The 60,948-nt window shown below is 41.3% G+C and overlaps 1 protein-coding gene across 1 annotated transcript; it reads left to right on the top strand.

The window, feature by feature from the left end:
* The first annotated feature begins 19,113 nt into the window (after positions 1-19,113).
* LOC147634560 (1-aminocyclopropane-1-carboxylate synthase CMA101-like) lies at positions 19,114-41,662 on the top strand. Its single transcript, XM_086803667.1, has 4 exons — positions 19,114-19,754; positions 20,488-20,619; positions 40,512-40,672; positions 40,805-41,662. Exons 1-4 carry the CDS (start codon positions 19,329-19,331, stop codon positions 41,649-41,651), a joined length of 1,566 nt encoding a protein of 521 aa, XP_086659793.1. The 5' UTR covers positions 19,114-19,328; the 3' UTR covers positions 41,652-41,662.
* The last annotated feature ends 19,286 nt before the right edge of the window (positions 41,663-60,948 follow it).

Below are 60,948 nucleotides of genomic sequence, written 5' to 3'. Positions count from 1 at the left end.
AAACTTATTGGGGTTCTTGAGCAGGGACATCTGCCTCACCATCTGGCTTCACGACGACAGTTCCCACACCTGTAGGTACGACAGCAGTTCCCACACCTCATACCACACAGCCTTCCACTCCTCTTACAGCTCAATCTACCACCTCTTCACATAGACGTCGCTCACGTAGTAGGTCTTCAGGGGGAGGTTGTTGTGGTGGTAGTGCCACAGATGCTGTGACACCACCACCACATGAGCGTCGTCCTTCGCTCTCATCTGTTGATAACACACCCATATGTTCACCTTCCACTCCTTGGGGTGCACATGACCATGACAATAACAAGATATACACAATTAGGGATGGGGCACCTATAATGAATAGTGCAGGGAAGGCAATGAAGACACGAATTTGACAATTGTGCACTATACAGTTTCACAACTCTGTTATGACTTTATGGGATCAGCAAGATAAGGAGAAGAAAAATTACATAAATACAAAGATAAAGCAAGAGTTTCAGCCATCTGACCCTATGAATGTCGTCTCTAATGAGTGGATACAATATACAGCTCGCATTTTGATGGGGCATCGTAGGTTAGAGGCAAGGGATGCATTTAGAGAGGGGAAAGAGAAACCTATTTGGCTAGATGATAGGGAGTGGGAAGCCATAGCTCAGGAGCTCACAGAGACACCAGAGAGGTTTACAACAAAGAGAGGCGGCAAGGACAAGACTCCAAACAGTAGGGGCTTCTCATCTTGGGAGTGGTGGTTACGAAACCATGCGCCATGAATTCGTAAGTATTTGTAGCAATTTTGTTTATCTAAATGTATGTATGTGGGCTAAATGTTGATTTCTAAAAGTTGTAATTGTTAATCGTTTATGTACGAGTTGGCCATGAATCGCCCACCAAGTAGGCGAGAAGAGAAGTACGCTCACAAATATGGCCTTATGGCCTTATTTGAGATGCTTGAAGCAGAAGGAGAGACCATCAATTGGGAGGCATTACCATAATGTAAGACCTTTAAATTATTGGTATATGATCAAAATATTCATGAGTAATGTTTAATTTCTTGTTTATCTGAAAAATAAAAAAACGAGCACGCTTGTCTTTTGTGCTCTATTTTGGACAGAATGGTGCTGTCTGTTTACTGCTGTTGAGTCCTGTTGACTGCAAGCAGCCAGGTAACACCATTCTGTCCAAAAAAAAAATCTGCTGTGGCGTCGGTATATCCGGCGGTATAGGTGCCGGTATACCTGCCGGTATATTTACCGGTATATCTGCCGGTATACTTGCCGATATATCTGCCAGTATACAGGTCGGTATATTCGCCGGTATGGGTGCTGGTATGCGCGCCGGTATGGGTGCCCGACGCAAATACCGACATCGTGGTTCCGGCACAGATATCGAGGTTTATACCGATGATGAGGCTTTTTTAGACCCCATTTAATGACGTCGGTATAAGCGTCGGTATTATATCATGTAGTAGTGGTAAATTGCTTTCTCACACCGTCATGCGTGAACCGGACTTCACGTGGAAAGTAAATTTTGATTCTTTTAATAAAAAAATTATGCGTGAACTTCTGTTTCACGCTATCATGCATAAACAGGACTTCACATGGAAATTAAAATTCCATTCTTATTTTGTTTTCCCTCATGAACTGCTGTTTCATGCCGTCACGCGTGAATCGGACTTCACGTGAAAATTAAATTTTGATTTTTTCTTTTTCTTTTTTTCCTGCATGAAGTGCTGCTGCACACTGTCATGCGTGAACCGGACTTCACGTGGAAATTAAATTTTGATTTTTATTTTGTTTTCCCTCGTGAACTGCTGTTTCATGCTGTCACGCGTGAAGTGGACTTCACGTGGAAATTAACTCTCGGATTTTTCTTTTTCACTTTTTCTTTTTTTCCACGTGAACTACTGTTTCATGCCATCATGCATGAACTGGAGTTCACATGGAAATTAAATTTTGATTTGTTTTTCTTTCTTTTTTTCGTGCGTGAACTGTGGTTTCAAGCCATCACGCGTGAACCGGACTTCACGTTGAAATTAAATTTCATTCTTTTCTCCACGTGAACTGGTGTTTCACGCCGTCACGCGTGAAACACCATCACGCGTGAACCAGACTTCGCGTGAAAATTAAATTTTGATTTTTTTCTCTTTTTGTGCAAAGTGCTGTTTCAAGCAGTCATACCGCGTGAACCAGACTTCATGTTGAAATTAAACTTCGAAAATGTTTTTTTCCCCTCGTCACCCCCGTGAACAGCTGTTTCACGCCGTCACATGCGTGAATTGGATTTCACATGGAATTTAAATTTTGATTTTTATTTGGTTTTCCTCATGAACTGCTGTTTCATGCAGTCACGCGTGAACCGGACTTCACGTGAAAATTAAATTTTATTTTTTTCTTTTTCTTCTTTTTTCTATTTTTTTTCGCGTGAACTGTTGTTTCACGTGTTATATGTGAACCAGACTTCACGTGGAAATTAAATTTTGATTTCTTTTTTCCCACGTGAACTGATGTTTCACGCCGTCACTCACGCGTGAACTGGATTTCACGTGGAAATTAAATTTTGATTTATTCTCTTGCTTTTTTTTCGTGTGAACTGCTATTTCATGCCGACACATGTGAACCGGACTTCACGTTGAAATTAAATTTTGCTTTTTTTTTCTCCGCATCATAAACTACTATTTCACGCCGTCACACGTGAATTGGAGTTCACGTGGAAATTAAATTTTTGATTTTTTTTCCTGCGTGAACTTCTGTTTCACGCCGTCACACATGAACCGGACTTCAGGTGGAAATTAAATTTCGATTTTTTTTTCGCATGAAATGTTGTTTCACGCCGTTACCCGTGAGCTCTCGACTTCACGTGGAAATTAAATTTCAAGTTATTTTTTCTTTTTTTTCCCTGCGTAAACTGGTGTTTCACGCCATCACACGTGAACCGGACTTCACGTGAAAATTAAATTTTAATAATTTGATTTTTTCCCTCGTGAACTACTATTTCACGCCATCATGCGTGAACCAGACTTCCCGTGGAAATTTAATTTAGATTTTTTTTATTCTTTTTCTGCATGACCTGCTGTTTCACGCTGCCACGCGAGAACTGGACTTTACGTGGAAATAAAATTTTGCTTTTTTTTTCTATGCGTGAACTCATGTTTCACGTCGTCACGCATGAACCAGACTTCACGTGGAAATTAAATTTTTGATTTTTTTAATTCTTTTTTTCGCACGAACTGCTGTTTCACACCATCATGCGTGAACAGGACCTTACGTGGAAATTAAAATTCGATTTTTATTTTGTTTTTCCTCGTGAACTGCTGTTTCATGTCGTCACGTGTGAACTCGGTAGACTTCACGTGGAAATTAAATTTTAATTTTCTTTTTTTGCGTAAACTACTGTCTCATGCTGTCATACGTGAACTTGACTTCAGGTGGAAATTAAATTTCGATTTTTATTTTGTTTTTCCTCGTGAACTACTTTTTCATGTTGTCACGCGTGAACCAGACTTCACGAGGAAAATAACTTTCGATTTTTTTTATTATTTCTTGTTATTTTTTTTTCTTTTTTTTACATGAACTACTGTTTCACGCAGTCATGCGTGAACTACTATTTCACACAGTCATGCGTCAACTACTGTTTCACGCAGTCATGCGTCAATCGGACTTCACGTGGAAATTAGAATTTTGATTTTTTTTTTCTTTTTTTTCGCGCATAAACTGCGATTTCACGCCGTCACGCATGAACCGAACTTCACATTGAAATTAAATTTCGCTTTTATTTCCCTCCGCATGAACTGGTGTTTCACGCCGTCATGCATGAACTGGACTTCATTGGAAAATTAAGTTTTGAATTTTTTTTCTTTTTTTTTTTGCAAAGTGCTGTTTCACGCAATCACGCGTGAACCGGACTTCATGTTGAAATTGAATTTCAAAAATGTTTTTTTCCCCTCGTGAACTGCTGTTTCACACTGTCACGCATGAACTGGACTTCAAGTGGAATTTAAATTTTGATTTTTATTTGTTTTCCCTCGTACACTGCTGTTTCACGCTGTCACGTGTGAATCGGACTTCACGTGAAAATCAAATTTTAATTTTTCTTTTTTTCTTTTTTTCTATTTTTTTCGCGTGAACTGTTCTTTCACACGTCATGCATGAACCGGACTTCACGTGGAAATTAAATTTTGATTTTGTTTTTCTCGCGTGAATTTATGTTTCACGCTGTCACTCACGCATGAACCGGACTTCACGTAAAAATTAAATTTTGATTTTTATTTTATTTTTATCTACGTGTGAACTCATGTTTCACGCCGTCATGCGTAAATCGGACTTCACGTGGAAATTAAATTTCTTTTTTTAAAATTTTTTTTCGCGTGAACTATTTTTTCACGCTATGTATGAACACGACTTCACGTGAAAATAAAATTTTGATTTTCTTTTTCTCCACATGAAGTGTTGTTTCATGCCGTCACACGTAAACCGGACTTCAAGTGGAAATTAAATTTCAAAAAAATAATTTCTGTGTGAACTGCTTTTTCACGCCGTCACGCGTGAACCTGGCTTCATGTGGAAATTAAATTTCGATTTTTTTTCCTTTTTTTTTCGTATGAAGTGCTGTTTCACTCTGTCGTCATGCTTGAACCAAACTTCACATTGAAATTAAATTTCGAATTTTTGTTTTTTCCTCGTGAACGGTTGTTTTACGCCGTCACGCATGAACCAAAATTCAGATGGAAATTAAATTTCATTTTTTTTGTTTTTTTCGCGTAAACTGTTGTTTCACGCGGTCACGCATGAATTAGACTTCATGTGGAAATTAAATTTTAATTTTTTCTCTTTCTTTTTTTTCCTTTTTTTGCATGCACTGTTGTTTCACGCCGTCAAGCATGAACTGGACTTCACGTGGAAATTAAATTTCGGCTTTTTATTCTTCGCGTGAACTGCTGTTTCATGCCGTCACACGTGATCCGGACTTCTCGAAATTAAATTTTGATTTTTTTTTGTTTTTCCTTGTGAATTGTTTCACGCCATCACACGTGAATAGGACTTCACATGGAAATTAAATTTTGACTTTTTTTTTCTTTTTTTTCGCGTGAACTGCTATTTCACGCCGTCATTGAACCCGATTTCACGTGAAAATTAAATTTTGATAAAAAAAATTCACATAGACTATTGTTTCACGCTATCACGCGTGAACTGGACTTCACGTGGAAATTAAATTTTATTTTTTCTTTTCTTTTTTTCTTTTTCCATGTGAACTGCTGTTTCACGCGACGTCACACGTGAACTGGACTTCATGTGGAAATTAAATTTTAATTTTTTTCTCCACATGAACTGATGTTTCATGCCGTCGCGCGGCGTGAACCGGACTTTACGTGGAAATTAAATTTCAGTTTTCTTTTTTATTTTTTTTCGCGTGAACTGCTGTTTCACGCCATCATGCGTAAAGTGGACTTTATGTGGAAATTAAATCTCAAATTTTTTTTCCCACGTGAACTGCTATTTCACGCCGTCACCCTTGAACGGGACTTTACGTGGAAATTAAATTTCCTTTTTTTTTCCTTTGTTCGCGTGAGCTGTTGTTTCACGCCGTCTCACGCGTGAACCGGACTTCACGTGGAAATTAAATTTTGATTTTTAGTGAATGTTAGCTCTCTTTAGAGTTAAACATAGAGCTAGAATCATTAATTTTAGCTTAAATTGTGTGTTTTATTGCACATAAACAGCTGTTTCACGCCATCATACGTAAACCGGACTTCACGTGCAAATTAAATTTCAAAAAAAATCCACATAAACTGTTTTTTCACGCCGTCACGCGTGAGTCGGCGGACTTCACGTGGAAATTAAATTTCAAATTTTTTTCCTTTTTTTCCACATGAAGTGCTATTTCACACCGTCACGCGTGAAATGGACTTTACGTTGAATTTAAATTTCGAAAAAAAAAACTCCTTGTGAATTGCTAATTCACATTGTCACGCGCGTGAACCAAACTTCACGAGGAAATTGAATTTTTTTATTTTTTTGCCTCATGAACTATTGTTTCACGCCGTCACACGTGAACCAAACTTCACGTGGAAATCAAATTTTGATTTTTTCTCTTTCTTTTTATTTTTGTATGAACTGTTGTTTCACACTCTCACGCGTGAACCGGACTTCACGTGAAAATTAAATTTCGCTTTTTTTTCTCTCCGCATGAACTGCTGTTTCACACCATCACAAGTGAACCGAACTTCACGTGGAAATTAAATTTCGATTGTTTCGTGAACTGGTGTTTCACGCCGTCGCGTGAACTGGACTTCATGTGGAAATTATTTTTTTTCTCTTTTTTTCTTTTTCCATGACGTGAACTGTTGTTTTACACCGTCACGCGTGAACTGGACTTCACGTGGAAATTAAATTTTAATTTTTTTTTCTCCGCATGAACTGCTGTTTCACGCCATCACGCATAAACCAGACTTCACGTAGAAATTAAATTTCAAAACAAAAATTCGCATGAACTGCTTTTTCACGCCGTCACACGTGAACCGCACTTCACGTGGAAATTAAATTTCGAAATTTTTTTCCCTCGTGAACTGCTATTTCACATCGTCACGCATAAACCGGACTTCACGTGGAAATTAAATTTTAATTTATTTTTTTACCCTCGTGAACTACTGTTTCACGCCATCACACGTGAATCGGACTTCACGTGCAAATTAAATTTTGATTTTTTCTTTTTGTTTTTTTTAATCCACGTGAACTGCTTTTTCACGCTGTCACGCGTGAATCGGACTTCATGTGGAAATGAAATTTTACTTTTTTTTCCTTTTTTTCTTTTTTCTTTTTCCACGTGAATTGATGTTTCACGTTGTCAGCGTGAATTGGACTTCATGTGAAAATTAAATTTTGATTTATTTTTAATTTTTTCACGTAAACTGTTGTTTCACGCCGTCGCGCATGAACCGGACTTTACGTGGAAATTAAATTTTGATCTTTTCTTTTTTTTGCGTGAACTTCTATTTCACACCGTCACACTTGAACCAGACTTCACGTGGAAATTAAATTTTCTTTTTTTTTCTTTTTTCTTTTTTTTTTCTTTTTTCTTTTTTCCACATGAATTGCTGTTTCACACCGTACGCGTAAACCGGACTTCACGTGGAAATTAAATTTTGATTCTTTTTTCCACGTGAACTAATGTTTCACGCTGTCACGTGTGAACCGGACTTCACATGGAAATTAAATTTTGATATATTTTTTTTTTCACGTGAACCATTGTTTCACATCATTATTATGCGTGAACCGGACTTCACGTGGAAATTAAATTTTGATTTTTTATTTTATTTTATATTTTCCACGTGAACTGTTGTTTCACATCATCATGCGTGAACCGGACTTCATGTTGAAATTAAATTTCATTTTTTTCCGCGTGAATTGCTATTTCACGTCCTCACACGTGAACCGGACTTCACGTGGAAATTAAATTTTGATTTTTTTTTTCGTTCACACAGATTTCCGTTCACGTGGGATTTCATTCATGTCATTTTTTCGTTCACGGGGAATTTTCGTTCACGTCATTTTTTCGTTCACGGAAAATTTTCGTTCACATCATTTTTTCATTCACGTCGGATTTCCATTCACGTCATTTTTTCGTTCACGTGGGATTTCTGTTCATGTCGGATTTTTGTTCACATCATTTTTTCGTTCACATGGGATTTTTTTTTTTAGTCTAGTGGGAAATACGAATTTCCCTGTCTGGGGGGAATACTTTTTGAATTTAAAATGAAAGGTATATGGGCATTTTTCCAAAAAAGGTAAGTGAAATCAAAATTGTCAACCTTTTAATGACACACCTTACACCCTTCAAATGGCCCCCAAAATGGACAAATTGATAACTCATGAGCATCTTCTCATTGAATGCTTAATAGCCTTAATGAGTTATGTAAAAAAGTGATTAAGAGTTAATCCAAGATTAATCCTTTCAGTAATCTTTTCCTCTTTTACACTAATCAAGGACTCTAATCCCTAATTAATTCACACAATTGAGCACATCATTGGATAGAGCAAGGGAATCTAATCTTTGTGTATCAACAATTATGTAAATTAACCTAAATTAGGAAATTAATTAGACTCTTAATTATAGTCTTCTCTTTAAGGTAAAATTAAGCAAAGAGAGTCAAATTTCTCCAATTGATCAACAAATTGATGTGATTAGGTGTTTTGATGCATCTAGATGCTCTCAAAACACTCAAAAATCCCAATTTCAACGACTCATATGATCAATTTAGACCCCAATTAACACATTTTCTAATTTTTTAGCCTCTTGAATAAGATTAATCACCCTTAATGACAAAAACCAGTCCATTAAGAGAAATTAGTCAAATTCAAGGATTTTTTTATGGTTTTAAAAAAAATTGAACGATTAAGCTACTCCTAATGCTTGCTAACACTCTAATCCAAACAATTTCAACAAAAAACACACAATTAAACTATAATTAATGATCTTAGATCTATGTTTAAACTAAAGAGAGCTAACATTCACTAAGAAATGCATTCTCTTGCATTGTTTGATGCAATGGGTGCAAACTAAGCCTAGTACAAACTCTTTGCAAGCCCTAAGCACATGAAAAACCATAAAAACAATAACAAAAATAACAAATTAATCTAAAAATTAAGCAAAAAGCATTCTTTTCAAAAACAAAAAAGAGAGCTATTCTACACCAAATCTCACACAAATCACCATCAAATCCACATCTTTTTCATGGAAAATCATTAATCAAGATAATAGGCAATGAGTTATGCATAGATTAGAGGCAAAACGATGGAAAAAGCCAAGGGATGCCTCCCCGACAGTGGCGCCAAAAATGTTATGGCTCACACTAACCCTCCTTAAAACATATCCAAAAAGAGATTACCTGGTGAACCGCAACCGTCATGAGGATCTTTCCAATAGCCGAGCTCGTAACCCTTGAGGTCTCCAAGATCTACAACTCCTTGAGAAGCAATTCCACCGTGTCTCCGCGAGCGTTGTCACACCGCCGCGTTGCACACTAGGGGTCCTCGTCCCTCCTCTCACCTCACTTTACTCACACACACTCACTAACATGCATTAGGGAGAGAGATTAGCAAGAGGATTAGCAAGAGCAAGACTCAATTGCACAATGGGAGAGTATGTTGTATTATGAGAGAAATTCACTCATATACATGGCCATAAGTGTTCACACTCACTTAAACTGTGGCTGGCCGGGCACTTTAGGCTCATACGAGACCTGATGCTATTACAATGACTACTCTCATAGTATATCCATGAAGTACATCACTTAGGACTTCATCCTATCTTGCTACTACACGCTCTTGAAGCAGGAATCGCCATAAATACTCCGTCACATCATTATGGGTGCCCGTCCAAGCTGTAGCTTTGGACACTATTGCTTCATATCTTGAATGTATGACCCTTTGGTGTATTTATCGTGACTCCTTGATGTAAGATAATGGTGGTAGCTCTTGTTAATCCCAGAATTAGATTAACAGACTCTCACGAGGACGAGGAAGAGGCAGGGGAGGAGGAAGGACCTTCGCTTGCCACAACTGTGGGAATCCAGGACACATGGCTAGAGACTACTATAGTAAATCAAATGAAGAAGGATCGACATCGGCAAACTTCATGGAGACTCCTAAGGTAGAGGAGTCAGGACATCTTTTCTGAGAGAGAAAGAGAGAGAAACCCCACAACCCAATGTAACCTGTCCCAATAGAGTAAAACCACCTATGAGCCACCGATGATGTAGGCCATGTGGTAGATGTATGTGTCAGCACTTTAGTCAAGGTCACGAGCACTTGTAGTAGCCTTGGACATATAGAGAGAGAGTGTGTCAAGGACTATGAGTTAGAGACTTGAGGCACTGGTCGGGCTACCAAGTAAGAGGGAAACTTGGTATAGGGTCCAGGTGTGCTAGAGTTATTCACTTGAGGGGAGGTGTTGAAATATGCAAGTGACTGGGTGTGTGCGAGAACAAGCCCTTAGTAAGAGACTGTAAAAGGGAGTTTGTAATTAAGTAGGTAGCAGTGAAAAGGTGAGAGGAATCTACTGATGATGAGAGAATCAAGGGTAGCATGAGTGAATATTGGGGTGTGGAAAGATTCTAGGAAAAGGTTTCCCCCAGATGTAAGGGAGGTGGCACAAATCAAGGAGAAATCAGTGGGATTAGATGCTTGGCATCTTGTGGATGTAAATTAAGGCACTACCTAATGAGAAATTGCTGGTTTTTGAGTATCCATGCCTACATTATCCTATTAGATTAATTGTTTACTAATCTTACCTTAATCACTTTCTAATCACATGCTTAATCATGTCTTGCCCCATATTTGATCCACCATAGCCCACTCTTCCTTGCATTTTTAACTGACAATCCATATAAGCATCCTCTACCCCATCATTACTTTCAGCTATGCCATTCTCTTCCACAATAATCATGCTCACATTAGATTTCTTGCCCTTGTAAACATGCTCCTTGTGCCACTTTTCCCCACATGTGAAGCATAGTGAGTTCCTACACCATAAGTTGCATAAGTTGTGAGTTACAAAGTTACAAGTCCATCTAGCATGCCTCTACCTTGTTAGACACTCTATCTCCTAGAATTTTCTAGTAGCCATCTAAGCTTTTCTCACATGCACATGGTGTGGGATGCTACCATCTATGTACCCTTACTTCTTACAATAATAATATATCATTCTCTCTACCTTATCTACTAAACTTGTGTAGGTTGCTTAATTCAACACTAGAAGTCTTTTGTTCCACTACTATTAAAGTTTTTCCCATGCTATTATGCTCTCAACCAAGAGGCTAGTTCTTCCCAAGAAGGTGATTTCGACCAAGAAGGTAATTCTTACCCCAAGTACACAATAGTTAAGTACACTCCCCATGCTTTATTGAAAATTAAAAAAGTATAAATAGTAGGAAATTTATTATTATATTTGATGCTGGAAGCACACATGATTTTATTTCCAAGCAATCAAAGCTTTAAAACCTAAAACTGTACCATCTAAGGTAAAAGTATAAGTTACTTTCACTCATACAAACTATAACTACGCAAGGGAAGTAAATGAATTTGCACACTGAAATGTCAAATTTCAAAGAAACTAGGGACTTACTTGTAGCACCACTGCAAGGGGCTAATATTATCTTGGGAATACCATTAAGACATCAATATAATCCTAAAATTGAGTATAAAACTCACAAACTATCTCTTTTAAAGATGGTAATAAAACATCTCTTAAAGGTAAAACTAAAATTGAAGTGCAAGTCACACTCGAGCTAAAAGAGCATTAAGAAAACAAAAGAAAGACTTTTATGGTGTTAAATCAGCTCAATACTGAAGAAAATGAACTACCTAAGCCTGTGCATAATCCATTTGTCTCAAAATTTGCTAATTATTTTGTGGATGAACTACCTCTTGTCCTTAAAAAACATAAGCCTAAAAAGCATAACATAGACCGTGTGCCTAGGAATTTACCACCTTGTAAAGCACCTTACAGGAGCTATTGGAAAGGGGGATGATTATACTTAGTAGTTCACCATTTGGGGCACTAGTTTTAATTGTAAAAAAGAAAAATGGGACTTTTACAATGTGCATTGACTATTGAGCTTTGAAGAAAATCAATGTTGAGAATCATTACCCTATTCCTAAGGTAGATGATCTCTTGGATAAGCTCAAGGGACCTTAGTTAGGATACCATCAAGTAAGAATGGCTAGGGGAGATATCTTTAAAACTACTTCTAGAACTTAAAGTGGTCTTTATGAATTTTTGGTAATGCATTTTGGATTAACTAATGCACCTACTTTTAGTAGAATGTTGAATAGAATTTTCCTTAAGTACCAAAAATTTGATGTGGTATTATTTGATGACAAAATTGTCTTTAGTAAAGATTATGATGAACATAAGGAACATCTTAAATAAGTTTTACTATACGAAGGAAAAATGTATCACATGCTAGCCTTGAGAAAATTTATTTCTTTCAATATGAAATTGAATGCTTAGGACATACTGTGTTTGTTATGGTATAAGAGTTGATCTTAAGAAGATTGAATGTATTGTTAAATGGCCTAAACCTAAAGATATTCATGAGCATAGACCTTTTTTGGGCTTGTGTAGCTTTTATAGAAAGTTTATCAAAAAAATTGCATATATCTCTAATCCTTTGACTAAAATTGTCAAGAAAGCCAAAATATTTAACTAGGGCTATAGTCAAGATACAGCTTTTCAACATTTAACTAGGGCCATAATCAAGGTAAAGCTTTTTAATATTTAAAAGATGCTTCAACACATGCATCTATCTTTAAGCTACCTAATTCCACACACACATTCTTTGTTATGGTCACTCATGCTAGTGGACAAGGATGTGGGCCTATTCTAATGCAAGATGGACACCCAATTGCCTATGAGTGTAGAAAGTTCAAATAAGTTAAACTAAATAGTATCTATGAGAAAGAATAACTACTATTGTGCGTAATTAAAAGTTTAGAAGCATTTTTAATGGGTTTCAAATTTTAGATAAAATTTGATCACCAATCATCTTTTATCACAACCTTGTTTTTTGACCACCATATTAAAAGAGCCACATTTATTCAAAGTTTCTAGCCTATGATCTAATATCATCTAGGGAAAGATAATGTTCTAGCCAATCATTAAGTAAACAACTAAGTGTTAATCATATTTTAGCTATAAAAACCACTTCTTTTGAACCAATGATAAATTTTGAGGAAAAAGACTCTGACTTTTATGAATACTATAACAAAATCTCTAAGAATAATAATACTCCTTTTACTCAACATTCAATAGATGATGGTTATCTATTCTTTCAAAGAAGACTGTGTGCTGCATGGCCTTTCTACTAGCTGTTTTGGAATAAATGCATCAACCATAATTTATGAGTTATAGAGGGTAGAATTAGTTTCTAGCGAATTCTTTTGGCCATTTGTGAAGAAAGATATTGCTAAGTTTGTGTCCGAATGCATGTTTTGTTAGAAATTAACAATTATAAAGGTAAATATTTGGTTTTGTTCATGCCTTTGCCTATTCCTAAAGCACTATAGGAGCAAATCTCTATCCATTTTATCATTAGATTTCATCTACACATGCACATAATGATATGATATGGACCATTGTAGATAGATTCAGAAAGCAAGCATATTTTATACCATGTAAAAAAACTTGAAGTGCATCTAAAGCTACACAAATTTTCATTAAGCAAATATTTGTTAATCATAATTCATAATTATGTACCTCAAGTCATTGTTTTTTTATCATGATTCATAATTATGAAGTAATTTTTGGATAGCTTTATTTTATGATTTAGGCACCAAGTTGGATTTTTCCACTGCTTTTCACCTTGAGTCTAATGGACAGATAGAGGTCACTACAACACTATTTTAAATATTCTAAGAGCATACGTTCACTCACAATTATCGTAGTGGGATCAATATTTTTACTTTGTTGCACTTTGCATACAACAACACCTTGCATGTTGCCATAGGGAAAGCACCATTCCACATTGCACATGGTAAAACTTCACCATTTCGAACTACTATGCTTAGACAAAAAGGTAGAAGTTGACCAATTCGTGATTGAGTCTAATCAAATTTTTGAGCAAGTAAGGGAGTCTATTCAAAAAGCTCAAAAAGTACATTAAACATGCTAATCGTATATGGAAACCATTTTCTTTTAAAGAAAATGATTCAATAATTTTATGGAGAGAAGTGTAGACTTAATTTTTTTTAATCTATTCTTGTTGTCGCTTAAAGATTAGAGTTGCCACCTTACTAGAAAATCCATAACTCATTTCATATACATTTTCTAAAACCTTTTCAGTGACCATTACCACTTCATCATGTCTATGATGAATCACCTTTTATTAAAGGAATAAAAAGAATTTTTGGAACCTAAAACTATAATTAATCACCAAATAACCACCACTAGATCATGTAACACCTACGTTAAATACTTGATCACAATTAGAAATCACCTTAAGGAAGATGATTACCAAATAGTCACCACTAGAATAGGTAAGACCTATGTTAAATACTTACTCACAATTAGAAATCACCTTAAGGAAGATGATAAGTAGATGCCTAAACATTTATTTCAAACTTGTCCTCGTATTCTTGAACCTTATTGAGCCTGCAAAGGTAAGCTACCAATCTATATTTCTTTATGAAATATAGACATGTATAGTACGATGTGTGGTAATGTAATTAAGCTTTTAAAACCAAAAAAATATATCCATCAATTGCATATAAGACCTTACTGCTGCATTTCATTGTTGAAATGTAGTAAGAGAGTCTCCTACAACACACCTTGACAATGATACTGGCCAAACAAACCATGCTCTTAAACAATATTATCATGTACTCTCGTGACTTTATACAAATCTTTGTTCTTGGTACAAGCCCTCAACAAGGATATTCTCATTATTTTGCCATAACTTTACAAGATTTTACCTTTAAAGGGAAGAAAAAACAAGATAAAACATATCTTTTGGGGTATTTATAAACTCTTACATTCTTTAAATTTTAAATTTAGGACTTTAGATTATGAATTTTATAACTTTAAACCCTCTAAGTATGCTCCAATGATAATTCTTATTTAATTTAAGTGGTTGAATGATAGACGAATATCAGATGTAAAAGTTATGATATCTTAAAAAGTGATGGGGAATATTTCACTGGCAAAATACACTTAAAAGCCTACTTGTGTTAGAAGCGACTTTCTAGAGAGAGGCCAAGTGTGGTGCAAATGGTATCATTGCATTAACACATAATGGTAGCATGCCTTATGACATCATGTTGTCATCAATAAGAAGGGCCACCTCCTCCCGTGTCATTTTTGTCATGGCCTCATCTAAAACTTGTTGAACATAACCTCAGCACCCTTCTGTGGTAATTTTTTAATTCTCCCTATGAAATATATGATGCATGATAAATGCTTTTTATGTTTATACAGATAAATTGATTGGGTTTTTTTTTCATCACTCGCCTCATTCGTGGGATTACACTTGTAAAATGCTCATCCCCATACATTTTAATATCACATCTTAAAGATCTTATATTAAAAATGTTGATGTGAGTGTGTATATTTGAGAGATTAATAATCTAGCATTTCATTTTCTATCAATGTTAATGTGAGTGTGTGTAGAGAGAGAGAGAGAGAGAGAGAGAGGTGATAGAGGAGAAAGGGAAGAGAAGAGCAGAAGATGATGATGATGATGAAGAGACGAACGAGAGAGGACGAGAGGGAGGAAAAAGAGAGAAGAAGAGACGAATGAGAGAGGAAGAGAGGGAGAGAAAGGGGAATCTAAAGCGCATAAGGATACACACAAAGTGTAAGGAATGTTAGAGAAATAGAGAACTTTGTATAAGTGGAGAGAGAGAGAGAGAGAGAGAGAGAGAGAGAGAGAGAGAGAGAGAGAGAGAGAGAGAGAGAGAGAGAGAAAGATGACGACGAAGAAGAGAGAAGAGGGAGATAGAGACGGGGGTGGAAAGAAAGAGAAAGAGGAAGAGAAAGGGGCATACAAAAGCACATAAGGACACCACAAAGTGTAAAGAATGTTTGAGAAATAGATAACTTTGTGGAGAGAGAGAGAGAGAGAGAGAGAGGTAGCAAGAGGGACAATTCCTTGTGCTCTTTGGTCTTGGGTTCTCAAGCCCACCCAATGTAGCTCTCACATGTCTCACCACCTCCTCCATGGCTATGGACAGCTTGATCCATGGTCATTGATGAGAGAGAGAGAGAGAGAGAGAGAGAGAGAGAGAGAGAGAGAGAGAGAGAGAGAGAGAGAGAGAGAGAGAGAGAGAGAGAGAGAGAGAAGGAGGGTGTGGATGGGGTGATGGTGTTTATGGGTGGTGAATTGTTTAGGATGGGCTGGGAAAGGGGGAATTAATGGAAAATGAGGACATATTTTTCCAACCCAAAAGTTTTATAGTCCCCCTTTCTAAAACCCAAAAAGAAAAAGCTTCTATTTCCTAATCAAATGAGGCTAGAGACTATTTAAATCCATTGCAAGAGCTTACACCTCTAATTTTGCGCACAAACAATACTCTACCTATAAATAAATTTTGTTTTGGAAGATTCAAAATATATTTTCTACTTAAAATGCATTGATCTCTTATCACCACATTCTCTCGAACATAGATAAACAAGGTGAAACATCACTATGGCCTGTTCTTTGGGATGTGTGCATATGTAATGGTGTGTAGAGAAAGAGAGAGAGCGCTGTGTGTGTGCATGTAAGGTGTGTAGAGAGAGGGGATTAAATCTTGTTAGAGAGAGAGAGAGAGAGAGAGAGAGAGAGAGAGAGAGAGAGAGAGAGAGAGAGTTGTGTGTGTGCATGTAAGGTGTGTAGAGAGAGGGGATTAAATCTTGTTAGAGAGAGGGGATTAAATCTTGTTACAGAGAGAGCAAAGAGAGTTAGAGAGAGAGAAGATGCCACATCCGAGGGGGAGCGAGCGAAGGTGTAATAAATTTTATAGTAAAGTAGTATGCAAACGTTTGAAAAAGAATTTAGAAAAATATCATGTCACGTGAAGTTTGGAGAAATCTCCAAAAAGCTTAAACTTTTGAAAGAGAGAGAGAGAGAGGATTTGAAATTATGAGGCTTTAACATAAGAGACATGTGAGTAGAAAGTGAAAGAGACTTTCTTTACAATAAATTAATGCTTTCAATTTAAAAGGAGAGAGAGGTAAAGAGAGAAAGCGCTCTCCTCCTTGGGAAAAGTGTGAGGGAAATGCTTTTCTTTTCATTCATGTAAAAGGATATCATATCTTTTATCTTTCATAATAATATGTGTAATATATTAACATCATGAGAGTGCAAAAGCCAAGAGAAACGAGCATTCATGATTAGCACCCATCTAATAAGAAAATTTATAGCTGAATAAAGAAAAAGATGTTTTCTTCGGAATTTTTGAAGGCGAGTTTCTTTGCTAAAATTCAAAGCGACCTCTTAGGTCTAGTAAAGGGTAGGCCAAAAAGTACAAGCTAGTTATTTCTAATGCTTGAAGGAGTTTTCAAGTTTTGCTAACTAGACACAACCACTTGAGCTTTTAATTGGCGCAAACTAAGGTGATAGGGATGTTTCTTTGCACCAAATAACTTTGAGATTTCAAGTGTTGCATGCACCCTTATATAATAAAAACATAGTTGAGATTAAGGAGCATTGTATTAGAGCTACACATACAACCAAAAGCTCGATAATATTATTCACCTTAAAAGCATGACAAATTATAGTAACCAAATTCTTCTTTCAATTTTAATTGAAAACTAGAAGCAGTTTTTTTAAACGAATGCTTCAACGTATTATTGAAACCTTGGTGGACTAAACATAGCACCTTGAACTTTTATTTGGTACAAATCAAAGGTGACAACAAGGAAGCAACTATGTTGTTCCCAACATAAGCATGAATGCAACACTTGGAAATCCAAAGTGAGATATAGCAAAGTAGCTTCAGGAATATTGTTTTAAAGTAGTGCTCGCAAAGTTGTACAATAAAAAACTCATGCAATGGTGGGATACCCCCAGAGCCTAGAAATAGTTGGTGCAGATTAGTTATGCAACTCCCCATGACTTGTTAAAGCATGCAAATATTGGATCCTTCCCTTCGGATAGGAGAAAGGATAACTGATGAGGTGTTAGTTTGTGGCCACAATGTTAGAATGGTTGACAAAGGTTGCAAGGTCTATTTTCTAGAATAGAGTGTCCGTTAGAAAAGTTTGTAAGGTTCAAACATACACATGCTTATGTATGTACATACATACACACAAACGTACATACACACACACACACACACACACAATCACCCTCACACTTGAAGACTCTCAAGCAATTACCTTGCGAGGGAGAAGCAAAAGGATGTAGCCTACATAATTTCAATAATAGGCCTTTCTAATTGGCTTAATATTGACTTGTAGAGGCTCTCAATCTAGTGCTTAACCATTGCATTGACAATAAAATCTGGTTAATAAGTGTAAAGGCTACATAGAATGTCTACTACGGGCCCACCTTGGCACTTATTTGTGCAGATTTACAATCGGGGATTTCACGTTTAGAATGCCCACCCCTCACTTGTTGTTGCCGTGGTGGGGAGAGCTTGGTTGAAAGACTCTACTATAGCTTATGTGGTAATAGAAATGAGTTGTCATGTTAAAGGTTCTAAAGTAGCATCCCAAGATTTTATGACTTGTCTCTCTTCGCTCGACCTTTGTGAAAAGCAAGCAACAAACCAAATGCATCATCACCCAAGCACTTCACCTAGCTACCTAGTTAGTGAACTACAAGACATTCATCGAGTTCAACCTACCTACCTAGATACTTAAAATACATAACCTACCTAGATACTTAGACTACCTAGATGGTTTGAAATCAAGCCTATCTATTGGACTTAACAAATGGAAGTTTTCATTGATGAAGGCAAGGTTAACCCTTCCTTCTTGTAATGGCGTCATATTATTATGAACATGAGCCCTTTTATTTTCAAGAAGCTTGAGTTCTCCCAAGGGTGCATACATCAACATAACCCTTGTTGTGTAACACATGAGAATGTTCTCTAAGAGGTTGCCCCCATAGGCTCTCCCCAATGGTGTAAAGAGTTGGGGTGCTGGGCCCGTAGCTTGACTGGTTGGTGACTGGCTTGGAGAGCCTTGAGGAAGGTAGAGGGTACTTAGGTTTAGATGCCTCCTGCAAATTATATACCCCTTAGTTTAGTCCATTTAGTCCATTCTAGTTTATCTTGGGTATGGGGGCAACCTCTTTGTGGGAGGGTGGAGTATTTCCATCAGCTCACAAAGAACCCACATTGCACAACTCGATGGTATCGAACCCAGGTCCTCTCAATGGAACTCGACATTTCTACCAACTCGCCTACGCGCCCGTGGGCTCTACGGGACAACCTCTAAGGCATGTATTGATGTATACATTTATCTTTTCTCCTTGCTTATCCACGTGTATTTTGAATTTCCTCTCCTCTCTCTCTCTCAGCTCCAAAAATAGTCCCCTCTCTCTCTCTTATTCTTTGTCTCATCTCCAATCTCTCCTCTCTATCTCTCTCTTCTCCCATCCCATCTTACAAAAAAGAATCTTAATTAAATGAATTCTGATACATGTCGGGGCGAAACCTCGGTTTCTTCTCAGACTTCACCTTCTTCTTCACCCTCGGAGTCTGAAGAAGAAGAAGAAGAAGAAGAGAAAGAAGGGCACCATAAGCCAAGATTTCTTCAAAGCAGAAGAAGAGGAAGAGGGAAGGGCACCATCATTATCATCTTTTGTGCTCAAATTAGGGTTCTCTGCAGGCCACGGTTTCTTTAAAGCAGCCATGCGCATTATCGTGCCCCTGCAAGGCGTCGTGCAGGGCCGTGGAGGGGTCTTTTGGGGCTCTGTTATTCCTTGTGCCCTCTTCTATCTCCTTCAACTCTACATACGACAGCGCCGTCCAAGCTCATCTGAAGAAGGCGATGGTGAAAACAGTGAGATTCCGCCGCCCCCTTCAGACGGTACCCTCAACCGCACAAGCTCTCAAGGGGATGTTCGTGCCGCAAACAGCGAACATTCCCCCACCCCTCGGTCGTACCTCCAGCTCAGGAGCCCTCGCCGTGCACCCTTCGTCTCTCGCCGTGCTGTTGCTGTATCAGACACTGGCGATTCGCCTTACTATATCGGCTGGAGAGAGTATTATCAGAACCCTTATCATGCAACGGAGAATCCCGATGGAATTATTCAGCTTGGATTAGCAGAGAATTCTGTAAGCGTCTGGTCTTCTTAGAGCTTTCGTGTTTTCATATTTGTAGAGCAGACGAACGCAAAGACGGCATGTGCATGAACAATCGAAACAGTCCATGTTTCCATTGCATGATTGGGGCATGGCATGCACATGTTTGTATGCATGGGCATGCATGCATTCAAAAGAGTAATGAAGGTGGTCTTTGATGAAGCAACCTGAAACATTTTTTGATAGCGAAGGCTTCTAGTTACACCGTGTCATGTTGTTGTTTTCTTTTCATCCTTTTTCATGGCCAACGTATCAAGTTACATTGCCCAATTTGGTTTTCTTGAGTTTTCTCGTTAATTTCAATGTATTTTTTTCAGCTCTGTGTGTAACGTTATCACTGATAATTCAAAGTCATTGCTATTCAAAACTTAGCAGTCTCCATGAAAGTTTAAATGGGAAAAGTTGTGTCTTTTAATATTTGATGTCAGAAGAAGAGTTGATTCCTTTATCACTCAATTTTAGAACTATTTCATGATTTACAATATTGATATTTCTTGGCAAATAACCTTTGCTTTCTTTATTAAAGTCAATCTCTTTATATCTACTTCTGCAGTTGAATATCAGATCAATAGCACAGGGTTCACAAAACATTTTTTCTTGTAGGGGAAGCACTGTGGTTAGTCATTGATGTTTGTGTAGGTTGTACAGAGTCTCAAAGTGGTTGTGGTGGATAAGAAGCTTTTTGTTTGATGCCATGTAAGTGCAGCTCTCTCTTGATCTTCTCCAAAACTGGCTGAAATGCCATCCAGAAGCTTCTTTGTGGAATGAAGGCCAGCATCTTACACTTGAAGATGTTGCACCTTATCAATACAGTCATGGAATGCCTGCTTTAAAATCTGTAAGCTGCTTCTTTCTTACTTGTTTGCTTTTAAAATGTATAGTAACCTTTTTGTCATCTTTGTGAGGAGAGAGAGAGAGAGAGAGAGAGAGAGAGAGAGAGAGAGAGAGAGAGATTAAATGCCTTGCAAAAGGACCAATGGGCCTATGAGACAAAATATGGTCACAAAATCCATGAAGTATCCTCACCATGGTATCATGAAAGTTAGAAAAAAAAGGTGGGATCCTAGTGACTAAGATAGCCCTAAGCCGAGTCCTAGGAAAAATGCGCCTAGTAACTAAGATAGTTGAGCCAAAGGTACAAGGAACAGGTGCAATGTAGGAGGATGATCATGCTATACTATACAATGATGAACAAAACCACCCTATCAAGTGCTTGTTGAGGGGAGAGGTGCATGAAGAATGTCCGTCATTGGATAAGAGAAGGTAGCCGCAAGTTCCGAGATGTTGAAGTGGTGTCGTGAGGAGACCGCCACCCGCTCACGTCAATGGCGTGTGAAGATAACATTCGGTGTTGCTTGCCCTTGTGTTACGATTTGGCCCTCCTAGCTCTATTTCACATGATGGAACCCTTGCCCAGACTCAAGACAGTTGGAAAAAGACATGGGGATAGGGACCTTAAGGTTTGTTCAAGAAAAAGCATCAATCTTGGTCCAAAAGTAGGAAAAAGCAAAAAGTCAAACTAGGTTGATCGCGAGCCAAGAGCACCATTGGCAAGAGGAGACTGAGCCGGACCAAAAAGCTAAAAACCGCTTTCCCAAAAAGCAGCTCTAGGGCCAAAAAGCAAGGCCCTGAAGCTAGAAAAGCAAAACAAGAACTTTTGACTAAAGTTGAGTAATATTTGATTAATAAAAGATAAAAGAGGAAATGAAAAGTTAAGACAAAGTAAAAGCATGAAACCTTTTGGTAAAAAGCAGGATCTTCCTCGGGTATAAAATAGGGATGAACCTCTCTTGAATATCAAGTGGGAGAGCAACTTCATCATCATCATCAAGTGGGTGAGGAGATCAAGGTTGACATGTGTGAAGATCATCATCATCATGACCATCATCATCTTCAACAAGGCGCGGAGATTATCATGGAAGCATGAAGCTTACTATCACCGTCGTACCACTGCACCTCCATAACCAAGTGGTTGTGTACGTTACCAGAAGAACAGCTGCGTGCGCCTCCTACTAGCGTTGCTGCCACCACCAGTTGTTGCCAGCACCGTCGGCCAGCTCTACAGTCTACTACTGTTCGTTGCCGCCATCTACCATCCATGCTTGGCTGCCGCCAATAGAGCTGCCGTTTGTTGTACTGGGCGCTGTTGATTGTAGCCAGCTCCGCCATCCGTTTTGGACACCTTTGCCTTATGCTTTTTGTGCCTGGCCAATGCTACCGCCTAGCTATGCTGTTGCTGTCGTCACCTACCAGCATCAGTACTTTTGCCATCGGTTGCAGCCGCCTACGCCACTTGTTGGGTTGAGCCACCAAGCGCCGCCAGCCTGTAGTCATCACTTTTTGCTAGCATTACTGCTAACAGTCGCCGCTAGCCTTTGATACCACTACTGGCTACCGTGTGGTCACCATCTGTATCGCTGCCGTTGACTATAGTGTCGCCTGCCTGAATTGTCTGCCGTACATCTGCTGTACGATTACTTGTTGATATGTACCTACTGCTACAAATTATTGTCTGTGGTCTTGATCTGAAACATATCCCTTTGTGCGGTCTCTCTTGTGGATTGCTCCGACTGCTCCTATTCTAGAATCAGGCATTGAGCTTTTTTTACTATTTCATCAAATTCTTCGACACCCTAACACATCTCTTGTGCAACCGGTGTACAAGCTTGGGAATTCTTGGATTTGAGATTTGCATTTGGATCAATACTTGGACTCGGATTTGGATTTGGGCTTGGATTTGGATACTCGATACTAGATTTGGATATTGGATCTGGTACTAGCCCAGTGAGAGCTACTTGTGGGTCATCCCTGCGTTGTGCTCGGCATCAGAGATCTCGTGCCTAGACATCGATATCGGCATCGACTTGGATATACTACATCGGCATATTTGTTTGTTTTGCATTCATTGATTGTATTGATCCTGGCTAGTGTGCTCGTGGATTGTTCTTGAATAAATTCCTAAAAGGGGGTGGGGCCTGTTCCCTGCTCAGTGTGGTGTATTGTGCAAGATCCCTATATCCTTCTCTCCCCCCCTTCTCTCTCTCTCTATCATTATCTCTTGGACATGTGGTTGAATTTGTCACGGCACGCCTCGTTGGGCTTACACCTTGAGGCAAGCCGAACAAAGTGAAGATGGAGCCTTGATGGCTAGAAGTCGTTCCACCATCCGATTCTTTGAAGCTCGCTGAAGTGCCTGATAGCTCAAGTGGCCAAACTGAGCATGCCAAAGAGCTGTGGCTTACCAAAGCAAGGAGCTTGTATAAGCCACACCTTGTGCTAGAATTTTACTCGAAGAAGAATGGACATCAGCACGTTGCTGAGTCGAAGCACTCATGGACAAGAGGTTGAAACATAGTCACAAGGAACGGGGGACGGTAACGGGGACGGGACGGGGGACGGCCATAAGTAGGGAACGGGGACGGGGGAGGGAACGGCACTCAAAAATAACTTTTTTTTAAAGTTTTTCTACTCTACCCTTATTCTACTTTGGAAGTACATCAAAATGAGCACAAATTTACATAAAATGGTAAGCTTTTGAGTCATATTAACACCGGATGGTGGCCGATTGTGGCCAGATAGCATGAGATGATTCTGGAGAAGGTTGGCACACTGCCAACCAGGCTACATGCATATGTGGTGAGTTATTATACACCTACTGCATATGGGCTGTAAATTTTGGGTCCGTTGCGGCGCGCAGTTTCACACCAGCCTACTTGGGGGAAGGTGCGGAGGGGGGCGTGAGCCCCTCTCTGCAGGGGGTCCGGGGGGGAGATGACTCCCCCCCGGCCCGAAGGGCCGTTTACACTAAAGCCTAAACTCCATGCTTGTAGCCTTGTAGCCTTGTTCTTATATAGATATTAGATAGGCAAGAGAGAGGCAAGGGCAAGTGAGAGAGAGAGAGGGGCAAGGGCCAAGCCGCAAGGGCCAAGGCCCAAGGCCCCAAGGCTCAAGCCTAAAGGCCAAACCTCAAGGCAAGAGAGAGGCAAGGCCCAAGCCTCAATGCCCAAGCCTCAAAGGCTCAAGGCCACCCCAAACGACTAGAAACGGCTCCTCAAACAACTAGAAACGGACAAAATAAACCACAATGGCTTCCTGCCGTCCCCCCACAGGGCCGTCCCCCACAACCGTCCCCGTTCCTACTGCCGTCCCCTTCACCGTCCCTTGTGAGGGACGCCTCCAGGGGGACGTCCGTCCGTCCCCGTCCGTCCCCGTCCCTGCGCCGTCCCGTTTCGGCGTCCCAGCGTTCCTAGGCTCCGTCCCCGCCGTCCCCTGTGACTATGGGTTGAAAGCTAAATCAGGGCAGTATGCCCATGATGAGGATTTTGGCAGGTTGTATGATCAGATGTTTGAGGGTCAGCGGCATGATCATTATACTCTCAGAGATGGGTTTTTGTTGATGCATGGTAGACTGTGTGTTACCAGGCAATTGCGACTCAAGGTCATGATTGAAAGTCATGCTCCACCGTATGCAGGTCATAGAGGAATTGATGCCACGGTAAAAGCAGTTGAGACTTTCTTTTATTGGCCAACCTTGAGAAGAGATGTTGATGCTTTTGTTAGGCAATGCATCGTATGTCAGAAGGTAAAGTTTGACCGTCAAAAGACACCAAGGTTACTACAGCCTTTACCTATTCCATATAGACCATGGGATAGCATTGCCATGGATTTTATATTTGATCTTCCACGGACAAACGGGCAATGATGGCATTTGGACTATCATATGCAGGTTCAGTAAGCAGGCACATTTCATTCCCGTGCGTAAGATGATCAAAGTTGATCATATGGTGAAGTTGTTCATGGCGAACATCTTCAAGTATCATGGCTTGCCTTCGTCTATCATTAGTGACCGTGATCCACGGATGACGAGTTTATTCTGGAGAGGGTCGTTTGACAACATGGGTACAACTCTCAAGTTTTCATCTTCATTTCATCCACAAACAGATGGTCAATCAGAAGAGGCTAACTCTACAGTGTTAGATCTTCTTAAGTGTTATGTGTCAGAGCACAAGCAACAATGGGAAAAGTATCTTCCTTTGGTGGAGTTTGCATATAATAACACCGTCCATACCTCGACGGGCAAGGCGCCTTTTGAGATTGTGGAAGGAGGGAAGAAGGTACCACCCATTTTGCACACAAAGGATAAGATCTTTGAGGCTGACCATTATGTGGAGAACGTGGATGAAGCTTATCGGAGAGTTAAGTTGGCACTCCAGAAAACTCGGCAAAAGCAAAAGAAAGCCGCAGACCAGCACAGACGTGCATTAGAGTTTGCATTGGGTGATTGGGTTCTTTTGCGATTTGAAAAAGCTAGGCGCAAGAAGATGAAGGGTAAACAACGCTTATTCCCTAAGTTGAGCATGCGCTATTATGGACCTTTTCAGGTATTGGAAAAGATTGGTGAGGTGGCCTATCGCTTGAAGCTACCAGATCACTGGAGGATTCACAATGCATTTCATGTGAGTCTCCTTAGACCTTTCCGTGGGGATGTGCTTGAGGATGTATCAGATGAGGCTCAGCCGGAAGTTGAGGAACTTGATGAGGTTCTTATCCCAGAGCAGATACTGGCACATAAGGAAAGAAAGGTACGAGGTAAAGTTTCCCGTCGCTATCTTGAGAAGTTCAAGAACTATTCACCGATGGATGCGAAGTGGATGGAGGAAGGTGACTTAACAGATTCACCTCAGGTTTTGCAGCTTTATCTCGATGCCTTTGAGTTGGAGCCGACTCTTGTTGTGGCTCATTCAGGTTTAGCAGAGCATGGGTCTGGAGCATTGCCTGATGCTCAAGAGGGGGGTAGCACCTCCACTCCCTTGATACAGACAGGCTCAGATGACATCTAGAGGTCGCTTGGTGCAGTTTTTTTCTCACCCGAAGGTACTGATGGCTGACAGTACATGTGTTTATGGGACTTCTATGATATATGTGTACTAGTCACATTGGATGTTGTGGTTATGTATGGTTCACAGTGGTATACAACTTGGACTACTGATGGCTGACAGTACATCTGTTTATGGGACTTCTATGATATATGTGTACTAGTCACATTGGATGTTGTGGTTATGTATGGTTCACAGTGGTATACAACTTGGACTACTATTACACCATTGGTTTGCAATGAATGTTGTTACATATGCATGGCTTAGAGAGATTGGGACGCTGATCTTGCCATATTGTACATTTCACTTTGGCTATTTTGCTGTATCACCAGATTGCAATCGAGGACGCTTGCCATTTTTCAAGAGGGGGGTATGTCATGACCCTGTGAAAATGGAACAGCACAAGTGTGGGCATGGTGGTTGGTGAGCAAATAAATATTAAATGATTCATATTTGAGTTGAGACCAAATTCATGGAACAGCCAGATGTATACTCAAGGCTGCCCTGCTGAATTGTCTTGGTTGACTAGAGGGAAGCACAGTGTGTTGCTTTTGTGGGACACAGATCTGTGTGTGAATCCTCTGTGCTAAGAGATCTTGAGGGCTGCCAGATTGGACATGCAGGTTTTCTTTCTTGGACTGGCTTTGTTGTACTCAGTTATACATTTCATTGAATTTGAATAAAGAAATACCGAAAGGGGCGCCAAGCTTTGGGGCCAACAGGTGTCGATTTCCTTTCAGTTTTGGGGCATTTTAGCTCCTGTTAATTTCGTTATTTATTTGGGCTACAATTGGAAGGGTGACTGCTAGTCTACCGCACTTTGGTTTCTACCAGAGGCCGGTTTCAAGTAGCCCTCCTTCCATAAATATCTTAGGTCCCTTTTTAAAGTTCATTAAAGTTTCTAAGGGCCACTTATGCCTAGGGGCCACCCAAGGTTAAAACATTATAAATATTAAATCCCTTGGTCCCCCTTCACACTTGGGGATGTCCACACATATTACTATTTGTCCGGGCACCCAAGTATGAATCATGAAATATTTATCTTGCTCACCGACCACCATGCCCACACTTGTGCTGTTCCACTTTCACAGGATCATGACATACCCCCCTCTTGAAAAATGGCAAGCGTCCTCGATTGCAATCTGGTGATATAGCAAAATATCTAAAGTGAAATGTACAATATGGCAAGATCAGCGTCCTAATCTCTCTAAGCCATGCATATGTAACAACATTCACTGCAAACCAATGGTGTAGTAATAGTGCAAGTTGTATACCACTATTAACCATACGCACCCACAACATCCAATGTGACTGGTACACATATATCATAGAAGTCCCATAAACAGATGTACTGTCAGCCATTAGTACCTTCGGGTGAGACAAAGGTGCACCAAGCGACCTCTAGATGTCATCTGAGCCTGTCTGCATCAAGGGAGTGGAGGTGCTACCCCCCTCTTGAGCTTCAGGCAATGCTCCAGACCCACGCTCTGCTGAACCTGAATGAGCTGTAACAAGAGTCGGCTCCAACTCAAAGGCATCGAGATAAAGCTGCAAAACCTGAGGTGAATCTGTTAAGTCACCTTCCTCCATCCACTTCGCATCCATCGGTGAATAGTTCTTGAACTTCACAAGATAGCGGCGGGAAACTTTACCTCGTACCTTTCTTTCCTTATGTGCCAGTATCTGCTCTGGAATAAGAACCTCATCAAGTTCCTCAACTTCCGGCTGAGCCTCATCTGATACATCCTTAGGCACATCCCCATGGAAAGGTCTAAGTAGACTCGCATGAAATGCATTGTGAATCCTCCAGTGATCTGGTAGCTTCAAGCGATAGGCCACCTCACCAATCTTTTGCAATACCTGAAAAGGTCCATAATAGCGCATGCTCAACTTAGGGAATAAGCGCTCTTTACCCTTCATTTTCTTGAGCCTAGCTTTTTCAAATTGCAAAAGAACCCAATCACCCAATGCAAACTCTAATGCACGTCTGTGACGGTCTGCTGCTTTCTTTTGCTTTTGCTGAGTTTTTTGGAGTGCCAACTTAACTCTCCGATGAGCTTCATCCATGTTCTCCACATAATGGTCAGCCTCAAAGATCTTATCCTTTGTGTGCAAAAGAGGTGGTACCTTCTTCCCTCCTTCTACAATCTGAAAAGGCGCCTTGCCCGTCGAGGTATGGATAGTGTTGTTATAAGCAAACTCCACCAAAGGAAGATACTTTTCCCATTGTTGCTTTTGCTCTGACACATAACACTTAAGAAGATCTAACACTGTAGAATTAGCCTCTTCCGATTGACCATCTGTTTGTGGATGAAACGAAGATGAAAACTTGAGGGTTGTACCCATGTTGTCAAACAACCCTCTCCAGAATAAACTCGTCATCCGTGGATCATGGTCACTGATGATAGACGAAGGCAAACCATGATACTTGAAGATGTTCACCATGAACAACTTCACCATATGATCGACTTTGATCGTCTTACGCACGGGAATGAAATGAGCCTGCTTACTGAACCTGCATATGATAGTCCAAATGCCATCATTCCCTGTTTGTGTCCGTGGAAGATCAAATATAAAATCCATGGCAATGCTATCCCATGGTCTATCTGGAATAGGTAAAGGCTGAAGTAACCCTGGTGTCTTTTGACGGTCAAACTTCACCTTCTGACATACGATGCATTGCCTAACAAAAGCATCAACATCTCTTCTCAAGGTCGGCTAATAAAAGAAAGTCTCAACTGCTTTTATCGTGGCATCAATACCTCTATGACCTGCATACGGTGGAGCATGACTTTCAATCATAACCTTGAGTCGTAATTGCCTGGTAAGACACAGCCTACCATGCATCAACAAAAAACCATCCCTGAGAGTAAAATGATCATGTCTCGCAGACCCTCAAACATCTGCGTACTGCTCTTTCATCTCATCAAGCTCATGATGATAAGCAAGTGAAACTGTTGAGACCTGTGACTTGTGTGACAAAGCATCTGCCACAACATTCTTTTTGCCTTCCACATGCACAATCTGGAAGTGGAACATAGACAAAAAATTGACCCATCGCATATGCTTCTTAGAAAGTTTAGTTTGCGTGAGGAAATAACGCAAGGTCTGATGATCTGTCTGCACAGTGAAATCAGCCCCAAGCAAATAGTGTTTCCATGTAGAAAGAGCATGAATTACAGCCAACATCTCTTTCTCATAAACCTGCAAATGCTTCTCGGCATTCTGTAATATACGACTCTCATAGGCTATCACATGTCCTTCCTGCATGAGAACTGCCCCAATGCTGTTTCCACATGCATCACACTGGACAACACAAGCCTTTGGAGATCCGGTAATACCAATACGGGATCCGAAGTAAGCTTTTCTTTAAGCTTTTTAAAGGTTGTAATTTCCTGATCAGCCCATCTAAACAGAGTTGCCTTCTTTGTTAAGGCATGGAGGGGCGAATCAATCTCAGCAAAATACCGTATGTACCGCTTGTAATAGGAACACAATCCCAAAAAGCTGCGTACATCATGCACGGTCCTCAAATCTAGCCAATTAAGAATTGCTTCCACTTTCGAAGGATCCATACGGACTCCATGCTTAGACACAATATGCCCCAAGAAGTGTATCTCTTCCAAGAAGAACTCACTCTTCTTGCCATTAATGACCAGCCTATGCTTCCGAAGTTCTTCAAACACAATGGCCAAATGCTTCCTATGCTCCTCCTCAGTGTGTGAATGCACAATCATATCATCAAAGAATGTGCCCACAAACGCTCTATGAGGCCGGAAAATCCTGTCTATCATCCTGTTAAATGTGGTAGGCGCATTTGTCAAACCAAAGGGCATAACTAAGAACTCATATAGCCCAAAAGTGGTCCGAAATGCTATCTTATGTACACCCTCGGGTCTAATGCGTATCTGATGATACCCGCTTTTCAAGTCTATCCGACTAAAGACTGTTGAGCCCTGTAAGCGGTCCAATATGTCATCGATCCTCGGAATAGGGAATCGATTCTTGATGGTATTCTTGTTTAGCGCCCTGTAATCTATACACATGCGCCAAGAACCATCTTTCTTTTGTACCAAGAGTACAGGTGAGCAAAAGGGTGATGAGCTAGGCTGAATCAACCCTTTATTCAACAACTCCTGTACCTGACTCATAATTTCTTCTTGTTGGGCTGCACTAACGCGGTATTTGGTGGAGTACTCCTCGGAATTAGATCAATAGCATGGTCTTCTGGCCTTTCCGAAGGAAGTTCTCCTGGCAATGACTCGGAAAAGCAAGCTTGGAACTCACGCAAGAAATCAGTCGTGTCTTTATCTAACATAGACAAATTAGATTTAGACTCATCATCTTTTGCATCCTTTACAAAAATCAAGTACGCGGAAAGATGCTTTTTCATTACTGATGAAATTGCCGAAGCTAATACAATAGGAACAGATTCTCCTTTAAGCTTTACATCCAAAATATGCTCTTTCCCTCTCTGAGTCAAAATAATCTTCTTGTTGTATGTATCCACCACCGCATGTACTCTATGGCACCATGGCATACCCAACAAAACATCACATCCATCAAGTGATGAAGAACTCCTCACTGTCCACATAACCCTGCACATGAAGCGTGAGCTTCCCAATAATAGGAGTAACGGGCTCTGCATACCCAGGACAAGCCATATTAGCCTCATACAAAGGCGCCATCTCCTCTGCACGGATCCCCAATCGGCCAGCCAAATCCGGTGAAATAAAGTTAGCTCTAGCACCTGTGTCAAAGAAAATCAAGGCATTTTGATCCCATGCCCTGCATAACTCAGTCTCTTCACCACTTGGCTGTTCCCCAACCAGATCAAGAACTAACCCTGCAGAAGGTTTTGGTTTCTTAGACTTGGGCTCCCCTTTAGTGTCAGAGTCCTTTTGGGACTTACGCTTGGGATAGTTAAAAGACATATGTCCCTCCTCTGTATAGTAAAAACATTTCCGAGCATCCATCAAAGCCTGTCTCTCCTCAGGAGTTCTTTTGGGCATTGGTAACTTCTTATACCGCTTCTCTGTAGACCCTTTTGCATCACGCGAAGCATGCCCTGACTTTTCAGATTTCTGGCTTGAGCTTTTACTTCCTTTAAATCCAGATGAGACCCCAGTGAGTAACGAATTTGCTGTCATAGCATTCTCTATCATCTACGACATTTGTTACTCGAGTCTTTATGTAAGTCACGCACTTGCTTGGGCAGCCCACAACAATACTTCTCCACCTGCTCAGACAAAGGCACTCCACGATAGGAAGTAACTGGGAGTAAAGCTTCCCAAAACTTCTTATTATAATCCTCAAGATTTTCACACTTTGATGTATCCAACTTGTGCCATGCTGTCATTACATCCACCTCGAAAGTAGATGTGAGCCATATGGAAGAGAACACTTGCTTAAACTATATTCAATTAGACGGTGCTATGCCCTGTAGAAGAAGGGTGGACCACCACTGCAATGCATTGCCCTTGAGAAAAGTCGTAGCTTTTCTCACCTTAGAGGATTCCGTGTAATTACCACGAGAAAAAGCAGCGTCAAACTGCTGTAAAAAGGTAAGTGCCTTTAGCTTATCTTTGGCCCCACTGAACGTGTCAAATTTCACTGTAGCTCCCCCTTCCTTATAATCCTTGCCTTACCCATAGGCGTTAGATTATCGTAAGGAAGTGGCTTCACAAGATTGCTACCCCCGGCATTCATGCCCATCATAGGATCAACATTACCAGTTCCCACACCGGGCATTCCATACATTCCAGCCATGTTTCCAAACATAGCACTATGCATACCGGGCTGCATGCCCCCATACATGTTTCCTTGCATTCCGGCCTGCAAGCCCCCAAACATGTTTCCTTGCATTCCGTACTGCATACCACCATACATGTTCCCTTGCATACCAGGTTGAAAACTAGCTCCAAAATTCCCTGGAATACCCATGCCTCCCTGAGGATAGGAACACAGAGCCACCACCAAAATAGCCTGGATGCATAGACTGCTGTGGAATAGATGGCTGTCCGAAAAAGGAACTCTGTGAGTTTGCACCAAAAGTGTTTTGCATGTTTCGAAACTGTCCAAAAGATGGATCCTATGGGAAGGCACCACTATTGCCCTGAGGGTTCCTAGAACGCACTTTCTTCTTCTTCTTCTTTTCAGGCTCAGAACAGGATCTCATAAATTCAGCAAACTTCTCACTTTGAGTGAGCTGCATAAATACATCTATTACCCTTGCCAAACGATTTTTAAACTGAGCATCATCTTCCTCTTTACTAGGCATATCTTCTGGTTGTGTTACTTCCTCATATTGTGCATCTACTGCAGCCTGTTCTCCTGCAAGAATATCCTCAGATTCATTTCTCTCAAGAGAGGCCTCTTGCTCTTCCTCTTCATCATAAAAATATTCATCTTCTGTGTCTGACATGTTGCTGAATTTTTTTTTTCAGCAATGGCTTTCCTCGAGACAACCACGAGCTCACCCCCTTAAGAAAGTTGATGATGGGTCCCGGCAACGGAACCTTGAAACCTACCTCTGGTAGAAACCAAAGTGTGGTAGACTAGCAGTCACCTATCCAATTATAGTCCAGACAAATAACAAATGAACAGGAGCTAGAATGCTCCAGAACAAAAAGGAAAATGACACCTGTTGGCCCCAAAGCTTGGCGTCCCTTTCGGTATTTCTTTATTCGAATTCAATGGAAAGTTTAACTGAGTACAACAAAGCCAGTCAGGGAAAGTAAACTTGCATGTCCAATCTGGCAGCCCTCAAGACCTCTTAGCATAGAGGATTCACATACAGATCTGTGTCCCACAAAAGCAACACACCGTGGTTTCCTCTAATCAACCAAGACAATACAATAGGGCAACCTTAAGCACGCATCTGGCTTTTCCATGTTCATGGCTTCAAACTCAGCCTAAATACAAATCCAGTGTCCAATCTGTGTTTCCACCCTTCAAATTGCCATACCCCTCCTCTCACAAAGGGCCAGAAGAAACAACTCTGTAGTAGCAGACATAAGCCAGTGGAAAGAAAGAAAGAAAGATATGTTCAGAGTTTACCAACTGTTATGTGCACTTCTGCACCGGAGGGATTGACCGTACCAGTCTGTACTTGCAGCTGCCTCAGAACTGTACTTGCAACTGTCCCTTTTGATGCGCCGCTTGTGCCCTGATGATGCGTCGCCTGTACCAGCTTTACAAGACTGAACTGTCCCGCTTGTACTTGCAGGATTGGAGTATCCGCCTGTACCTGTCCGTATAGGTCTGCGCCTGCAGCCGCCTGTATGATGCACTGCACCTGTCCGTACAGGTCAGCGCCTGCAGCCGCCGCCTGTATGATGCACCGCCGCCTGTACCAGCTGCACGGGACTGCACTGAACTCGTCTGTACATGCTGGACAGAGCTGTCCTTATCCGCCTGCACCTGTCCTTACAGGTCAACACTTGCAGCCGCTGCCTGTACCCTGGTGATGTACCGCCGCATGTACCAGCTGTACGGGTTCTCTCCACGCAGGCAACCAGCTGACTCCTCTTCTTCCAAAAAGCAAGTGCCCATAAGAGAGAGAGAGAGAGAGAGAGAGAGAGAGAGAGAGAGAGAGAGAGAGAGAGAGATGGAAAGGAGGCGTGTACTCCAAAAGTGGAGTAGCCCTCCTTCCATAAATATCTTAGGTCCCTTTTTAAAGTTCATTAAAGTTTCTAAGGGCCACTTATGCCTAGGGGCCACCCAAAGTTAAAACATTATAAATATTAAATCCCTTGGTCCCCCTTCACACTTGGGGATGTCCACACGTATTACTATTTGTCCGGGCACCCAAGTATGAATCATGAAATATTTATCTTGCTCACCGACCACCATGCTCACACTTGTGCTGTTCCACTTTCACAGGGTCATGACAGCCTGACTCACCTCCCAACCTTGACAATCGTGGGCAAGCCCACAAGTCGTGGCTGGCTCCACCGAGCCACGAGCTGAGCTAACTAGATGGACGTACCGACCAATCTCTACCTCATGACATCCCATACCGCCACGAAGCTACCCTCGCGGGCCTCGAGATTGCAGCTGAGGCGACATCTCTTCGTTATGAGTTGCTAGCTAAGTTGCCCCCTTCTCACCTTGAGGACCACAAAATCGAGCTTATTGCGGGTGCGGAGCCTTCGAGTTATGCCCTGTGTTGGATGAGCCACAGCGAGCGTACGGAGCTCAAAACCCTATAAGAGGATATGTTGGCCAAAGGCTTGGTTCGGCCGAGCCCGTCTCCTTTTGGCGCCCTGGTTCTTTTGGTCAAAAACAATGGGAGTATGCGCTTGTGCGTGGATTATTGAGCGTTGAACATGCTTACCACAAAGAACAAGTTTCTTGTACCGCAAATCCATGATTTGTTGGATCGGTTGGCAAGTGCCAAATGATCTAGCAAGCTGGATTTAAAGTTAGGGTACCATCAGGTAAGGATTCACTCTGACAATATTCAAAAGATGGCGTTCATAATTTCTCTTGGACTCTTTGTATTTCTAGTGATGCCTTTTGGGTTAACCAATGCCCTGTCTACTTTCAACAGGATGATATTGTGTGGGGGAATTAGGGTTAAGTTAGAGTTCATGTGGGAGACATACACAGAGAGAACAAGGGAGAGAGAGAGAGAGAGAGAGAGTTGTGGGGATAAGTCAACTCATAGGAATAGCATGAGTGTGTGACTCCCCTATCACACATGTATATTGCACTAGTACACATAGTGCACTTAGTACATTAAAAGTACTAAGCGTACTATGTACTATAACTTATGGGCTTGTACACACTATAAGGGTGGGCATAGTGCCTTTACCCCAACAACCTCCCACTTAAAGGCAAAGTGCCCTTAAGTAAAGGAAAAGAAAAATCAGCATGTACATGATAATATACAAGGCCATATCAAGGCTGAAAATGGCCTCATCCAGTGTCTGCAATGAGCAAACCGCTCTGGAGGCAAACTCTTCGTCAACAGATCAGCCGGGTTGTCATCCGTATGAATCTTAACAAGCTGAATTTGCTTGTTCTCTATCACCTCTCTGATGAAGTGATACTTCACATCCACATGCTTCGTCTTTGCATGAAAGACAGGGTTCTTTGCCAACTGGATGGCACTCTGACTATCACAATGCAACAATGGAATATCCCCTGTATAGCCCAAATCAACTACTAACCGAGATAGCCATAATGCCTCCTTGCAAGCCTCTGTGGCTGCAATATACTCGGCCTTTGTAGTAGATAAGGCTGTGCACTTCTGCATCCTGGATATCCATGACACAGCACCTCCTGTGAATGTAAACACATAACCGGTAGTAGACTTCCGGTTATCTGGATGACCGGCATAATCCGAATCCGTGTAACCATGCACTAATGCATCCTGTTTGCCAAAACAAATGCACAAATCCTGTGTGCCCTTCAGGTATCTCATGACACCTTTCACTGCTTCCCAATGCTTCTTGCCAGGGTTGGCCATGTATCTAGAAACCACTCCCACTGCAAATGCAATGTCCGGCCTAGTAGCAACCATGGCATACATGAGACTGCCACAAGTTGAAGCATACAGAATCTTGGCCATATCACCCTGCCACTATCTGACTGTGGGCTGTCCATAGCACTGAGTTTCACATATGGAGGCAAAGGAGTACTAGTCTTCTTCCCCCCGTCCATATTGAACCTCTGCAAGACTTTGCCAATGTATTCCTTCTGAGACAAATACAACACATGCTGATTTCTGTCCCGAAGTATCCGCATACCCAAAATGTGATTTGCATCACCCAAATCCTTCATATCAAAGGTTTGATGCAGCCTCTGCTTCAAAGCATCCACAAAAGCCCCTTGACTGCAAGCTGATTTCTGAGGATTCAAGGCATAAATGTCTTGCCTGCTGCTTTGCCAAGCTTAACAAGCATAGAATCTTGAAAAGCCCCTTGATTTAAGATCAATTTTTGATCATACATGGTACATTGACGCACATGAAGGCATCCAGAGTGTTCACGATGCTTCCCCCTGGCCACATATACATCCAAATAATGAAAGCCCCTTGATTTACAGGCACATTGAGTGCTTGTAAGGCATCAACACATTATCCACAGCATCAACTGCGAGTGCCTGCATGCAAATCAACCCAATCGGCACAAAAGCCCCTTGATTTGCACTGCAATTTGCTGCAATTTTGCCCAAATGTGCGATTTCTCACATCATATAGCATGTATGACTGCTTAATTGCACAATTACATTAAAAGCCCCAAATTTCGACATCCAATTTCTTGCAAATTGATCTTGATTGTGACCAATGTCACCCAATTTTGCCAATTTTGCTCAGAAATTGAGCAATTCGGCACCTGTACCTGCTCAATTAATGATTGCACCTGCTCAATTGCAAATCCCAAAAAAAAAATTTGAGGCAAATACCTTGTAATTTCTGATTTTTCTTTTTGTTGCAGGAAAAGGGGTTGAATTTGGTGCTGCTTTGCAGAAATCTGATGCTGTTGGAGGGCTCTTCAGGCGTGCTGCAGGAGTCGTGGAGAGACGAGGAGCGAAGGTCTTACGATTTGAATCGCAGTAAACCTTTGTAGTCGGGCAGGTGTTGAATCGCCGTGGGGAAGGTGACGAGCAGCGAAGGGCCTACGATTTGAATCGCCGTGGGGAAGGTGACGAGCAGCGCTGCCTTCGCCTAGTGACGAGGCGCCCAGTGGTTCGCTACTTTCTTCGCTCGACTGCCTACCAGCTGCCGCCGACTCAAATCAGCGCCGTCTTCGCCTGTAGCCTAGTGGTGCTACACACTTCGGCGCTTCTTCTCCTAGGTTGCTGTAGGCGCCTGACTACTCCGCCTGCCTTTGCTTGTTGTGCGCTGGAACTCCCGCTGGAACTCCACGCTTCGCCTGCTGTACGCCTAGCGCCAGTCTACACCCAGCGCTACACGCTTCTTGGATTCAGCGCTTCAGTCTCCTACCTGCTGCTCTCAATGAACATAGTGGCCTCTGCGTTTCGTGGCATGGTGGTGGAGACTAGAAGAAAACTGCCTCCAATACGCTCTTGTAGCAACATGGGAATGCACTCTCAAATTAGAGGAATCTTGAAACCCTAAAACACAGCCTGCTCTGATACCAGTTGTGTGGGAGAATTAGGGTTAAGTTAGAGTTCATGTGGGAGACATACACAGAGAGAACAAGGGAGAGAGAGAGAGAGAGAGTTGTGGGGATAAGTCAACTCATAGGAATAGCATGAGTGTGTGACTCCCCTATCACACATGTATATTGCACTAGTACACATAGTGCACTTAGTACATTAAAAGTACTAAGTGTACTATGTACTATAACTTATGGGCTTGTACACACTATAAGGGTGGGCATAGTGCCTTTACCCCAACAGATATTTAGCATTTCTCAGCCGTACTTGGGGATCTTTATCATTGCCTTTTTGGATGGTATTCTCATCTACAATACGTAGGGTGAGGAGCATCGTCGACATTTGGCGCAAGCTCTCCGGTTGATTAATGAGCACAACTTGAGACTTCATCATGCGATGCAACATTTTTATGGCAGTCCGTGTTTATGAGACTATATCATGAGTGTTTTTTGGGCAAGTACACAAGGTACTAGACTCAAAAAGCTAGGTTCATCGACATTAGTACTCTTAGGCAAGTAAATGAAGCATTAGTCTCTTTGAAAAGTAGGTCCTACATACCATGTCCAAGCTAGAGTGAGTTAGCTAATATGGTTGGATGATGGTTTCCATGTACTCCATCATTTCTTGGAACTACTCTAGTTGATATTGTGTTAATTCTTTCTATCTTTAGTGGTGCACATGTCCTATCTGTGGAGGCAAAAGGATGAAAGGACCAGATGTACAAGAGATCAAAGCAAAACAACATAGCATGAAATAGGTGAGTGAGTCTGTATATAATGGTGAGTGAACATATGTACAAGAGCCCTCTAATGTGAGGTGACTCTGAGTAGAAGAAGTCCAGTGCAGAAGCAAAGACGATGTCGGAGCTGAAGCACGGTCGGTGTCGAAGGCTCGCGTTGATGTGAGGCAAAGGCACTCCGTGAGGTGGTCGGTGTCGAAGGCTCGCGTTGGTGGATGCAGAGGCACTCCGAGGTGGTGGTGACAGCGGAAGGGATGCAGACTCTGGTGACAAGGGTGCTGTGGTACCTGAGTGATGATGAAGAGCAGAGAGGGCTGCTGTCCCGAGTGGTGCAGGCTCTGGTGACGAGGGTGTTGCAATACGTGAGTGGTGGTGAGGAGCAGAGAGGGGGCTGCTGTCCCAAGGTAAACTGAAGAAAAAAACAATGATAAACTGTAGCAGAGAGTGGGCTGCTGTCCCAAGATAGGTATTGATGATAAAACGCTGAAGTGATGTACTGTGTAGCAGAGAGTGGGCTGCTGTCCCATGAGCTGAGGAAAAACGTTGAACGCCTCTACTGGAGTAGAGAGTGAGCTGCTGTCCCAAAGTGTGGCCTAATATAAAACGCTGATGTACTGACCTGTAGCAGAGAGTGGGCTGCTGCCCCAAGGTGTGGCCTGATGTAAAATGCTGATGTGCTGACCTGAAGAGCCGATGATGATGAAGCAGATGATGTGCAGTCCCTGGCAGCAGCAGCAAGAAAAGAAGCGGTACCGAATATGTCTATGAAGTGGTACAAGTGGTGACGTGATGAGGCAAGGCTATATATAGTGTGTGGGGCTGCTGGTCGGCCAGGCTAAAGGTTGTCGGCCAGCAGCAAAGACCCACAAAACATGAAATAAAACCTAAAAATCCAAAAAATACCCTTTTTAGGGCTGGATAAAATACTGTTTTCACACACCCCCTCTCAGGCCAAAAAGGGGACCATGACAGAAGATGATGATGGATGCGAGGGTCCCACACAGACACATTGGCAAAAGGAATGTATCCCCCCTTTGGATGCAAAGTCTGATAAAGTGAGAGAGAGAGGTCGTGAAGGAAAAGGTAGTGAAGGTGAGTTGATGTAGATGGGTTGATCGTCTCCCAAAGTGAGATCTTGAACAGGGCTTTCCTTTGAGTAAGAAGTCCCATTCCCTGTGTGGTCCAAATCAGAGGTTTGGAGAATCAACTTTTGGTGAGAAGAATTGGTCCTCCGGGAGTGCGGGTAGATGATCCATGTTGTGTGCTCTCGAGGTCTTCAATCCCTTTGCTCACGATATGTTTGATACCATGTGAGGGCAAAAGGACGAAAGGACCAGATGTACGAGAGATCAGAGCAAAACAACACATCATGAAATAGGTGAGTCTATATATAATGGTGAGTGAACATATGTACAAGAGCCCTCTGATGTGAGGTGACTCTGAGTAGAAGAAGACCAGTGCAGAAGCAAAGATGATGTTGGAGTTGAAGCACGGTCGGTGACGAAAGCTCGCGTCGATGTGAGGCAAAGGCACTCTGTGAGGTGGTCGGTGTTGAAGGCTCGCGTCGGTGGATGCAGAAGCACTCCGAGGTGGTAGTGATAGCGGAAGGGATTCAGACTCTGGTGACAAGGGTGCTGCGGTACTTGAGTGATGATGAAGAGCAGAGAGGGCTGCTGTCCCAAGTGGTGCAAACTTTGGTGACGAGGGTGCTGCAATACCTGAGTGGTGGTGAGGAGCAGAGAGGGGGCTGCTGTCCCAAGGTAAACTGAAGGAAAAAACGATGATAAACTGTAGCAGAGAGTGGGCTGCTGTCCCAAGATAGGTACTGATGATAAAGCGCTGAAGTGCTGTACTGTGTAGCAGAGTGGGCTGCCGTCCCATGAGCTGAGGAAACACACTGAAGTCCTCTACAGTCTACTGTAGCAGAGAGTGGGGTGCTGTCCCAAGGTGTTTGCTGATGTAAATGCTGATGTGGTGACCTGAAGAGCCGATGATGATGTGCAGTCCCGGCAGCAGCAACAGCAGTAGAAGTGGTACCGAATATGTCTATGAAGTGGTACAAGTGGTGAAGTGATCGGGCAAGGCTTATATCTAGTATGTGGGGTTATGGGTCGGCGAGGCTAAAGGCCCACAAAACATGAAATAAAACCTAAAAATCCAGAAAAATACCCTTCAGGGCTGGATAAAATACTGTTTTCACACACTATCAACTACCTTTTGGTTGTAAAAATTCTTTCTATTTGTTATGATCGCTTAGTGCTAGGCTTATTATGGATTGAGTCTGCCTTGCATCTCCGGAGCTCTGACACAAACTTAGTACACAGATCTGTATGAATGTATGCTCTTATGTGTGTGTGCGCGTGGGGGCTGTGTGTGTGTGGGAACATATATTGATACCAAGTTTTACACCCACTATTGGGCACTGATGATGTTAGTGGGGATGTCATAGTATCTAGTACATACTATGCATGACGGAGTTGATGGTTTATTGTCTTGTGGATGACTACCATGAGGTTATAAATTGCACTTTCTTATAGGGTGAATTTGGGAATGTTCCTGGATTCATCTAGGTATATATGAGTTAGCTTGGTAACCAAATGGTGACAAGTGGTTCACATGTCTTTGCAGCCTTATTGCCTTTCCATGGATTCAAATGGCAAAAGATGTTGGTGGTATGCTCTTGAGGCTCGTGATAATTACTTTGTCCATGCCCACCTCCTAATCTAGTGCTTACATTTTTTAATAAAGTTTTACATTATGATCATCTGATCCTCAAAAGGCTTTGCTTGTGGATGCTTCTCTCCACATATTTTAAACATGTGTAATAGACATACAGTTTCCTTGTTTTGAGCTGTTTCCTCTTCCTTAACATGCATCAAAAATTTAGATGAGAGTGCTCAATCTTATTGAGGGGTTTGTAAGTGTTCCTATCATCACATACTCGCACACCTACATTGGTGTATTGAACGTTCCTTTTTCTTGCAGGTCCTGTCTAGTTTTCTGGAGAATCTCATGGGAGGGAGTATACCTTTTCATGCAGATAACATTGTGCTCACAGCTGGAGCAACTGCTGCACTTGAAATACTGGCCTTCTGTCTTGGGGAGGCAGGAGATGCATTCCTTGTTCCATCTCCATATTATCCCGGGTAGGATGTGAGAAGTTTTATATAGATCCACATATGCACGCGCACATGAATGCGCGTGTCTAAATTGAAGCTGATGGTTTGTGCTTTTTTAAAAACCTAATGAAGGTACATTTCTTTTTCAATCTGGTGTAGGTTTGATAGGGATACAAAGTGGCGGAATGGAATTGAATTGGTGCCAGTGTACTGCCCCAGCAGTGAAGGTTTCACTATTTCAAGGACGGCTCTTGAAAAAGCTTACAATCAAACCCATAGACGGGGCACCACAGTGCGTGCCCTGCTGATCACAACTCCCGGAAATCCTGTGGGCAATGTACTAGATGCTGACATGTTGCGGTCTGTGTTTGATTTTGCAAGGGAGAAAGGAATTCATATAATAAGTGATGAGATCTATGCTGCTTCTGTCTACAGAGGTGAATTTGTGAGTGCTGCACAAATTTTGGCTTCTGGTGATTATGATTCTAGTCTTGTGCACATAGTCTATGGATTGTCGAAGGATTTTGGGATACCTGGTTTCAGAGTTGGACTTATGTATACAACAAATGACAAGATCTTGGCAGCTGCCCGGAATCTTACAAGGTTTTGTACGGTCTCGTCACATACTCAAAGGTTATTAGTATCCTTACTTCAGGATGAGGATTTTGTAAGGAGGTTTTTGGAAGAAAACAAAAGAAGGTTGGGCAACCGGTACAAAGTGACTTTGAAAGGCTTGCAAGAGGCTGGCATTAGTTGTGCGGATAGCAATGGTGGGCTATATTGCTGGGTAGATTTAAGGCATCTGTCGATGTCATCCAATTCAGAGGGGGAGAAAAATCTTTGGAAAAAGCTGCTGTATGAGGTCAAAGTCAATCTAACACCAGGTTCTGCTTGTCATTATCCAGAGGCAGGATGGTTCCGCCTTTGTTTTGCTAATGTAGATGACCAGACTTTGGATGTTGCACTAAAACGTGTTTATATGTTTACAGAAGAAATGAAAAAATAATACCCAGATTTTATTATTGTGCATGGAGCCATGAGTCTCTGCTTTGCACTGAGCTCATGTATAGCAAGGAATTAATAGCCTTACATCAAAGCGTTTGTACTGTCAGTTACGGTTTCGACAGTGAATTCTTTCCTTTTTTGCCGTATATGCTAGAAAGCATGGGTCTACTCACACCAACCGGTTAATACTACCTAGAAATTGGTGCATGTGTCACAGGCTCTCTCAGACACGCACACAGACAGAGTACGCATGCAGAGACGCTTAACAGACAAGATTATGTTGGTTTATTGCATGAGATTGATATATACATAAGAGGGGTTGTAACTGCTTCTGCATGCTGTTTGGGCATAATCAGGCGGAAAGCCCTGATTGGGCTTACACCTCAACACTGGTTGCTACTGTGTAGCTCGTTCTTGTTTCGTTTGGTTTGTGTGATTGTCCATCTTCAAATCTGTCATTTCCATTAAGGTGGTGAGAGATTTTTGGTCATGCTGAAGTCAATTTGAGGCGGAGCCTATTCATATATATCACCCTTATTGAGATAAAATCAGGGCATTCTTTATTTACGTTCCTAGGCCGGGTTGAGGTGTCTTCTGGACTTCTTTAGTGATTACGGGTTTGAAGCAGTTTTCATCCTATCCTAAACCTTTGGAAGCACGGGTAGAAAGGGGCTTACTGTGTTTCCATTTGTTTGTTTTCTGAGAGAGGTTTTATTTCACGCTTTTTGCATCTTTGACCTGTTGACTAGTGCCTTCCACCAGTGGTGCTCCTGTAGAATTCACATCTAGAGTAGCCGATTGTTTTGTTGACTAAATGCAAAATAATTGAAGTGCTGTTTTTAGAATTATTTACTTTGAGTGCAATTGGACCTGAATTAAAGTTGATTGCTTCTTGAGGTTAGTGTAATGTTGCACACAAGTCTTGTGATAGTAATATTTTGGGTGATGCACGTGACATTTTTTTTTTCTGGAAAAAGCTCTTTATGAGGTGAAAGTCTAACACGAGGTTCTACTTTTTGATTCCAAAATAAAATTTGCTTTTTTAACAGGTACCTTGTGTCTGAAGAATTGAATGTCTCGGGAACCAGTAGTTGATTGCTCGTAACAGTATGAGTAAATTTAGAACACGAGCATAGCACTTATAGTTGAGTTGAAACTTTGTTCCATGCCTTGATTGAGACAACTTTCACAACTTTAATTTCTTGCTAGTTTTGATATCTCTACTAAGCTAAAGTAAACCTTCAATTTTTCCAAAGTGCACTCGCATTTGCCTATTGAAATTTCTAACTATAGAAAGTTGTAAAATTCCTACTCAAAGCATCGATAAGCATCTTATATCACAGATAGCATGTGAAAGATGAAGAGGTGCATGGGAGGTTTCTTTGTTTGCTTGCCCATTGAGCTTACCTAGCTTGTGGATAGTGGTACTACTTACAAGTGCTCCAGAAGCCTGATTCGCACCTTGAGCTTACTAAGTGCTCCACAAACCCGATTTGCACTTAATTTTCTCGAATAGAATTAAAAACTATTGATTGGAAATTTAGGTGCCCTTACAGAAATAAGCTCATTAGTAATAAATATCAACAGATCCTTCTCTGTACACTGAAACTGTGAGTGTGAGAACTCCGAACTTTCATAGATGGGGATTCAAAAATTGTATTAATTAAAAAATTGGGTATAGCGTTATGTGCTTCTAGTTTGCTTTGCTTGCTCTTTTGCTTGTATGGGAGATAATCATAATAGAAGGTTTATGTAATGTAAGAAATTATGTGTTTGGTTGTATTATGTAAGAAATTATGTGTTTGGTTGTATTACACATGCATATGTGGGATGAGGGCCTAAGCACACGATATGGAACATAGGACTTGGGTTTATGGGTAGCCCATGTGGGAAAGGTCCTAGGAGTAAGTGACTATATAAGTCACTTATGGGATATAGTGTGTACATCTTTGATATCTTTTGATACATGACCATTTTGGTTCTCTCTTTGTCTAGAGCAAGCTTCCATGGCCTTCTTGGCTATTGCCTTAGGATGGTGACCTACACCCATGCCTACTTTATACCTTCAGTATTGCCTTAGGATGATGATCCACACCCATGTAGTCACTCTATGCCTTGAGTGGCCAACCTTCTTGCGGTTTAGTTAATCCGTTGTGGAGCAATTTAGCTCGTACAACTCTCATGATGTGGATGTAGGTGGTCTCTCTTATTTTTAAGTTCTGCTAGCCATAAGCACTCTTGGACTATTGGCCTTAAATTTTTAGAAGCAGCATGGAAGCATTCTTATTTAGTAGGCACTCATTAATTAGTATTTACACTTTGGCCTCTCATTTTGAAGTCTTGCTTAGTAGTATGAAGGATTCTCATTTAGTAGGCACCCTTAGACTAGTATTTACACTTTGGACTCTCTTTTTTAAGGCCTTAGTAGCATTTGTGGAAGCATGCTAGATCCTAGGTTCAAACTTGGGTGCATGTGTATGCTTTACGAGAAAAAGAATATTTTCACTTTGATGTTGTCCTTGTCATACATGGTTTATGCTCATTAGATCAAAGGCTTTATTATAGGCTTCTATGTTCTCTCCCTTATCATACTTGTTCAAAATGAGACTTCTTGCATGTAGTAGGTGCTTTGTGCTTATTAAGAGCCAAGCCCTTCCAAATGCATTGGGAGGCTGCTGTGCTTGTTCTAAGGTATATATTTAAGTCTCAAACTTTTGACAATTGCTTGGGAGACAAGAGGATGCAATGGCTAGGGTTGACAACAAGCAATCGACTTTGAGCTATCAATTGAATTTCTGCCTTCAAGTTTTGGGTGGAGCGATTTGAGATTGATGTCATCTCCTATATGGAGCTCCAACTTTCCCAACTTTCTCTTTTTGGCATGGATCTTATGCAAGCATAGACACTTAATGTGGGTGCCTCTTTTGTCAGTTTGTGGGTTCACATTGACTATAATCTTAGAGTTGAGTCTCCCTCAGCTGTAGTAGTAGGAAGAGTGGGAAAAATGACACACTATCTAAATGAAATCCATGATTCTATGCACAAAAATCAAAGCCTTATAAAAGCAATGCTAGCACCTCGAAATTTGATATAATAAAGCTGTTTAGGTGTGCAAATAATGTGTACACATGCTACAAATGTTACGGGTTAGATTGAGTGTATGTACACATACTCTAGTCATGTGGTGTGATAAACAAATTGTGCAAATGTACCACTATAGAGTGCACAACAAGTTTTGCTCGGTTATAGGTCGCACACGCAGAACTTGTTTGTTTGTTTGCATGTTTTTGGTTGTAGGAAAAAATGTCTGGTGGAATCAATGAGGATTTTAGTGAGAAGGAAGTTCAAAATGACCAATTTCCTTATGATAAAAAGACATTCAGCCTCATTGCCAGAATGGCAACAACGAGTGTTTTTTTTACAGTGGCTCCATATAAAGGTTTTGTCTTGCATATTTTGGATGTATTGAATGCCTTCTTGCATAGTGAGTTGCAAGAAGAAGTGCATTTGGAGAAACCACACGTTTCTGAGAATTTAGGTTACTTGGATTATGTGTGCGGTTGCGTAAAGCCTTGTATCGATTGAAGCACGCACTAAGCGCATGGCATGACAAGATAGCACACAATCTTTTCCCCATTGGCTTTTAAATGGCAGATGCTAATCATTCACTCTATGTGCAAATGAGTAATAAGGGCATTTGGTCACCACAATTTATGTGGATGACTACATTGTTGGGAGTGACAGTGAAAAGGAAGTTGAGAATGTAAGGGGTCTCCTCAAGCAAAGAGTTGACATGAAGGATTTGAGTGAGTTGAGATACTTTCTTGGCATTAAGGTCATCACGTTGCCTAAGGGCATATGGCTGTCTCACAGAGACACTATGCCATTGACATGCTATCCAAATATGGTATGGTTATTTGTAAGCCAATTTTTGTGCCATTGGACTAGAATGGCAAGTTGAGTGTGGACAAAAGAGCGGTTTTGAAGAATGCCACTATGTACAAGAAGTTATTGGGCACCTTGATGTACATGATGATCACCAGGCTAGACACGAGTTACATAGAGAGCCACTTTATGCAGGTTCCTTAAAAGCCATATTTGGATGGAGTGAGGTGCACATTATGCTATGTGAGGTCCACCTTGGATTATTACATCTTCTATGAGGTAAGTATACAATTGGAGGTGTTTAAATACATTGATGCAAATTGGGATGGCAGTATCTTGGATAGGAGACCTACTAGCAAGTTTATGTTCTCTTTTGGGAGTGGTTCTGTTACATGGAGTAGCAAGAAGGAACTTACAATTTTCTTGTTGAGTAAAAAAGCAAAGTATATTGGTGTTGTAATAATGGCAACATATGAGGTAGCTTTGTTACGTAATCTACTTGGAGATTTGGGGTTACATGTGGACATGTAGGTTGTCATCAATTGCAACAACCTTAGCAATATATACAGCTGGCTAGGAATCCAATGTTTCATACACAGACCAAACTTATAGAGGAAGGGGCCAAGATATATTTGATCTTGTGTATGTCAGCATAGATGAGCAAGTGGCAACATTTTTACCAAGGCTTTGGGAGAAAAGAAGCTTCATAGATTTTTACCAAGGCCTTGGGAGCAAAGAAACTTCGCAAATTTTAGAATATGCTTGGATTATAGGAGATGGACTTGAGCTTGAGGGAGTGTTGAGATGAAGTGCCTAGGTGACCGTTTTGCCTTTATACCACTAGTGCATTTAGCTGACATGATTGATCTTTGCCACTGGTCTAAAGCTAGGCTACACCTACCTAGTTGAACCAAGTTATAGCATACTTACCTTGCTCACCTACTTAGTGTGTTCACATTAAGGCTCACTTGTACATAGTACTCTAGTTCTTATGTTGTTCTAGACTTATCTTTGAAGTAGAAGTTGAAGTAGAAGAAGATCACAACCTTTCTTCTTTGTGTGTGTCTTCTTCAATGGTGTGTGAGCGCTTGTGTTCCTGCAAGAGCTCAAGCTCTCTCTCTTTCTCCTATCTTTTCATCTCTCACTCTCTCTCCATCCTATCTCTTACTCCCCCTCCCTCCCTCCCTCCCTCCCCCCCCCCCCTCTCTCTCTCTCTCTCTCTCTCTCTCTCTCTCTCTCTCTCTCCCCCCCCCCTTAGATGTAGCCTCCCCTTGGTCTTCGTGTCTCTGTGTCTGTGTCTCTTTGTCTGTCTGTCTGTCTGTCTCTCTCTCTCTCTCTTCCTCCACCTCTCTCCTTACATGGAGACCCCTACCCTACCCTACCTTACCCACCCCCCCCCTCTCTCTCTCTCTCTCTCTCTCTCTCTCTCTCTCTCTCTCTCTCTCTCTCTCTATTTTTATATCTTCGCTTTTGCAAGCCACCTCTTTACATTATCAATTCTCTCTTAGTTATTGGCTTTGTCTCTCTTCTCTTTGTTGCTACACTTGCACCGTCTCCTCTTTCATCTCCACCTTGCTAAAAGTTTTCTCCTCCCTCTTTAGCTATCTTCACCCTTCATTAACTCCTCTCCACCCTCTTTTGAAGGTTAGTTGAAGCGCTTTAAAGCATCTAACCATAAATACATCTTGTGCAAAGCATCCTCCTTAGTTTATCCTCACCTTGATTAAAGCTTCTTCAACACTAGCTCTCTAGAACAAGATGTCTCTCCACAAAATCACTAATAAGTTGCTGAATTTTAGGTTACTTGTGGACCTTGACCACAACTTTGTGTAGTGCTAGAGAAAATGACAAGTTAACTACTGCCGTACACTAAAGTTGCGCTTGTAAGTATGTAAGAGTGTCTACCTTTGGAAGGCTAACAACATATATCGAATAGATCCCTTGTCTCATATTCCTCCAAGTTTTTAAAATGTTGCTACATCCCTTCATTTTCTAGGTGATGCTTTCAATGGACTTCTTGGATATATTGTAGAAGGTTTCACTCCCTTGCTCTAGAGGAGGCACATCAAAGGATACAAGATTGAATTATTCTTCAAAAAGTTGTAGCAAAAGTATGTAGAAGAAGTGAAAAACATGCAAGAGAAAGCTCGCTTGCTTGAAGATGGAATAACGGCCAAGATGGAGAAAGAGATTTCACTATTGAAAAAATAACATCCTTATTTTAATGGCTGCTCACAAAAGATAGCTCGCAATGGATGAAGGCACCTTTCCAATCTAAGAAAGAAAGCCATAACCAAAAAAGCCCTTCATGGCATGCAGTGGTGCTGCTCACAAGAAAAGGCTGCAAGCAACCTTGAACATACGTTCATGGCTTGGCTTATTGGGGCTATAAATGCACCTTTCTTCTCACTATAGTTGCATAGCCACAACTCCTCCTTTCTTTCCTCTATATCACCCACATTAATGCCCCTTTTTTCATCTCCTTAGCATCACCCAAAGCCTTCTTAGCCATAGCCAAAACTTTATCTCTTGTCCACATTCCCTCCTCTTTGCTTCATTAGCTCTTTTCTCCTTTTAAACTTCTATGAAAGGGTTCCTCTTATACATTCTCAAGCCAAGAGGACATTTAAGCTCATGTTGAGCACAAAAGAGAAGAAGTAAATTGCACAGGGGCAACCTACATACACGCATCATTGCCAAAGAGGGAGCAAGAGAGGTCATATTAATTTGATGAAGATTTTGAGTCTTCATGATTAAAATTCTCTTAGGTTATTTATACTTGTATAAGAAGATGATTTTTTAAAATCAATACACACGTAGACACTAATAAATTCAAATTTCTTTTAGATGTTTTTCCATCAAATAACATGGAGAGGATCCCCTTTAAGGTCAATGCTATTTTGAAAACATTAATCCACGTTGAGTTTCATCAATATATCTGTATGGAATAGTAGAATTGTTTCCTCTACCAACAATCATAAGCTCTTGTGACAAGCCATCTCCAACAATGAAGTAATTCAGGGTTTTTACAATAGGATCCATGTTAATGATAAACTGCACATATGTGAAACCTAGGTAAAACCTGAGGAGGTTTATGGCTTTTATAATGTCTTTTGTACCACATGTGCATTGGACACAAGTAGTGTGGATATGTAGCAATGATTCCCATGTTGCTTGCATAAGGGAAATGATTCCCATGTTGCTTGGATAAGGGAAAAGAGAGACTATGCATTAACTTCAAACCACCTAATGTAACCTCATACAAGCATGATTAAACATATAAAAATGTAACTTCTTCTTTGAAACTTTATGGGAATTAAAAAAACAACTTTGATCATTCTTCATGTGATTAAAGTCTATAGAGTAATTGAATGTGGTTAGAAAAAGAGCACACTAAAGTAATAAATAGCTTAAACCATGTTAAAATTTAATGCATAAGAATGATACAAGATACAAAAGTTGTCATGTAGCCAGGCAAAAGTTTGATATACATTATGGTGTAGGTTTTAAAGTTTATGGTGTAATTGTGCAACTTTTAGACAAGATCTTACTTCAAGTGCATATGAGGCATCTCTAGCATGCAAGAGGTCGTGTGGGAGAAAGTTGGTGTCAAAACAGATTAATACAGCTTAAATCTTATGTGTTGTATAAGTACGGCCCAAATAATATGCAAGGGCCTCACCCAATAAGTAGTTTTGGGTATGTTTTATGCAATTGAGCACCCTAGAGCGTTTTATGCACTTGAGCATCCTAGAGTGATGTCAAGATAAAGACCATGTGTTTAATGAGGCAATTTTGAACAATTCAACCCAAAATTGCAGTGAAGATATTATGACCTTTTATGGCTATTCTCAACATGGCACTACTCTAGAGCACTTGTTTGTGTTGTCTTGCCTCCCATCAATCCTGATTATGCTCAAATACGACACAAACTTCTCTAGTGTGACCATTTACTTGAAAGAGATCCCTTAAGTCTTTACAATGTAACATCTTGTATTTGTGTCTATCTGCCACCAAAATGCTCTAATTCTTTAGAATATTGCAATGCGAGAAATAGGCTATACCATGGCTTTAAGGGACTGGTGGGATTGCCCATGCCCTGAGCATTGGATGCCTATGATCGTAGCAAGATAATGTCATTGTTCATGAGTTAAAATACTTTTGGAGAAAAAATTGACCTTTTAGGAATTTAAAAGTGTGCTCAGAGGGCCCAAAATCCTAGAGCATTAGTGTGTTAAGTTCAATACCTATTAGCAAAATAATGGATCTATGCCATGGCATGATTTTTGGCCATTTGAAAAAGTCAACTTGCTAAAAATTACGTCGTGGAAACCATCAATTATATGTGTACCATGGCGTGATTTTTGGCAAGTTGGCTTGGAGTTTTTTTGAAAATATTTTTTTTAAAATAATGGGTGCATCCCAAAATATTCTTTCAGGTGCACGGAGGCTTGCCCCACGACGGAAGTATATTCGCCCATAGTGACGTCTAGCTTGCATTTTATACATCCCCCCACTGACCTTGTTGTATAGTTCCTTTTGATTTTTATTGGCACATGTAATGCCTTTTTAGTGTGGTTGGTCGCACTTGTATTCTTTGGCACTACAACCACTTTTGTTTCAAATTCTTGTAGTAATATTATCAGCCCTGTTTTCTTTGCAAAAATAATAATATGTAAACCATATCCCATGCATCTCCAATCTTCTAACTTTTTAATTATTTGCTTTGGTATCTTTCAGGATAGCACTCTCAACTTGTAAAGGGCTAAGCTACTCGCTTAGCTTAAACACTTACAGGATTTGTTAATAATGAGGTTTCCTCCGTGCGACTCTCCAAGAGAGTGGTAGTGTAGTGTGCATGGAGTGCTAGGGTTTAGGGTTAGCAAATATGCTAACACTCCCAGTCTCCTAATCATAATAGTGCATTTGGAGGCCTTCATCGAAGTTTGCCCAAGGATAAGATTTTCCTTCATTGTCCTTGCAAGCATAACCAAAAGGCTTCCAACCAAGTTCTCATTATCATAGTATATGATAGTGTGTAAAATACCAAGCACATTGGTGTTTCTATCGTTGTCTCGATGCCCTTTACTTTCAATGTTTCTATCGTTGTCTCGATGCCCTTTACTTTCAATGTTTCTTTGATAAGAAAGTTGGTTTTCCAAGAAACAAAAGAAAGCATGTAATGACTAGCCCCCCATGTCTAATAATGCAGTATACAACATTTTAGCATAAGGGGTAGCTAGTTCTACAGCATATCTGGAGAGGTGTAATAGAATTATTTGTGTCTTCTTCAACTTCTCCTACATAAGCTTGCGCAAGGACTAAGTTAAATTCTTGGGTAGTTGAAGTTTGAGTTGTCATGCCCATGCTTCTTCCTCCCGAGCATGGATCTTTTTCAATTCACACCACTCTTTGGTATCTTTCTTATCATATGATGTGCGTAAATCCTCTTGGCTTAAAGGGTCATAAAATCTCTTAAATATACTACCATTAAGAAATCCAACTGTTTCAACACCATCAAGGGCCTCAACATGAATGGTTCCTCGTGGAGTAATCTTAGAAACTTTATATGGGCCTTTGCCAGTCTATTTAAGCTTCTTCTTTTGATTACTCACTCCATACATAAGTACTTTATCCTTGACATCGATATTTTTTTGTTTTAAATGGTTGCCAAACCATTTTTTCATGTGGTCTTCCTCAACTGGGGCAAATTACACTACTAGTTCCTCTTCTTCCCTTAATCTTTCAAAAATTGCTAATCTTTTAGCCAATTGATTACCATCCATTCCTTCTTTTATAGCCTTTCTACTAAGACTAGGTATTACAAATTGCCAAGGCGTTATCACTTCTTGGACATACAACATTTGAAAGGTGTGCACCTAACCTTAACTTTGTACACGGAACGATAAGCCCATAAGCTCTCGTCAACTTTAAATCCCAATCTATACGATGAGTTTCAACAGTCTTGGTTAGTATGAAGATCAAAAATTAAATTTCTTGGTGCTCTCAACTTAGCCATTTGCATGTGGATAATAAGGCGTTGACTTTCAATGAGAAATCGTGAAGGTTGTGGAAAGGTTCTTGATAACATCACTTATCAAATGAATTCCGTTGTCACTCACAATTTCTAAGGGAAATCTAAAGCAGGTAATAAAACTTGGCAGTTGTCAAAGCATTTACCTTTTTGGACGCTTTTGCTTCTGCCCACTTGGTGACATAATAAGTGGTAATAATGATGAATCTTGGATGTGAGTATCTAGCAGCTGGGCTGAGCAGCTGGGCTGATGGGTCCTACAAAATCAATGCCCCACTTTTCAAAAGGCCAATCACCTCTTATCAGATGCAAAGTCATCATGTCTTTCTTCTCTAGCTTGGCATGCCGTTGACACTCATTACAATTTCTTACAAAAAGTGATGCGTCCTTGAAGACCATAGGGCACTAGTATCCCAATTTAACTCAAGGGGTGCACTAATAAGGAAACCCTATGCATCACGTGCATAGGGTTTCTTTAGTCAAGGGGTATTTAAAAATTTTTTCATGAATAAAATGACTCCTTTTTCTTTATGACTTACATAGTTTTTTTAAAAACGATTAAAAAAACCCCTTCTGTAAATGTATTTCTATAAACTTACCTTAAAATTTTGAATTAAAAAACCCCTTCATTTGAACTCCTGTGCTATAAGTACATATTTTTAGGTGATCCCCTTGAGCAATTGAAGCACCTTCCTAGCTATGGTCTCTCCTGGAAAGTGTCCTCCTGCTACCCCCATGTGTGCTTCTTGCAAGATGAAAAGATACTCATCCTCATCACACGAGGATAGCTACCTTTTATATAAAGAGTTCTGAAAATTTATTGGTCAGGCTCACATTCTTTCAATAGCTTTCTAGCTAGATCTTTTCTTAGCTCTTTCTCTAAAAAATCAATAACTAAAAAGGTACTGATTCTCTTGCTCCACTTTGGAATAGCCTCTACTGTGAATAGTGAAGCGTTATCTAAATTGTCATCAACTCCAATTAGGAGCTTCACCATTTGGTATACATGATATATGATCAGCCCATGACATTTTTTTTTTGTCAAGCCTCACAAGAACAACAGTGAAATAAAATTCTTGAAAAAATTAGTAACCATCGTGAAATCCTTCTTGTGGAGCATGGTTTGTTTACAAGGTACAACAAGGCTTGATTGTCCATATAAAAAACAAATTTATTAGCAAGTAGATAATGCCAAAATTTCTTCACAACAGATCCCTCACGTTATGTTGTGGTATAGTTCATCTTAGCCTTGTTAAGTTGGCGGCTTTCAAAACGTATAAGGTAGTCAAGCTTGTGTTCCCTTGGTTGGTTTAAGACACATCCAATCGCAAAGTTTGAGGCATTAATGTGCACATGGAAGATAACATCCCAATCTAGAACTCTCAAGATTGAAGTAGTTGTCAGGGCTTGTTTGAGTAGTGCATAGGCTTTGATCACATTCCTTGGTCCACTCAAACATAATGAGAAGGTTGTAGATGATGAGCTATCTTAGCGTAAAAGACAATAAACCAGTGATAATAATGGTGGTAATTCCAATATAAGTTTGATCTTGCTTTTATCCATGGAGATACCATTCTTGGACCCTATATATCCTAAGATGACTCCATGTTTAACCCAAAATAGGCATTTGAAAGGATAGTATTGATTTTCTCTACAGGCCACTGGATGATCACCTATAGGCTGCTGGTTAACTACTTTGGTCTGGTCGTATAACCCCTACAGTTGCTGAAACCTCTCTTCTACATGCTGGACATTCCAAGCTCTTCACACTAGGACACTACTATGGCCGACTGCTAAAACAGGTCGAACAACATCTTCATCTTCCAATGAGACTCCTTCCATCGAGAGTACCTAGTTCCAATGCCAATATGAGCACACCAGCATCGTGTTGTGTGGAGGACCTGAAAAGCCAATATCGTGGTGTGCTCATACTGGCGGGACACAATGAATAGATAGCAGAGAGGAGAGAGAGATGAAGATGTAAATGGATGTGGATGTGAAGAGATGTGGATGGGATGTGATGTGATATAAATAGATGTCGATGTGAAGAGATGTGGATGGGATGTGATGTGATGTAAATGGATGTGGATGTGATGAGATGTGGATGGGATGTGATGTGATGTAAATGGATGTGGATGTGGATATGGATGAAGATAGGATGAAGTCCTAAGTGATGTACTTCATGGATATATTATGAGAGTAGTCATTATAATAGCATTAGGCCCCTTATGAGCCTAAAGTGCCCGACCAGTCACATTTTAAGTGAGTGTGAACACTTATGGTGGCCATGTATATAAGTGAATTTCTCTCATAATACAACATACTCTCCCATTGTGGAATTGAGTCCTACTCTTGCTAATCTCTCTCCCTAATGCATGCTAGTGAGTGTGTGTGAGTGAAGTGAGGTGAGAGGAGGGACGAGGACCCATAGTACAATGCGGCAGTGTGGCAACGCTCGTGGGAGACGCAGTGGAATTACTTCTCAAGGAGTTGTAGAGCTTGGAGACCTCAAGGGTTATGAGCTCCGCCATTAGAAAGATCCTCACGATAGTTGCGGTTCACCAGGTGATCTCTTTTTGGATGTGTTTCAAGGAGGGTTATGGTGAGCCATAACAGTGAGCTCGTGTGTCTTTTCGGATAGCCTCTCGTTGGCCTTGGCATCCATGGACTCCACCTTTGAAATGTGCACACAACAAGGATTGTGATCAAGTATCCACAAACCAGATTGAGCCGTCTTGTGGCCGCCATGTTCCCACGTTGAATGATTGGCCTTCTGGTTCACATTCCATGTTAGCCACATTGCTTGCAGCTTCTAAATAAGCTTACCTCCAGTATTGATCTTTTTATGCAGGCCTCTTGGGGCTGAGCTTTACAAGTTTCAAAGACACTCTCCCCAAATGTCGCCCATGCAATTTGGTAACCTTCGGGATCACTTTTCACTGATTTACTTTTTGCATATGTGAAACACCTAGTAAACTTGTGATCAATCTCGTTGTTTGAGGGCATAGCTTGGTACACCTTTTGATAGAGAAGCGGCACTCGTTCACAAACTCCGACCACAACATATGGAAGAGAATCTTGGAGTTCTTCTCACACCTTGTTCTGAAAACACTTAGCCAATCAACCTCTAGCAAGTCTTCTTTTAATAGATTCTTCGGAAGCTTCCCCTCCATGCTCAAACCATATTCGTCATGGAGCTACTCTTTTGCTAGGCAAAACTGTTGAAGCTTTGGGTATATATGTTTAGCTTTACTAGTAGCTATATCAAGAATCCAACTCTAGTCATAAATTTGAAACTACATAGATTTAGCAAAAATGTGTGTGTGTCTCTCTCTCTATCACACACACACACACACACACACACACAAAAGCACACATTGTTTCTTGCTACAAAGAAAGAGAGCTTTACCAGTACCCATAGCAAGAATCTAACTCTAGTCATCAATTTCAAGCTACATAGATTTTGCAAATCTCTCTCTCTCTCTCTCTCTCTCTCTCTCTCTCTCTCTCTCTCTCACGCACACACACACACACACGCACACACACACACACACGCACACACACACACACACGCACACATGAAAAAAAGCCACACATTCTTTTTTGTTGAAAGAAAGAGAGAAACAATCAAGCCATGAAATAACAAACATACCTTTAGAAGAGGATTCCATCTTTAATATGAACTCCTCTGGTGTGCTACTAGGTGTCTGCAATGGCGGGGTTTCTTCAATTGACTTCTTGTGGGTGGGATGCCTTCCCATGTTGTCCTCAAAGAATACTACTCCTAAGCTGAAGATGTTGAGGATAGGCCTCTATTTAGAGAAAGGTTGTAGAGAGACAGTTGGGCATGACAAGCATGCAGGTTGTAGAGAAAAGATTGAGCGATAGCATAGACTATTTTTTTTCTGAAATTGAGAAAGATAGAGAAGGGGATTTGTTGCACGATGAAAATGATGAGGGGGAAAATTATACCTTTCACATGTGTGAGATTATAAACATCAAGAAGTGGCTCCATGCACCGATACTTTGAATCTCATGAAATAATTTATTTTTTATTCTCATGCAAAATTATCTTTCATTCCAATTCCCACCCCAAAACCATCATTTCTTGAACCACCAAAAAAGTGGAACGTTTTGTATCACCTATCCATGCTTTCACCCAAGCTAGATCATCACCATCCCTATCATGCACACACAACAATATTCAAGCATGCAAGCATCTACAACACAAGCAAGCATCCACAAGAGAGAGAGAGAGAGAGAGAGAGAGAGAGAGAGAGAGAGAGAGAGAGAGAGACTAACGGGATTGTCCCTTTTCATATTTTATAAAATGTCTTATATACAAGAGTTCTTATTTTACAACGGGCTACTGCCCATTTACAATTGGGAGCCCAAAACTAGCTTCCTAGCGAGTCTATGTACATCTCATTCCTATGATTGGCATTACACAAGCCATAAGCTCGGTCATCCCCCATATCTCTTTGCGCTGTTACAAAAACATAATTTACAAGAAGCATGACCATGCTTGAAAAATGATGTTAACCAGAGTGGTTAACGCACTTGAAGAAAGGCATAAGAAGAGATATTTTTCCATCCAAAAATATTCAAAATCTGAATAACCTCTCTCTAGAATATTTTCTCTCTCTAGGCTAAAATAGGTAGAAACAAGATCTTTTATATTTTTGAAGAGGGATTTGATTATAGGGGAAGATGCTGGACATCTTGAGAGGCTGGGGGGGAATCTTACATTCTCTCCCACTTGAAAAACGCGAGATGTCCTCATCTCGCAAACTGGGGGTAATCCCGCTGTCAGGCGTTTTTCTGAGAGATATTTTGGACTCATGTATATATGTGTGCATGGCATGTGTGAGAGTTTTGCTCGGGAACGCCTTGGCAGTTGTACGAAGAGAATGGTTTCGTTGTAGGCTTGTTACAAGTTTGTTCGGAGTGAGGCTGGCTGTAGGTGGTGTTAGCTGTTTGGCTGCTCTGAATGTGTGGGCGTCCCAAGTATCCATGGGCACTCGAAGCGGTATTTGAAGAGTATGTGGAGGCATGGGTAATTTAAAGGTTGAAGGGATAATATTGCCTTGGACATTGGTGTGAAAGCAATATGGGTGGCCATCCATTAAGTTTTAAGCAAAATGAAAAAAAAATATAATATAAACGTGGCCCAAAAAGCAAAAAGCCACTTGGAGGCTTATTTGGCTGCCAGCGCATCTTCTGGAAAGTTGGCCAGCGCAGCAATGGAAACGAGGCGAAGCATGGGAGTCGGCGCAGCTGTTAAAAAGTCGATAGTGGCGGTCGTGTAGAAGTGGGGGCTCTCGGGCGTAGCCACGGATACATAGAGGAAGAGAGGAAGTGGTGGTGTTGGCGGTGGTTGGAGCCCCCTGTTTGCAGAGGAAGTGGGTTCGTGTGAGGTTGGCGCTAAGGCTAGAGGGCTGGCGTTACAGTGTGTGAAGAGCAGCGCAGCTGTTGATAGAGAGAGCCGAAGGGAAGGCTTTGAGGTGGGTAGCGCAGAAGGCACCAAAGAACGAGTAAAAGCTGGCGAGCACTGAAGCGGGCTGATTATGGGCTGGTGATAGAGGAGTGTGGAGCGTAGCTGAAGAGAGAGACCAGAGAGGGTGGCCGCCTTAGGAGCTGGGCGCTTCTTGGATGAAGGAATGAAGGCGCTGCTGTGCAGGTGAGAGCAAGGGGTCCGCCTAGGTTTCGTGGGAGCTGGTGTTAAAGGTGACAGGCTGGCGACAGTGGAGAGCAAAGGCCACCTTTGAGGTGTTGGCAGCACAGAGACAGGCTGCATGCGAAGAGGACAGTGTGGAGTGGTGTGGTTACTGGATGCCCAGGAGGGCTCGCAACTAGTGGAGGATCGCTGTGAAGAAAGGAGAGCAAAGCGTAGGCTGGTGTGGGCCGTGTAAGTGAAGACTGGAGCGTGGACGGACTGAGGTGGTGTGGCCTTGGTTCGGTTAGTCAGAGTGGACAGAGAGCCGGGTGCCGAGTGAAGAGAAGAGAAGAACAGGTGTTGCTGCTTGGTGGTGGGCCGGTAGCACTGCAGATAAGCTGCAAGTGGGTTTGGACTGGCTGGCAGAGGATCAGCACTGAGAGAGAGATGATGGTCGAGATGCTGCTGGCGACACATACAGAAATGATGGGCTGCAGAGAGTTGAGGGTTAGCTGGTGGGGCACCCTCTGAAGTGAAAGTGGCCGGGTTCATTCTGGTGTGATTGGTACAGCAGGCAGGCAAGAGGTTCGTGGTGATTGGGGATGTGGTGTATCCTCAGCAGCAGTGATGACAGGTCTGAGTGTTTGTATGGTTGTGTGAGTAAGGCTTCTGTGTCGGGAGAAGCTTGTATGAAGTGTTGTAACTGGAAATATATTGCTGGGTGTTTACTTTGGTCTATGGTGCCCCTGTTTTGTGCTGTCTTTTTGGCGTGGGTTGGGTGGTGAAGTGTGAGAAGCGTTCCAGCCCCGGTGGGGCTGGTGGTGCGTCTGTTCGTGTTTGTGTTTCCAAGTTTGGGAGGTGAAGGGCTATAGAGGCAGTGTTCTTTTCTTCTTTTTTTCACCTCACACCCACCGCAACAATTCAGCTTCTTTCTCCCAGGTGGCATCTTCAAAAGGATAGAACTTCCATTTGACCAATAATTCTCTCAAAATTCTGTTCCTGAGAACCTTTTCTCGAACATCAAGGATTTCTTCAGGTTGGAGTTCCATCTGCCCTTGGGTTGAAGAAGTTAAGATTTCATCACATCAAGCACATGATTCGGGCTTGGTACATACTTTCTAAGAAGACTGACATGAAATACTTTATGTACTTTGAGATGAGGAGGCAGAATAAGCTCGTAGGCTAAGTCACCTACTTTTTTTGTAATCAGATATGGCCCACAATATCTGGGGGATAACTTCTTGTCCCTCCTAAGAGATAGAGAACTGCTTTTGGGGCGTACTCGAATGAAGACCATATCTGCTTCTTCGAATTCTCTGTCTGTCCTCTTCTTATATGCATACTGCTTCTGTCTATCCTGGGCAGCTTTTATATCTTTGCAAATTGACTGCATCTGCTGCTCCATGTCGTCAAGTATCTGTCTAGACATCTCGACCCTAATCAATGGGTCGGACGAAGTTAATGGAGTTAAGCAATCTTGTCCATACAGATCCTTGAAAGGGCTCATCCCAGTACTTCTGTGATAAGAAGCATTGTAGGCAAACTCGACTAGGTGCAGATAGCTTAGCCACTTCTTGGGTTCCCTGCCACCACAGCATGACCGAAGTATATCTTCGATTACTTGGTTCACCCTTTCAATTTGACCATCGGTATCGGGGTGGTAAGCTGTGCTGAGATCCAAGAAAGTTCCTATTGCTTCGAAAAATGCAGTCCAGAATCTTGACGTGAATTTGGGATCTCGATCACTTACTATTCTTCTGGGTAGGCCATGTAATCTGAAGACTTCTTTGAGGAACACTCTGGCCACATCCACTGCAGTGTAGGTTTCTTTTACTGGAATCAGATGGGCAACTTTGATTAGTCTATCAACTACCACGAAGATGGAGTTGTAACCTGATTGCACTGAAGGTAATCCAGCAATAAAATCCATACTGATGCATTCCCACTTCATCTGGGGGATGTCTAATGGATGTAACTTCCCATGCATTTTTAGTCTCTCGGCCTTGACTTTTTGACAGGTCAAACATTGACGTACATGATTAAGCACACCCTTTTTTAGACTAGGCCAAAAGAAGCTTTTCTTCATTGACGTAGGTTTTGATGAAACTTGGATGTCCTGCAAAATAAGGCTGTCATGGGCTTCATTCAGAATTCGACCCTTAGTTCCCTCATCATTGGGAATGCATAGCCTATGATTATAATACATAATTCCATCATCCAGCCTGTACCCTTGAACTCGGTTCAACTCCTGTGGAGTTTTGCTTTCCTGCATAAGTAGGGTAGCAATAGGGCCAAAGAATCTATCCTACATGATCTTCTCTCTTGCTTCAATAATCAAAGGATTTGACACTACAATAATTGCAAGCAAGGAGGCTTTTTTGTTGAGGGCATTTGCTACCACATTTTCTTTGCCTGGGCGGTACTTGATTTCAAAATCAAATTCCTGCAGGGTCTGCAGCCACCTTCTCTGGCGCATGTTGAGATCCTTCTGAGTGAAGATCCACTTTAAGCTCTAATGATCTGTCATCAAAGTGAATCTTTGACCCAGTAGGTAATGTCTCCACAACTTCAGGGCATATACTACTGAAAGTAGTTCCAGGTCATGGACAGCATAATTCCTCTCATGCGTTCTGAGTTTTCGGGATTCATAGGCCACTACATGACCTTCTTGCATGAGTGCACCTCCCAGGGCAAAACCACCAGCATCAGTTACTACCTCAAAGGGTAGAGAGAAATCTAGCAGCTTTAGAACGGGATTGGTTACCAAGGCGGTCTTCAGCTTATCAAAATCACTCTGGCACCTGGCAGACCATTGAAACAAGATATTCTTCTTGAGAAGATTAGTCAGGGGGGAAGCTAAGAGAGCATACTTTGGTATAAAAATTCTATACCAACCAGTCACAATCCAAAGAATCCTCTGACTTCCTTCATTGTCTTGGGTTCAAGCCAATCTATGACTGCTTGGACTTTTGCGAAATCTGGATAAATTCCATCTTTTGATACCAGAAAGCCCAAGTATTCAACATGGTCAGTAGAGAAAGTGCATTTGCTCTTTTTTGCAAAGAGTTGGTGCTTCCTTAGAATTTCAAGAACTTTTCTGACATGAGTTTCATGGTCAGCTGCATTCTTTGAGTAAATCAAAATATCATCAAAGAAAACAAGAACAAAATCATCCAAGTATTCTCTGAGAATGTCCTGCATTAAGCGATTGAATGTAGCTGGGGCATTTGTCAATCCAAATGGCATGACAGTGAATTCATAATGCCCATAGCGAGTATTGATGGGCTGTCTTTGGGATATCTTGCTCGTTAATCCTGATCTGATAATATCTTGATTTGAGATCTATCTTTGTGAAGATCTGGGCTCCACTTAGCCTGTCCAGAAGCTCATCAATTCTGGGGATAGGATACTTATTCTTAACTGTCAGTTGATTGAGACCTCTGTAGTCCACATAGAGTCTTAGTGTTCCATCTTTCTTTTTCTGAACTAGCGCACCCCAAGGTGAAACACTGGGTCTTACAAACCCTTGTTCCAACAGCAGCTGTCGAAGCTATTCCTTGAGTTTGATGGCTTCAGGAACTGGCATTTTGTATGTGCGCAAGGCTATCGGGGCTGAGCTCCGGGGGTCAATTCTATCACATGATCTACTTCCCAAATTGGGGGCATCTCTGTTAGCTCTGCTGGGAATAAATCATCATATTTACTTAACCATTCAGGTTCTTT

Source organism: Cibotium barometz, chromosome 10 (assembly GCF_041138505.1).
Source record: "Cibotium barometz isolate CiBa-2024 chromosome 10, ASM4113850v1, whole genome shotgun sequence".
NCBI classification, from domain to species: Eukaryota; Viridiplantae; Streptophyta; class Polypodiopsida; order Cyatheales; family Cibotiaceae; genus Cibotium; species Cibotium barometz.
Note: the sequence above shows the minus strand (reverse complement) of the source record. Positions and strands in the feature narration are given on the sequence as shown.

What these genes read in the sequence shown, in the direction of transcription:
- LOC147634560 (XM_086803667.1), top strand. Translation starts at nt 19,329, where the DNA reads ATGCGCATTATCGTGCCCCTGCAAGGCGTCGTGCAGGGCCGTGGAGGG. An exon ending in TTGGATTAGCAGAGAATTCT is followed by an intron (nt 19,755 to 20,487) that starts GTAAGCGTCTGG and finishes ATGTAAGTGCAG; the next exon opens with CTCTCTCTTGATCTTCTCCA. An exon ending in GAATGCCTGCTTTAAAATCT is followed by an intron (nt 20,620 to 40,511) that starts GTAAGCTGCTTC and finishes TTTTTCTTGCAG; the next exon opens with GTCCTGTCTAGTTTTCTGGA.